The sequence below is a fragment of the Salmo salar genome, chromosome 11 (genome assembly GCF_965601325.2).
Source record: "Salmo salar chromosome 11, fSalSal1, whole genome shotgun sequence".
Lineage (NCBI taxonomy): Eukaryota > Metazoa > Chordata > Actinopteri > Salmoniformes > Salmonidae > Salmo > Salmo salar.
Window position 1 is genome coordinate 117831106 of NC_138301.1, and position 72089 is coordinate 117903194.

The 72089-nt window shown below is 45.0% G+C and overlaps 3 protein-coding genes across 7 annotated transcripts in view; 1 reads left to right on the forward strand and 2 right to left on the reverse strand.

Moving 5' to 3' along the window:
* Positions 1–3578: 3578 nt before the first annotated feature.
* Positions 3579–9595, forward strand: rfxap (regulatory factor X-associated protein). Its single transcript, XM_014129758.3, has 3 exons — positions 3579–4414; positions 4904–5014; positions 6024–9595. Exons 1-3 carry the CDS (start codon positions 3974–3976, stop codon positions 6126–6128), a joined length of 657 nt encoding a protein of 218 aa, XP_013985233.1. The 5' UTR covers positions 3579–3973; the 3' UTR covers positions 6129–9595.
* An 801-nt stretch (positions 9596–10396) lies between these two features.
* smad9 (SMAD family member 9) lies at positions 10397–48725 on the reverse strand. Of its 5 annotated transcripts, none has more exons than XM_014129760.3 (9): positions 48458–48725; positions 43380–43636; positions 39001–39639; positions 25998–26213; positions 22942–23199; positions 21955–22065; positions 19569–19790; positions 16598–16854; positions 10397–12092 (listed from the first exon to the last, which is right to left on the reverse strand). In XM_014129760.3, exons 3-9 carry the CDS (start codon positions 39194–39196, stop codon positions 11949–11951), a joined length of 1404 nt encoding a protein of 467 aa, XP_013985235.1. In that variant the 5' UTR covers positions 39197–39639; positions 43380–43636; positions 48458–48725; the 3' UTR covers positions 10397–11948. The 5 variants fall into 5 exon arrangements, with proteins under 5 accessions (XP_013985235.1, XP_045546167.1, XP_013985240.1 ...); XM_045690211.2 differs by lacking the exon at positions 48458–48725 and having other exon boundaries at positions 39001–39152; positions 39347–39639; positions 43380–43867; XM_014129765.3 differs by lacking the exon at positions 48458–48725 and having other exon boundaries at positions 21955–22062; positions 43380–43872.
* Positions 48726–64478: 15753 nt separating this feature from the next.
* Positions 64479–72089, reverse strand: part of alg5 (ALG5 dolichyl-phosphate beta-glucosyltransferase) — a 22459-nt gene continuing 14848 nt past the window's right edge. The window contains exon 10 of the mRNA XM_014129767.3: positions 64479–65320. Within this exon, the coding sequence (XP_013985242.2) occupies positions 65205–65320 (116 nt within the window). The 3' untranslated portion in view covers positions 64479–65204. The remainder of the gene's footprint in view (positions 65321–72089) is intronic.

A 72089-nucleotide genomic window follows, 5' to 3' on the forward strand; every position in this document is an offset into this window, starting at 1 on the left:
GTGTTGTTGTTTTTTTTAATCAAAAGCAATCACTTTTATATTTGGAAACAGAATCCTACTCATTACTACACATTCAAAAGTAAGTGAGTATGGCTGGGGGGTGGTAGGGAGTTGGAGAATTTAGCATTTTTCAAATACATATTCAACCACAAAAAAACAGGTAGGTTTTCCAATGCCTCGCAAGGATGAGCACCGATTGGTAAATGGGTAAAAAAAGTAGATATTGAATATTCCTTTGAGCAAGGTTTAGTTATTAATTACACTTTTGATGGTGTATCAATACACCCAGTCACTATAAAGATACAGGTGTCCTTTCTAACTCAGTTGCCGGAGAGGAAGTAAACTGCTCAGGGATTTCACCATGCAACCAATGGTGACTTTAAGGGTGTTTTCACATATAGTCCTCTTTAAAATAACCGATCTCAGTCCTCTTTAAAGTTAACTCTGGGGTAAAAAAAAAGCTACATAACTCAGTTCCCTGTGTATTCACACTGCTTTGAATGCTCAGCTCTCTTACCAGTTCACTTCAACATTTTTGTGGTCTGAGTCCTCTTTGCATTCACATTGCTATGTTTAGAAAATAACCAAGATATTTTTCCAACATTTACTCAATAGAGCCACACAGTGGAGGGGAAAACGACCACGTTAGCTACAGCGGGCAACACCGGGATACACAGCCGCCTAGTGGAAGCAGGTCAGCAAGCAGCCCAATACACCGGTACACTAGTCATTTGAACAGGTGTCGACTCGTCGTACAGCCCAATCAGCCACGCAAAAAGGTCTTGAGTGGCAACAAATCTGCCCAATTAGCTGAATCCTTTACACTACACCCACTCCTTGCCATATAAAGTTCCACAGTATGAGTCATAATACCCATAAAACCTAGCGGTCAAATAGGGAAATGTTTCCAATCGTTTTTCCACAATTATTTTTTCCCATAGGGGATTTTAGAAACACTTAAAATAAGGTCTGTGTTTCATTTAGGCTTACCCTGGCATGACGTTCTGATAAAAGTCACCTTGTCCTAGAGGGATTTACATGGTTATCAAAATGTCACACCAGGGTAAACTTACACGAAACACTGCCCTTATTTTAAGTGTTTCTAAAATCCCCCCCATGGGAAATATGAATGGTGTAAAAATAATTGGAATAATTTCCTTGTTTGACTGCAAGGTTTCATGGGTATTATGACTCATTCTGTGGTACTCTATACACTCTGGCGTGTAAACACAGTGCAGGACAAACCATACCATCAGAACCTGTTATCGGACAGCCAGGGATGTCATTACTTACATTTTGGAAGCTAATAGTTAGCATTTAGTTCCAAAATAAGACATACTTATTATAATCAAAATATAATATTTACATGTAAAAATGACTGGTAACAACATAAATGGCAGAAGAATAATAGCAGATTAAATAATGCTTTAATTAAACATTTTATACTCAAATTTCTACCGCCAACCTGCCCATCATCTTTTTGTTAGTTTGTGGAACTAATGTGAGGGGCTACGGCAGGGGAAAGAGTGTTGCAGCAGCAGGAACGGTGTAGAATAATAGTGAAGACATCAAAACTATGAAATAACACATATGTAATCATGTAGTATCCAAAAAAGTATTAAACAAATAAAAATGTATTTTATATTTGAGATTCTTCAAAGTAGCCATCCTTTGCCTTGATGACAGCAGAGAGTTTGTATACATTGACAAGTCCTGGATACTGTCCTGCTTCAATTACTCTAATAATCAAGTTTTTTATAATAAGGAGAGCACTTATATCTGTCCACTCCTCCTCCCGCTCACACAGAGTAGCAGTGTTTCTGGACTGGTCGGCTGGAACATGTTGTGGAAAATATTAAAACAAATACTACTCAGATACCGGAGCTTATGAATTCAATTAGACTTTTATTGCAGAGAGCAACAAAGCCGAGCACCTCCATGGAAGAACTGCCTCCTCATTCTTAGTGCTTGGCTTTTATACAGTTTGACCTTTACATAACGTCATCACCCCATTTGCTTTGTTACATAGTTTCCATCCTCTTATTGGCTCAGATATTGGGGCATAGATTATTATTATATAGATTGTTGGGGCATAGAACAGTATAAGGTTACTGAAAATCATCAGATGACTGGAAAATCTCCAACAAACACTGTCCTACTACAGAGTCATCTCTGACACGCTGACCAACCTGTACACATTCCACACAACATTCACTGAGCCCCTCTACCTAGGGTTTTATCCTGACACCTCAGTGTCCCTGTGTCAGGTAGAAAAGCTAAAGGGAGTTTGAATATTATCGCCACTAAAGCCACAGTGTTCTTTTGTCAGGTTAAACAGACCATTTTTTAAATATTTTTATTTATTTAACCTTTATTTAACCAGGCAAGTCAGTTAAGAACAAGTTCTTATTTACAATGACGGTCTAGGAACAGTGGGTTAACTGCCTTGTTCAGGGGCAGAATGACCGATTTTAACCTTGTTAGCTCGGGGATTCTATCCAGCAACCTTCCAGTTACTGACCCAATGCTCTAACCACTAGGCTTTCTCCATTCTGATTGTTTTATACTGTTCAATCAAACTTCAATCAAAAGTTGATCTCATTTGAGATCATTTCCACAGTGCCACGTAGGGCTGCACGATTTTGACAACAAATCTAGATCTTATTTTTTGTAAGAGGAAACATTGAATGTTGTGAGAGATTATAGGGTCCCACTCCCCTGGGAACCACTGACCAACACTTTGGATCCTACCCTGTTACAATAACACCTCCATAGAGATCGTATTACTATTCCAATTTCTTATTCTATGAATTCAAACAACACTGTATTCAAAGTGCCCACTATTACATCCCAACTAGGCTATAGAATTTTAATAATTATTCTATTTCCATGATTCCAACAGTTCACCAGTGTTTTGATCTAAATCGTAAGTTAAATCGCCGTTGCAATACTTGGTTAAAAATAAAGCGTTGATTTGTTGTCAAAATCGTGCAGCCCTACGTGGCACTGTGGAAATTATCTCAAATGAGATAAACTTTTGATTGAAGTTTGATTGAACAGTATAAAACAATCAGAATGGAAAAAGCCCCATTGAAAACACATAATTTAGGTACAGCCTTGCAGTATCTTAGGTACAGAGCTACAGTATATTAGGTATAACCCAACAGTGTATTAGGCCCAGCCTTACAGTATATTAGGTACAGCCCTGCTAGCCACCTCACCCACAACAGAGACACATATCGTTGCATCACCATAACCCCCTCTGACTGCAGCTGGAGAGGTTTGAACAGATAAGATTATGATGTTTTCAAATATCCCTGTTCTGATGTATATGGAAATTGATTTGTAAAATGACTGAATGAAAATGTATGTCTCTTGACTTGACAAAATGTATTTGTATTCATGTATTTTGCATTGAAAAAAATATGATTAAAAAAATATATATATAATATATATGCTGTTTATATCATCAACATCAATATAACACGTTAACTTTCAGTATACATTCACATGACATTTTGTCTGAGCATTTCCAGGTATCTCCATTTCATGCAGGTGTGTGAGAGAGAGATAGTTCCATGTCGGACCACCAGAGAGCAGCCTGCAGAAGGACTCCTCCCTGTCATGGTCTCTCGGGCAGGGTGTCCTCGTTTGTTTTTGTTGTGTGAGAGGAGGAGAAGCATCCAGACTGCACATTAAGCATTTTGGGGTATTTATAAATCATTTCCTCAGTTAATTATGTGTAGTTGCTTTTAGATCTAGGTAGCTATAACCGTATTATTTGGTTAGAGTGGTCCATCGCTTCGTGCAGAGACTCACTCAGGTCTATGAGAGGGAAGTGAATGAAATGTCAAGCCAGCCAGCTACATAGCTGTAGTTAGCTAACGTTACATCAAGATTACGGAACAGGCCACTTCTCTGGGCAACGTTATCCATTTTCTACAACATCGTAGGGGAATATTTGATCTAAATCATGAGTGAAGAGGAGAGTTCCACCTCATCGGGTAACAACAAGGACTCGAGTATTTCGCTTCTATTAACCAAGGACGGACAGACGTACTACGTTGACAAGAGCGGTGTTGTCGACAGTAGAAATGTAGTCACGCCGCAAGACTCGTACAATAATAACATGTTCTCGTACGACATGGACGATGCCGACGAGGAGAGCGATGTTTTGGACACGTCGGATCCCCGTGACAGCGCTGCGAGTCCCGAAGAACTGAACGAGGAAGACGTGTTCGGGGAGAACGAGAACGTGTCGAAGACGTGCACGTACGACGGTTGTACGGAAACCACGACCCAGGTAGCAAAGCAGCGGAAGCCGTGGATGTGTAAGAAGCACCGCAACAAAATGTACAAAGACAAGTACAAAAAGAAGAAAAGTGATCAGGCTATGTCCAGCGGGAAACAAGATGTAAGAATTTACCTGGCTGACAGACACACACACACACACACACACACACGGTGCATTCTTTCACCTGTTTTTCTATCATAGTCCAGGAAATCCACAATATGTGCATGGTTTTGTTCCAGCCCAGTGCTAATACATCTGATCCAACTCATCATCATTAGTTGAGTCAGGTTTGTTACAATAGGGCTGGAACAAAACCCTGATGTGGGTCCCCAGGACTAGGACTGAAGAATACTGCTCAAGTCTAAAGGGATATGTGTGATGGTTATATATTGAACCGTACTCGTGTGTGTGTGTGTGTGTGTGTGTGTGTGTGTGTCTATGCGTGTCTGTGTGTGTGTGTGTGTCTATGCGTGTCTGTGTGTGTGTGTGTGTGTGTGTGTGTGTGTGTGTGTGTGTGTGTGTGTGTGTGTCTATGCGTGTCTGTGTGTGTCTGTGTGTGTGTGTGTGTGTGTGTGTGTGTGTGTATGTGTGTGTGTGTGTGTTGATCAGGAGAGCTTGGAGGAAAGGCCTGTGTCTGTGAATAAGCAGCGTCTCGGCACCATGGGGGACCGGCCGGCCAGACCCTCCCTCATAGAACAGGTGCTCAACCAGAAGAGACTGGTGAGTTACACAGACACACACACAGACACGCATAGACACACACACACACACACACACACACACACACACACACACACACACACACACACACACACACACACACACAGACACGCATAGACACACACACACACACACACACACACACACACACAGACACGCATAGACACACACACACACACACACACACACACACACACACACACAGACACGCATAGACACACACACACACACACAGACACGCATAGACACACACACACCACACACACACACACACACACACACACACACACACACACACACACACACACACACACAGACACGCATAGACACACACACACACAGACACGCATAGGCACACACACACACACACACACACACACACACACACACACACACACACACACACACACACACACACACACACACACACACACACACACACACACACAGACACGCATAGACACACACACACACAGACACGCATAGACACACACACACACACACACACACACACAGACACACACACACACACACACACACACACAGACACGCATAGACACACACACACGCATAGACACACACACACACACACACACACACACACACACATAAACACACAAACACACACACACACACACACACAGACATACACACACACACACAGACACGCATAGACACACACAGACAGACACGCATAGACACACACACACACAGACAGACACGCATAGACACACACACACACACAGACAGACACGCACACACACAGACAGACACGCATAGACACACAGACACGCATAGACACACACACACAGACAGACACGCATAGACACACACACACACACAGACAGACACGCATAGACACATGCACACACACACAGACAGACAGACACGCATAGACACACACACACACACGCACACACACACACACACAGACAGACACACAGCAGTTAACACATCTTAGGTTGTTGAAATGTGCAGCATATTTAGTGTTTGTGTGTTTTGTCCCCAGTCTCTGCTGAGGAGTCCTGAGGTCATCAGGTTTCTACAGCAGCAGCAGCGTCTCCTGACCACCCAAAGTCACAGCCAATCGCAGCCTGACTTCCAGGGCTGCTAACGGGACAACAGGGGGAGGGGCCAGCCGCTCTGTGTGTGTCCACCTCCCAGACATGGGTTCTAGAATCTAGAACCTTCTGGAATTATGTTAACTCATTCTGGAACTATTCCATCTATCACGGTGACAGGAGAAGGGCACAGTTGTTAGTACCTAGCTAACTCATGAGGATTAACTAACACCTAACCTTAACACAACCCTGACATTACCCTAACTATTTTATGACCTGTTCACTTGATATGTGCAAGCTGTCAAGTGCACCGCTCGGACTGGCGCAGGACTAGACCCCAAACCTCGGCGCTGCCGTTCTTACGTGGTTTTCCCTTCCTGCTTTCTTACGCAATAAATCATGTGAGCCTATACCCAAAACCATAAAGAAACTGAAATCCTAATGTACTGTACTGCCCATCCGGTGAGGTGATACAGCATGTCCATCTAGTGGCGCCCAGCGAAAGATATTCAGGCTTGTTTACAGGAGTAGTAAAGACTGGGGCCCTGGCAGAATATTACAGAGTAATGGAGAGAGTAATGGAGAGTAATGGAGACTGTAATGGAGAGAGTAATGGAGACTGTAATGGAGACTGTAATGGAGAGAGTAATGGAGACTGTAATGGAGACTGTAATGGAGACTGTAATGGAGAGAGTAATGGAGACTGTAATGGAGACTGTAATGGAGACTGTAATGGAGAGTAATGGAGAGAGTAATGGAGACTGTAATGGAGACTGTAATGGAGAGAGTAATGGAGACTGTAATGGAGACTGTAATGGAGACTGTAATGGAGAGAGTAATGGAGACTGTAATGGAGACTGTAATGGAGACTGTAATGGAGACTGTAATGGATACTGTAATGGAGACTGTAATGGAGAGAGTAATGGAGAGAGTAATGGAGACTGTAATGGAGACTGTAATGGAGACTGTAATGGAGAGAGTAATGGAGACTGTAATGGAGACTAATGGAGACTGTAATGGAGACTGTAATGGAGAGAGTAATGGAGAGAGTAATGGAGACTGTAATGGATAGAGTAATGGAGAGAGTAATGGAGACTGTAATGGAGAGAGTAATGGAGACTGTAATGGAGACTGTAATGGAGACTGTAATGGAGACTGTAATGGAGAGAGTAATGGAGAGAGTAATGGAGACTGTAATGGAGAGAGTAATGGAGACTGTAATGGAGAGAGTAATGGAGACTGTAATGGAGACTGTAATGGAGACTGTAATGGAGACTGTAATGGAGAGAGTAATGGAGACTGTAATGGAGACTGTAATGGAGACTGTAATGGAGAGAGTAATGGAGAGAGTAATGGAGACTGTAATGGAGACTGTAATGGATACTGTAATGGAGACTGTAATGGAGAGAGTAATGGAGAGAGTAATGGAGACTGTAATGGAGACTGTAATGGAGAGAGTAATGGAGAGAGTAATGGAGAGAGTAATGGAGAGAGTAATGGAGACTGTAATGGAGACTGTAATGGAGAGAGTAATGGAGAGAGTAATGGAGACTGTAATGGAGACTGTAATGGAGAGAGTAATGGAGAGAGTAATGGAGACTGTAATGGATAGAGTAATGGAGACTGTAATGGAGACTGTAATGGAGAGAGTAATGGAGACTGTAATGGAGACTGTAATGGAGAGAGTAATGGAGAGAGTAATGGAGAGAGTAATGGAGACTGTAATGGAGAGAGTAATGGAGACTGTAATGGAGAGAGTAATGGAGAGAGTAATGGAGAGAGTAATGGAGACTGTAATGGATAGAGTAATGGAGACTGTAATGGAGACTGTAATGGAGAGAGTAATGGAGACTGTAATGGAGAGAGTAATGGAGAGAGTAATGGAGACTGTAATGGAGAGAGTAATGGAGACTGTAATGGAGAGAAATGGAGAGAGTAATGGAGAGTAATGGAGACTGTAATGGAGAGTAATGGAGACTGTAATGGAGAGAGTAATGGAGACTGTAATGGAGAGTAATGGAGAGAGTAATGGAAAGTAATGGAGACTGTAATGGAGAGAGTAATGGAGAGAGTAATGGAGACTGTAATGGAGAGTAATGGAGAGAGTAATGGAGACTGTAATGGAGAGTAATGGAGACTGTAATGGAGAGAGTAATGGAGAGAGTAATGGAGACTGTACTCTTATCAACAACAACTGTGCTTCCAATCAATCCATTCATCAATCAATCTGTTAAATAGAATTCATAAAGTTGGTAAAGCAAACTGCATGCTTTAAATGTCACTACGTCAGCTAAAAAAAGAAAAAGGAAAGTCATTGTTTTAATGTTTTATTTTGTATTGTCTGCTGTGTTAAACTGATGTTTTGGACTAATTTAGATTTGATTTGGAAAACAAGACTGTAGTAAACAGATAGTAGATGTGACAAAGAATATCAGTTTATACCAAAACTTCTGTTAATAATTAGGTAGCATTGTGTGGTTGTTGTTAGATGACAGATGTATCAATTCACTGTATCAGATTGCTATCAGTTTTTCTGTGATCACGTGTGACAATGACAATCATGCTTCTGTGTGTGTGTGTGTGTGTGTGTGTGTGTGTGTGTGTGTGTGTGTGTGTGTGTGTGTGTGTGTGTGTGTGTGTGTGGGTGGGGGGGGCATGGCGTAATGTTTGAAGGTAGGGGCAGGATGCTAAAGAGCTACTATGTGACTGCTGGGTTTTTAAATCAAGGTTGGGGTCAATTCAGGAAGTAAACCTAATTCCAAATGTTCCTAATTGAAGAGAATTGGAATTTTCAATTTACTTCCTGAACTGAAATGGGATTAAGAACAACCCTGGTATACTCTATATGTTGTGATGTGTAATCTGTAGTTTGAGGTAGAATCTGCCCCCCCTAACCACAGATCTAGGATCAGATTACCCTATGAACCAATCCTTAACCATTAAGTCCTATTTATACCAGGTTTGGGGTCAATTCCATTTAAACTCAATTCACAAAGTACAGTGAAATTACAATTCTCTTCAATGCTTTTCAATGAGTAAAGTTTGGAATTAGGTTTACTTTCTGAATTGATTGGAATTGACCACAAACCTGATTAATACCAAATGCAATTAGCTCCGCAAAAATGGTTATCCTGCATAGTTGCCTAATGACAAATTGCGGGTCTAGACACGTTTGCATATTTTTGTTGCGCAAGTACGAAGAGCGGCCATTTTGTGTACCTAATTGCTTTCTTGCTTTGCGTTCTTGCGTAGGGTATAAATTAGGATGGAATGACATCTGACCTTGGATCAGTGGTTATAGGGCCAACTTCAACCTTTACAAGTCATCTACTGGTAACATCTGACCTTGTATCAGTGGTTATAGGGCCAACTTCAACCTTTACAAGTCATCTACTGGTAACATCTGACCTTGGATCAGGGGTTATAGGGCCAACTTCAATCTGGTATCTACCTACCACATGATGTTACTCCTCTCATCAGGCTGTGGCTATGTAATGTCTATTAAACACTGTTTGACTGAGTTTGTGTTGTCTCGTTAACTACGCTTTTAAGCTCAGTTGGTAGAGCATGGTGTTTGCAACGCCAGGGTTGTGGGTTCGATTCCCACGGGGGACCAGTACGGAGAAGAAGATTTTTTTTTTAATGAAATGTATGTATTCACTACTGTAAATCGCTCTGGATAAGAGCGTCTGCTAAATGACTAAAATGTAAAATGTAAGAAGCACTAGTACAACATCTAGAATAGCTTTCTCTGAATAAATACATTTAGGCCAGGATTCAATCCAGATTACACATTAGGTTATGATTTCACCTCTTTAAAAGCAATGTTCCAGTGTTTAGAAGGAGATCGGTGGATATGTCGGATCAATCGGAAGTTACCTTTAATTAAATGTCAAGCGAGCTACATCTCGCAATCGGATTGAATCCCGGCTTTATTCACCGAGAATGCTATTACAGATGTCATATTATGTTTATGAGCACAGTTCCTTTATGTATCGTAAATATACCACACGTAAAACTACTTCATGTATCGTAAATATACCACACGTAAAACTACTTCATGTATCGTAAATATACTACACGTAAAACTACTTCATGTATCGTAAATATACTACACATAAAACTACTTCATGTATCGTAAATATACCACACGTAAAACTACTTCATGTATCGTAAATGTACTACACATAAAACGACTTTATGTATCATAAATATAGGACACATAAAACTACTTCCCGTATCATAAATATACTACAAAACAAAATCCTTTCAATTAAAAAAAAAAAAGATTTAATGAAATAATCAGAAAGGCAGTCAGAAACAACAGTAAATACATGTTTATGTTTCCAACACGCAAAACACCACAAACACCATTTTATACACTGACATATAAGTCTCCATTAGTAACTACTGTAATGTTTCCTTTGATCTCAAATGGTACCCTACTGCACTATATAGGGAATAGGGTGCATAGGGCTCTGGTCTAATGTAGTGCACTATATAGGGAATAGGGTGCATAGGGCTCTGGTCTAATGTAGTGCACTATATAGGGAATAGGGTGCCATAGGGCTCTGGTCTAATGTAGTGCACTATATATAGGGAATAGGGTGCCATAGGGCTCTGGTCTAATGTAGTGCACTATATAGGGAATAGGGTGCCATAGGGCTCTGGTCTAATGTAGTGCACCATATATAGGGAATAGGGTGCCATAGGACTCTGGTCTAATGTAGTGCACTATATTTAGGGAATAGGGTGCCATAGGGCTCTGGTCTAATGTAGTGCACTATATAGGGAATAGGGTGCCATAGGGCTCTGGTCTAATGTAGTGCACTATATAGGAAATAGGGCTCTGGTCTAAAGTAGTGCACTATATAGGGAATAGGGTGCCATAGGGGACACACACCACTGTCTTTGAGTGAGTTAAAGGGTTATTTAAACAGAGCTATGTGTGATTGAATACAGTATCTGTAGCTTACAGTAAACAAAAAGGTGATTGAATGATAGTTGAAACCATAGTCTAATGACACTGAAGGGCTAGATTAAATCAATTCTGCCTGAACCCACAACTGCTCAGCAGCATCATTGTTTTTTTGTTTAGGCGTTGTGGGAGAGGTGTACCGCGTTGGAGCTGTCAAATCAGCAAACAGCTCCTGGTGTTATACCTGTGCAGGATTGGATGCGGCCATTGGATGCGTCTAGTTGCATTAGTAATGACCTCATGTAGCTGTGTTACAAGTTAGAACACTGGATCGTGTGTTGTAATCTACACCTCGATTTGGCCGATATAAAATCCTTATAATTGTTTAATTTGAGTGACATTATTTCAACTATAGCCTACGCTTTCTGGTTCTGAACTTCTAACGCAGGTGGGATTTAAAGATGTGTTATTTTGTTAGAATGAAGACAAGAGCAGCCGCTCACCGATTTACGACAGCTCCCATCACAGTTACGCCTCCGACATCACCTAAACAAAAAACTATGAAACGGATATTCCGATGTCGGTTGTCGTTGGACAGTGCTGAAACTGGCTCTTACAGTATCAGTACAACTAAACAGCAGAGTAGCTAAAACAATATGTATCTGCATCACTGACACATTCTACATCGACTAACTGAAAGCTACAGTAACTTATGCATGTATGATTGATTGATTGATTGTCATCAACTGAAATACCATCGTAATGTTAAATGATGGTTGATTCCTGTCAGGAAGAAAAGGCTGCTATTTCAATAGCATCAGTCGAGATAAGCATAGATCCATTACGGTGTGTGTGTGTGTGTGTGTGTGTGTGTGTGTCACGATACAGAGGATATGTGTGTGTGTGTGTGTGTTTTAGGACAGACCACATCTGTGTGTGTGTGTATGTGTGTGTGTTAGGACACGGAGGAGATGGGGTTATGGGGAGAGCCCATCTGTGTGAGGACTTTGTCGAGCCACTGCAGAGGGCCGTGCAGGTGCACCTCTATCCAGCAGGGGGTGCTGGTGACATCCTGACGGTGGTACTCTGCACCCCAGCCCTGCATAGAAGAAGAGGAAGTAAATACAACGTTTTCAGAGACGTGTTCAACTGGACGTTTTGGAACGTTCGGATAGAAAAATATGTTATGTAGAAAAAACATGCCTCTCAGACAAAGTATCACATTTGCTCTATTCATGGAATTTCTATGTGCAACATTCGACAACGTTTGGTAATTGAATGTGGCCCAGTTGGGTCGTATTGATTAGTGCACACTGTAGCAAAACATCACAAATGGGTTTGGCAACAGAAAACAAAAAGTTTCTTATTGAACAAGTTCAGGTAGTCCCTCCCTGTAGTCCCCCCTGTAGTCCCCCCTGTAGTCCCCCCTGTAGTCCCTCCCTGTAGTCCCCCCTGTAGTCCCTCCCTGTAGTCCCCCTGTAGTCCCCCCTGTAGTCCCTCCCTGTAGTCCCTCCCTGTAGTCCCCCCTGTAGTCCCTCCCTGTAGTCCCTCCCTGTAGTCCCCCCCTGTAGTCCCTCCCTGTAGTCCCTCCCTGTAGTCCCCCCCTGTAGTCCCTCCCTGTAGTCCCTCCCTGTAGTCCCTCCCTGTAGTCCCCCCCTGTAGTCCCTCCCTGTAGTCCTTCCCTAGTCCCTCCATGTAGTCCCTCCCTGTAGTCCCTCCCTGTAGTCCCTCCCTGTAGTCCCTCCCTGTAGCCCTCCCTGTAGTCCCTCCCTGTAGTCCCCCCCTGTAGTCCCTCCCTGTAGTCCCCCCCTGTAGTCCCTCCCTGTAGTCCTTCCCTAGTCCCTCCCTGTAGTCCCCCTGTAGTCCCTCCCTGTAGTCCCTCCCTGTAGTCCCCCCCTGTAGTCCTTACCTAGTCCCTCCCTGTAGTCCTTACCTAGTCCCTCCCTGTAGTCCCTCCCTGTAGTCCCTCCCTGTAGTCCCTCCCTGTAGTCCCTCCCTGTAGTCCTTACCTAGTCCCTCCCTGTAGTCCCCCCTGTAGTCCTTCCCTAGTCCCTCCCTGTAGTCCCCCTGTAGTCCCTCCCTGTAGTCCTTACCTAGTCCCTCCCTGTAGTCCCCCCCTGTAGTCCTTCCCTAGTCCCTCCCTGTAGTCCCCCTGTAGTCCCTCCCTGTAGTCCTTACCTAGTCCCTCCCTGTAGTCCCTCCCTGTAGTCCTTCCCTAGTCCCTCCCTGTAGTCCTTCCCTAGTCCCTCCCTGTAGTCCCTCCCTGTAGTCCCCCCTGTAGTCCTTCCCTAGTCCCTCCCTGTAGTCCTTACCTAGTCCCTCCCTGTAGTCCCCCCTGTAGTCCCCCCTGTAGTCCCTCCCTGTAGTCAGTCCTTCCCTAGTCCCTCCCTGTAGTCCTTCCCTAGTCCCTCCCTGTAGTCCTTCCCTAGTCCCTCCCTGTAGTCCTTCCCTAGTCCCTCCCTGTAGTCCCCCCTGTAGTCCTTACCTAGTCCCTCTCTGTAGTCCCTCCCTGTAGTCCCTCCCTGTAGTCCTTCCCTAGTCCCTCCCTGTAGTCCTTCCCTAGTCCCTCCCTGTAGTCCTTCCCTAGTCCCTCCCTGTAGTCCCCCCTGTAGTCCTTACCTAGTCCCTCCCTGTAGTCCCTCCCTGTAGTCCCCCCTGTAGTCCCTCCCTGTAGTCCTTCCCAGTAGTCCCTCCCTGTAGTCCCCCCTGTAGTCCCTCCCTGAAGTCCTTCCCTAGTCCCTCCCTGTAGTCCCTCCCTGTAGTCCCCCCTGTAGTCCCTCCCTGTAGTCCCTCCCTGTAGTCCCCCCTGTAGTCCTTCCCTAGTCCCCCCTGTAGTCCCTCCCTGTAGTCCCTCCCTGTAGTCCCTCCCTGTAGTCCTTACCTAGTCCCTCCCTGTAGTCCCCCCTGTAGTCCTTCCCTAGTCCCTCCCTGTAGTCCCCCTGTAGTCCCTCCCTGTAGTCCTTACCTAGTCCCTCCCTGTAGTCCCCCCCTGTAGTCCTTCCCTAGTCCCTCCCTGTAGTCCCCCTGTAGTCCCTCCCTGTAGTCCTTACCTAGTCCCTCCCTGTAGTCCCCCCCTGTAGTCCTTCCCTAGTCCCTCCCTGTAGTCCCCCTGTAGTCCCTCCCTGTAGTCCTTACCTAGTCCCTCCCTGTAGTCCCTCCCTGTAGTCCTTCCCTAGTCCCTCCCTGTAGTCCTTCCCTAGTCCCTCCCTGTAGTCCCTCCCTGTAGTCCCCCCTGTAGTCCTTCCCTAGTCCCTCCCTGTAGTCCTTACCTAGTCCCTCCCTGTAGTCCCCCCTGTAGTCCCCCCTGTAGTCCCTCCCTGTAGTCAGTCCTTCCCTAGTCCCTCCCTGTAGTCCTTCCCTAGTCCCTCCCTGTAGTCCTTCCCTAGTCCCTCCCTGTAGTCCTTCCCTAGTCCCTCCCTGTAGTCCCCCCTGTAGTCCTTACCTAGTCCCTCTCTGTAGTCCCTCCCTGTAGTCCCTCCCTGTAGTCCTTCCCTAGTCCCTCCCTGTAGTCCTTCCCTAGTCCCTCCCTGTAGTCCTTCCCTAGTCCCTCCCTGTAGTCCCCCCTGTAGTCCTTACCTAGTCCCTCCCTGTAGTCCCTCCCTGTAGTCCCCCCTGTAGTCCCTCCCTGTAGTCCCTCCCTGTAGTCCTTCCCAGTAGTCCCTCCCTGTAGTCCCCCCTGTAGTCCCTCCCTGAAGTCCTTCCCTAGTCCCTCCCTGTAGTCCCTCCCTGTAGTCCCCCCTGTAGTCCCTCCCTGTAGTCCCTCCCTGTAGTCCCCCCTGTAGTCCTTCCCTAGTCCCCCCTGTAGTCCCTCCCTGTAGTCCCTCCCTGTAGTCCCCCCTGTAGTCCCCCCTGTAGTCCTTCCCTGTAGTCCCCCCTGTAGTCCCTCCCTGTAGTCCTTCCCTAGTCCCTCCTTGTAGTCCCCCCTGTAGTCCCTCCCTGTAGTCCCCCCTGTAGTCCCTCCCTGTAGTCCCCTCTGTAGTCCCCCCTGTAGTCCTTCCTTAGTCCCCTCTGTAGTCCCCCCTGTAGTCCCTCCCTGTAGTCCCTCCCTGAAGTCCTTCCCTAGTCCCTCCCTGTAGTCCCCCCCTGTAGTCCCTCCCTGTAGTCCCCCCCTGTAGTCCTTCCCTGTAGTCCCTCCCTGTAGTCCTTCCTTAGTCCCTCCCTGTAGTCCCCTCTGTAGTCCCCCCTGTAGTCCCTCCCTGTAGTCCCTCCCTGAAGTCCTTCCCTAGTCCCTCCCTGTAGTCCCCCCCTGTAGTCCCTCCCTGTAGTCCCCCCCTGTAGTCCTTCCCTAGTCCCTCCCTGTAGTCCCTCCCTGTAGTCCCTCCCTGAAGTCCTTCCCTAGTCCCTCCCTGTAGTCCCCCCCTGTAGTCCCTCCCTGTAGTCCCCCCTGTAGTCCCTCCCTGTAGTCCCTCCCTGTAGTCCCCCCTGTAGTCCTTCCTTAGTCCCTCCCTGTAGTCCCCTCTGTAGTCCCCCCTGTAGTCCCTCCCTGTAGTCCCCCCCTGTAGTCCTTCCCTAGTCCCTCCCTGTAGTCCCTCCCTGTAGTCCCCCCTGTAGTCCTTCCCTAGTCCCCCCTGTAGTCCCTCCCTGTAGTCCCTCCCTGTAGTCCCCCCTGTAGTCCCTCCCTGTAGTCCCCCCTGTAGTCCCTCCCTGTAGTCCCCCCCTGTAGTCCCTCCCTGAACTCCTTCCCTAGTCCCCCCCTGTAGTCCCCCCTGTAGTCCCTCCCTGTAGTCCCCCCTGTAGTCCCTCCCTGTAGTCCCCCCTGTAGTCCCTCCCTGTAGTCCCCCCTGTAGTCCCTCCCTGTAGTCCCCCTGTAGTCCCCCCTGTAGTCCCTCCCTGTAGTCCCTCCCTGTAGTCCCCCCTGTAGTCCCTCCCTGTAGTCCCCCCTGTAGTCCCTCCCTGTAGTCCCTCCCTGTAGTCCCCCCTGTAGTCCCTCCCTGTAGTCCCCCCTGTAGTCCCTCCCTGTAGTCCCTCCCTGTAGTCCCCCCTGTAGTCCCTCCCTGTAGTCCCCCCTGTCCGTTTTCTTCTGGTGCGTAGTGAATATGACTTTGGTGTGTGTATGTGTGTATGTGTGGCAACTTGAGGATCTTGTGTACACATTTGCTTATATACGTGCATGCGCGAGTGTGTGTTTGGGTACGTGTGTGTAACGAGATTCGACCGTGACCAATATATGTGTGTGTGTGTGTGTGTGTGTAGTGGTCTTGGAACACTCTCACTCCAGGCGGGAGCCAAATATCAGAATAACACGGTGTTGGGTTACCGTGGAAACAGCGCTTTCAACCTAATGACTTCTTTTAAATTTTTACAAATCATAAAACCATTTAGAAATATTTGGCAAACATAAAAAAGATATTGAATGCCATCTGTAGTTTGTAGACTGTTAACTATTACATCATTCTTTCTTGAAGCTCCTAAACAATGTTGTTTCTGCAGAGCCAAGTATCAGAATAACACGGTGTTGGGTTACCGTGGAAACAACGTAGACGTCTCAGTTCTCCTCTTTTTTCGCTCACAGACCTCTGTTTAAATGTGACTTTCAGTGCTACATTCACTGCCCATGCAGACTCTCTCATAACCCCGCCCTCTAACCCCTGACCCCATAGTTACCTTGACGAAGCTCATGCGTATAGTACACATCTTGGTGAGTTCGTAGACCACCTCGAAGCCGTGGTTAACGGACTGAGAGAGGAGCTCAGCGAACAGCTGGTTGTTGAAGATCTTCAGACTACAGCCGCTGGGAATCTTACACACGGTGGTGGCATGGAAACCATGCTGGTAGTTACAGTTACGACTCTGGACGAAGATACTGCTGTCACTCAGGCACTCTGCATAGACCTCACCACCCACGTAGTAGAGATGGACACCTGGAAGGGGGAGGAGAGAGCCAGAAGGGTTCAAATCCTTGAGCTCATTGCTACCTGCTATCGTCTTGGCAGAGAAGAGGACGTACGGAGAGAAATGAATAAGTAGAAAATAAAATCACTCCAATAATTTCATTATTTTCTAGCAGTAGACTACAATAACAGTGTGCGTCTTTGAAAACTGACTATATTTATGGGTCACTCCCTGGTTCCTAGCAGAGTATTCCAGTGTAATATCTCCAAAGATAGCTATCATGGCACTATCATTCCAGAGTAATGTCTCCAAAGATAGCAATCATGGCACTATCATTCCAGTGTAATATCTCCAAAGATAGCAATCATGGCACTATCATTCCAGTGTAATATCTCCAAAGATAGCAATCATGGCACTATCATTCCAGTGTAATATCTCCAAAGATAGCTATCATGGCACTATCATTCCAGTGTAATATCTCCAAAGATAGCTATCATGGCACTATCATTCCAGTGTAATATCTTCAAAGATAGCTATCATGGCACTATCATTCCAGTGTAATATCTCCAAAGATAGCTATCATGGCACTATCATTCCAGTGTAATATCTTCAAAGATAGCTATCATGGCACTATCATTCCAGTGTAATATCTCCAAAGATAGCAATCATGGCACTATCATTCCAGTGTAATATCTTCAAAGATAGCGATCATGGCACTATCATTCCAGTGTAATATCTCCCAAGATAGCAATCATGGCACTATCATTCCAGTGTAATATCTTCAAAGATAGCTATCATGGCACTATCATTCCAGTGTAATATCTCCAAAGATAGCTATCATGGCACTATCATTCCAGTGTAATATCTCCAAAGATAGCTATCATGGCACTATCATTCCAGTGTAATATCTTCAAAGATAGCTATCATGGCACTATCATTCCAGTGTAATATCTCCAAAGATAGCAATCATGGCACTATCATTCCAGTGTAATATCTTCAAAGATAGCGATCATGGCACTATCATTCCAGTGTAATATCTCCCAAGATAGCAATCATGGCACTATCATTCCAGTGTAATATCTTCAAAGATAGCTATCATGGCACTATCATTCCAGTGTAATATCTCCAAAGATAGCTATCATGGCACTATCATTCCAGTGTAATATCTCCAAAGATAGCAATCATGGCACTATCATTCCAGTGTAATATCTTCAAAGATAGCTATCATGGCACTATCATTCCAGTGTAATATCTCCAAAGATAGCTATCATGGCACTATCATTCCAGTGTAATATCTCCAAAGATAGCTATCATGGCACTATCATTCCAGTGTAATATCTCCAAAGATAGCTATCATGGCACTATCATTCCAGAGTAATGTCTCCAAAGATAGCTATCATGGCACTATCATTCCAGTGTAATATCTCCAAAGATAGCTATCATGGCACTATCATTCCAGTGTAATATCTCCAAAGATAGCTATCATGGCACTATCATTCCAGTGTAATATCTCCAAAGATAGCTATCATGGCACTATCATTCCAGTGTAATATCTCCAAAGATAGCTATCATGGCCTAGTTGAGTGTTTCATCCCTTGCCAAGACAGAGCAGTAATGGTCTCCTTATAAACCAGCCGTGTCTGGATAGCTTCACTTCACTTGTGTCTGATCCCCTATGTGTGTGTGTGTGTGTGTGTGTGTGTAATAGGGGGATGTGGGAGGAGGCCCAAACTTGGCTCCTCTCCCCCCCCCTCCGGCCTCTCCTATTTCCCTAGTTCCCAACACCACACACACGTGTTTTTGACAGCAGCCCATGGCAACGTTTTATCTTTATCCAATGTTGGCACGGCAACTATGATCTGACACCATGAGAAAAGCCAAAAGGCCAGGCTGTTCCAGGTCATATGGGCGTCTTTCCCCACACACACACACACACACACACACACACACACACACACACACACACACACACACACACACACACACACACACACACACACACACACACACACACACACACACACACACACACACACACACACACACGAGAGAGAGAGAGAGAGACCTACAACAGCCACGGTACATGGTTTGGCGCCAGTCTAAGTGAGAGACCAGCAGCACTTTTCCTCTGATACTGAACTCTCTCTTTAATAAAAGAAGAAGACATGTTAATATGTCTGCATCCCAAATGGCTTCCTATGGCTTCCAATGGCTTCAAATGGCTTCCTATGGCTTCCTATGGCTCCCTATGGCTTCAAATGGCTTCCTATGGCTTCCTATGGCTTCCAGAGGTCTCTGGTCAAAGGGAATACACTACATAAGGAATTGAGTACCATTAGGGAGGCACAGTGGCAGATGTCTAGTTGTTTACATTGTGAAACAAACACTCATAATGAATGAACACTTTAGTACATGTTCCTTTGCCTGTGTGCCTCTGTATGTGTGTGTGTGTGTGTGTGTGTGTGTGTGTGTGTGTGTGTGTGTGTGTGTGTGTGTGTGTGCTTTCCGCCTCTGTGTGTGTGTTCTCACCTTTTCCTATGTGCCTGCGTGTGTGTGTGTTCTCACCTTTTCCTATGTGCCTGCGTGTGTGTGTGTGTGTGTGTGTGTGTTCTCACCTTTTCCTATGTGCCTGCGTGTGTGTGTGTGTGTGTTCTCACCTTTTCCTATGTGCCTGCGTGTGTGTGTGTGTGTGTGTGTGTGTTCTCACCTTTTCCTATGTGCCTGCGTGTGTGTGTGTTCTCACCTTTTCCTATGTGCCTGCGTGTGTGTTCGATGGTTGAGTTGCGGTTAACGTTTGACAGCAGGCCGAGACAGAAGCGGTTCTTGTTGTTGGAGGGGTCGGTGAAGCCGTCCACCAGGACGCTACGGGACGAGGCGTGGAACGTCTCTCCAACACGATTATTCAGCTCGTAGTACGCCACTGAACACCAGTACTCTGGTTCCTCATAACACACAGGCCGCAGGTCTACACAGAGAGGAAGGGGTTAAGGCGTCCACATGCTTCCAGGCCCAAACAGTTGAAAAAATAATGCACCAAATATCTTAGTTAGATGTACAATTGCGTGACTAAGATCTCCACGGCAAAAAAACCATCAAAATTAACAACAGATTTCTTGAGTTATCTTAGATTAATTATGACTATGAAGTGTATGCTGGCTACGGCGTCTCAAGATGGACAAACAGTACTACTGCCGCGTTTTTTTTCTCCTTTTTCAAGGGAAGGACTTTTAAGGGAGTATGCGAGTACACTTGTTCGGTTCGGCAGCCAAACTGAAGCATGCTGGCCGAAGCATGCTGGCTGAAGCATGCTAACTGAAGCATGCTGACGCCTTTAGAGTGTGTGTTTGTCAGCTACATTTGACATTTTAGTCATTTAGTAGATGTTCTTATCTAGAGGTACTTGCATCGCATTTATCCTAAGATACAGAGCATTCGGAAAGTATTCAGACCCCTTCCCTTGTTCCACATGTTGTTACGCTACAGCGTTAATCTAAAATTGATTAAATATTATTTGTTTCTCATCAATCTACCCACAATACCCCATAATGACAAAGCGAAAACAGGCTTTTAGAAATTGTAGCACATTTCTAAAATATAAATAACACAAACATCATATTTACATAAGTATTCAGACCCTTTGCTATGAGACTCGAAATTGAGCTCAGGTGAATCCTGTTTCCATTGATCATCCTTGAGATGTTTCTACAACTTGATTGGAGTCCACCTGTGGTAAATTAAATTGACTGGACATGATTTGGAAATGCACACACCTGTCTATATAAGGTCCCAGAGTTGACAGTGCATGTCAGAGCAAAATCCAAGCCATGATGTCGAAGGAATTGTCAGTAGAGCTCCGAGACAGGATTGTGTCGAGGCAGAGAACTGGGGAAGGGTACCAACACATTTCTGCAGCATTGAAGGTCCCCAAGAACACAGTGGCCTCCATTATTCCTACATGGAAGAAGTTTATAACCAACAAGACTCTTCCTAGAGCTGGCTGCCCGGCCAAACTGAGCAATCAGGGGAGAAGGGCCTTGGTCAGGGAGGTGACCAAGAACCTGATGGTCACTTTGACAGAGCTCTAGAGTTCCTCTGTGGAGATGTGAGAAACTTCCAGAAGGACAACCATCTATGCAGCTCTCCGGCAATCAGGCCTTTATGGTAGAGTGGCCAGACAGAAGCCACTCCTCAGTAAAAGGCACATGAAAGCAAGATTCTCTGGTCTGATGAAACCAAGACTCAACTCTTTGGCCTGAATGCCAAGTGTCACGTCTGGAGGAAACCTGGCACCATCCCTATGGTGAAGCATGGTAGTGGCAGCATCATGCTGTGGGGATGTTTTCAGCTGCAGGGATTAGGAGACTAGTCAGGATCGAGGGAAAGATGAACAGAGCAAAGTACAGAGAGATCCTTGATGAAAACCTGCTCCAGAGCGCTCCGGACCTCAGTCTGGGACGAAGGTTCACCTTCCAACAGGACAACGACCGTAAGCACAAAGCCAAGACAACACAGGAGTGGCTTTGAGACAAGTCTCTTAATGTCCTTGAGTGGCCCAGCCAGAGCCCGGACTTGAATCCAATCGAACATCTCTGGAGAGACCTGAAAATAGCTGTGCAGCGACACTCCCCATCCAACCTGACAGAGCTTGAGAAGATCTGCAGATAAGAATGGGAGAAACTCCCCAAATACAGGTGTGCCAAGCTTGTAGCGTCATACCCAAGGCTGTAATTGCTGCCAAAAGTGGTTCAACAAATTACTGAGTAAAGGGTCTGAATACTTATGTAAATGTGATATTTAAGTTTTTTTTATTTTTAATACATTTGCAAAAATGTTCTCAAAACCTGTTTATGTTTTGTCATTATGTGGTATTGTGTCTATAATTATTAGGGGGAAAAAACAATTTAATACATTTCAGAATAAGGCTGTAACGTAACAAAATGTGGAAAAAGTCAAGGGGTCTGAATACTTCCCAAATGCACTGTAGCTAGGTGTGACAACCACATATCACAGTCATAGTAAATACATGTTTCCTCAATAAAGCAGATATCAGCAGAGTCAGTATTAGTAGGAAAGGACAAGTGCTAGGATTAGTTTAACAAAAGCATTTTGCTCATATTATTATTTTTGACCTATGTGCGGAGCTGAGAAGGTGAGCTTGTGTGTGTTGGAGGAGTCTCCAGGCTTGACATCCTCAGTTGGGACCGCCTCCATCATGCTATAGGGGGGAGGTGGGGTCTCTGCTGGGAGGAGGGGAACGGGGGGAGGGGGAGCAGAGGGGTGGAAAGGTACAGAGGGGGGAGGAGGGAAACAGAGAGGGGAAGAGGGAGCAGAGGGGGGGGAAAGGAAGAGAAATTACAACACATCAAAAGTAAAAAAAATATACATAGCTACAAAAGGATTAATACACTGGTATCACCCGTGGAGCGGTTCATAACTACAACATTCTCCATTCAGGCTGCAAAGGCGTCGATTTCCTCCTGAACTAGATTTAATGGGATGAAGGTGGAAAAAAACAAGGAAAATATGCGTACTTTCTTCATGAAACCCCGTTTTCCACCACCATGTTAGTGGCTAATGCTACTTCCTGATGTTGCGCCCTGCGTTCAGCTCGGGGTAAACAACAAACTAGGACCAGCATTCCTAAGCATTAGCCACTTTAACAAGGTGGTGAAAAATTAGTTTTCATAAAGAAAGAACGCATATTTTCGGCGTTTTTCCCCGCCTTGTCACCATTAAATCTAGTTAAGGATGAAATCGACGCCTTTGCAGCCTGAATGGAGAATGTTTCCGGTATGAACCGCTCCACGGGGGATACCAGTGTTTTGCCGGCCATTTGGATGGTAAGATGGAAACGACTCAATATCACCATCTACCGGCATTTGAGCTACATTGCAGTAATCAGCTCAATAGAGATTATAGCAGCCTAAAGCAATACAGTAATCGCGTTTCTACCTATAATGTGGTAGGGGCTGGCTATAGGACTGTAGTAGTAGTTATGTTGTATTAAGTATGCGTATGTATTTAGTAGTAGTACCTGTGATGTGGTAGGGGCTGGCTTTAGGACTGTAGTAGTAGTTATGTTGTATTAAGTATGTGTATGTATTTAGTAGTAGTACCTGTGATGTGGTAGTGGCTGGTAGGTTCGGCTGCGCTGCTGGGAGAGTTGGGGTAGCTGGCAGAGGTGGGGGACTGGGTGAGAGAGGATGAGGAGGGGGAGGAAAAGGAGGCGCAGGGGAGAGGAGGGAAGGAGTCCGGGTATGTAGCGTTCTGGGGCATCAGGGGCTCGTTGTGGAGCGAGGCGTTCCGGAATTTAGCCAGTAGACTGTGCTGGGGGTTAAACTCACTGTGGCGGGGGACCAACACTGGGGGAAGCACTGGGGGAGGGGGGGGGGGACAGACAGAGAGACAGATAAGACAGAGAAAGGTGGAGAGAAAGAAAGAGAGAGATCGACAGTGAAAGAGACAGACAGAAAGACAGAGAGAGACAGAGAAAGGCGGAGAGCGAGAGAGAGGGAGAGAGAGACAGAGAGAGAGGAGAGAAACAGAGACAGAGGAGAGAGAGGGAGCAGAGAGAGAGAGAGACAGAGAGAGAGAGAGGAGAGAGACAGAGAGAGAGAGGGGAGAGAGAGAGAGGGATAGAGAGAGATAGAGAGAGAGAGAGAGAGAGAGAGAGAGAGAGAGAGAGAGAGAGAGAGAGAGAGAGAGAGAGGAGAGAGGGGAGAGAGAGAGAGAGAGAGAGAGAGAGAGAGAGGAGAGAGACAGAGAGAGAGAGGAGAGAAACAGAGAGAGATAGAGGAGAGAAACAGAGATAGGAGAGAGAGGGAGAGGAGAGAGAGACAGACAGAGAGAGGAGAGAAACAGAGAGAGATAGAGAGAGGAGAGAAACAGAGAGAGAGGAGAGAGAGGGAGCGGAGAGAGAGAGAGACAGAGAGAGAGAGAGAGGAGAGAGACAGAGAGAGAGAGGAGAGAGAGAGAGGAGAGAGACAGACAGAGACAGAGAGAGGAGAGAAACGGAGAGGAGAGAAAGGGAGAGGAGAGAGACAGACAGAGACAGAGAGAAGAGAGAAACAGAGAGAGGAGAGAGAGACAGACAGAGACAGAGAGAAGAGAGAAACAGAGAGAGGAGAGAGAGGAGAGAGAGACAGACAGAGACAGAGAGATTGATCAGTCAGTACAGTTCTTCTCATATCAAATAACTGTAAATCCAGTTTGTCTCTGAACAGAACACAATGCGGCTGAGATCAGGTTTCGTCCCACATCCCTCTACTGACCTTTATCTAAGATAATTAAAACACAGCAACAATACAGAGACAGACAGACCACTGAGATGCGTCTGAAATGGCACCCTATTCCCTATGCGGGCCCTGGTCAACAGTAGTGCCCTATTTATTGAATAGGGTGCCAATCCCGACTCAAGACTGGGTTAGATAACACAGGACTTTCTACTTAGTCAAAATCCCATCTCTGATATACATCTCTGATTTACATACTGTACACAGTAAAAAGATATGCAATCAGTAAAAGGTAAACTGCTTTATATAAGACTCTAGGCTATGTGTGATGTATTTTATCATCCCGTATTGTAATATACCTGGTGTCTGTACCCGTCTGTAGTGGTTAATATAGCTTCATACCTGGTGTCTCTACCTGTCTGTAGTGGTTAATATAGTTATATACCTGGTGTCTGTACCCGTCTGTAGTGGTTAATATAGCTTCATACCTGGTGTCTGTACCCGTCTGTAGGGGTTAATATAGCTTCATACCTGGTGTCTGTACCCGTCTGTAGTGGTTAATATAGTTATATACCTGGTGTCTGTAGTGGTTAATATAGCTTCATACCTGGTGTCTGTACCCGTCTGTAGTGGTTAATATAGCTTCATACCTGGTGTCTGTACCCGTCTGTAGTGGTTAATATAGCTTCATACCTGGTGTCTGTACCCGTCTGTAGTGGTTAATATAGCTTCATACCTGGTGTCTGTACCTGTCTGTAGGGGTTAATATAGCTTCATACCTGGTGTCTCTACCTGTCTGTAGTGGTTAATATAGTTATATACCTGGTGTCTGTACCCGTCTGTAGGGGTTAATATAGCTTCATACCTGGTGTCTGTACCCGTCTGTAGTGGTTAATATAGCTTCATACCTGATGTCTGTACCTGTCTGTAGGGGTTAATATAGCTTCATACCTGGTGTCTCTACCTGTTAGTAGTGGTTAATATAGTTATATACCTGGTGTCTGTACCCGTCTGTAGTGGTTAATATAGCTTCATACCTGGTGTCTGTACCTGTCTGTAGGGGTTAATATAGCTTCATACCTGGTGTCTCTACCTGTCTGTAGTGGTTAATATAGTTATATACCTGGTGTCTGTACCTGTCTGTAGTGGTTAATATAGCTTCATACCTGGTGTCTGTACCCGTCTGTAGTGGTTAATATAGCTTCATACCTGGTGTCTGTACCCGTCTGTAGGGGTTAATATAGCTTCATACCTGGTGTCTCTACCTGTCTGTAGGGGTTAATATAGCTTCATACCTGGTGTCTCTACCCGTCTGTAGTGGTTAATATAGTTATATACCTGGTGTCTGTACCCGTCTGTAGGGGTTAATATAGCTTCATACCTGGTGTCTCTACCTGTCTGTAGTGGTTAATATAGTTATATACCTGGTGTCTGTACCTGTCTGTAGGGGTTAATATAGCTTCATACCTGGTGTCTGTACCCGTCTGTAGTGGTTAATATAGCTTCATACCTGGTGTCTGTACCTGTCTGTAGGGGTTAATATAGCTTCATACCTGGTGTCTCTACCTGTCTGTAGTGGTTAATATAGCTTCATACCTGGTGTCTGTACCCGTCTGTAGTGGTTAATATAGTTATATACCTGGTGTCTGTACCCGTCTGTAGGGGTTAATATAGCTTCATACCTGGTGTCTGTACCCGTCTGTAGGGGTTAATATAGCTTCATACCTGGTGTCTCTACCCGTCTGTAGTGGTTAATATAGCTTCATACCTGGTGTCTGTACCTGTCTGTAGTGGTTAATATAGCTTCATACCTGGTGTCTCTACCCGTCTGTAGTGGTTAATATAGCTTCATACCTGGTGTCTGTACCCGTCTGTAGGGGTTAATATAGCTTCATACCTGGTGTCTCTACCCGTCTGTAGGGGTTAATATAGCTTCATACCTGGTGTCTCTACCCGTCTGTAGTGGTAAGGGTTGATACAGATGTCTTTCTGTTTGGATCCGAAGGCGAATTCGCAGCACTCCAAGGCCTTGAGTTCGTGATGAGACTGTAGGTCGGGCCACCTCCACACTCTGCAGTAGATGACGTGGGGAAGGCCCTTCCTGTGAGACACCTGGAGACGACCGTCCAGAGACCGAGGGATGGTCACACACTTACCTGTTGGAGGAGGTAGAGAGAGATTGGATCAGAGGTGTTGTCGACTATTTCAGAATAAGCTACAAAAAGTGAACGGAACTGAATGAGTTCCTATGGATGTGTACTTCCTGTCTGTTGTGGACACCGGGGAGTGATGTGTTTCCTGGTCCTAGTTATGACATCACTCTTTATCTTGTCACACACACGCACACACACTCACGTGTGTAATGTCACTGAAATGTTTAGCGACCGTTTTACGTGCTCCTGACCAGTTCTGACATTTTTTGTACTCATCATAATACATTTTTTGTTGTTGTACATAATGTTCCCGCCATCGTTTCCTGTGATGAAAACATATTCTGGACATCAGAACAGAGATCACTAACTTCCATTTGGATGAAGATTTCTACTTGAACAGGTCGACAGCGCAGGACATACTGCTCACCCCAATCCAGGCCCTAATCCCCGAGACTCGGAAGCGAAAAGAGATGGGCGACATAGAGGCCGACGTGCAGCCGTCCTGATGAAACTATGGCGACTAGTGAATAAACCGCCTCAACCCCTCTGTTCTATGTATAATCACCGGAGAAAAAAACACTGATCTGTTCCGAGACCATCCTATGAACTGGACTGTCACGACTCATACCGAAGGTGGCTCCCCTTCCTGCTCGAAAACACTACCCCGTATTCTCTGCTTCCTGCGCCTGACTCCTCACCCACTACACTCAAGCCTTACATGGACCTGAAGAATTGTAACATCCTACGCTTCTTGGGAGTCGTGGCTAAACGGCGGCAGCGTAGACTAGTGGTTAGAGCGTTGGACTAGTAACCGAAAGGTTGCAAAATCAAATTCCCGAGCTGACAAGGTACAAATCTGTCGTTCTGCCCCTGAACAAGGCAGTTAACCCACTGTTCCTAGGCCATTATTGAAAAAAAGAATTTGTTCTTAACTGACTTGCCTAGTTAAATAAAGGTTAAATAAAAAATTGAATAAACAAGGACATGGATAATATACATCTAGCTGTTTTTTTCTGTGCATCGGTAGGACAGAACGGCATTATTACAAAGGGGGGTCTAACATCTCTAACACTAAGGATCTCTGCTCACCTCAGACAGAATACCTCATTGACAAGCTGTAGACTATACTACACTGCTCAAAAAAATAAAGGGAACACGAAAATAACACATCCTAGATCTGAATGAATGAAATAATCTTAATAAATACTTTTTTCTTTACATAGTTGAATGTGCTGACAACAAAATCACACAAAAATAATCAATGGAAATCCAATTTATCAACCCATGGAGGTCTGGATTTGGAGTCACACTCAAAATTAAAGTGGAAAACCACACTATAGACTGATCCAACTTTGATGTAATGTCCTTAAAACAAGTCAAAATGAGGCTCAGTAGTGTGTGTGGCCTCCACGTGCCTGTATGACCTCCCTACAATGCCTGGGCATGCTCCTGATGAGGTGGCGGATGGTCTCCTGAGGGATCTCCTCCCAGACCTGGACTAAAGCATCCGCCAACTCCTGGACAGTCTGTGGTGCAACGTGGCGTTGGTGGATGGAGCGAGACATGATGTCCCAGATGTGCTCAATTGGATTCAGGTCTGGGGAACGGGCGGGCCAGTCCATAGCATCAATGCCTTCCTCTTGCAGGAACTGCTGACACACTCCAGCCACATGAGGTCTAGCATTGTCTTGCATTAGGAGGAACCCAGGGCCAACCGCACCAGCATATGGTCTCACAAGGGGTCTGAGGATCTCATCTCGGTATCTAATGGCAGTCAGGCTACCTCTGGCGAGCCCATGGAGGGCTGTGCGGCCCCCCAAAGAAATGCCACCCCACACCATGACTGACCCACCGCCAAACCGGTCATGGTGGAGGATGTTGCAGGCAGCAGAACATTCTCCACGGCGTCTGCAGACTCTGTCTCGTCTGTCACATGTGCTCAGTGTGAACCTGCTTCCTCTGTGAAGAGCACAGGGCGCCAGTGGCGAATTTGCCAATCTTGGTGTTCTCTGGCTAATGCCAAACGTCCTGCACGGTGTTGGGCTGTAAGCACAACCCCCACCTGTGGATGTCGGGCCCTCGTACCACCCTCATGGAGTCTGTTTCTGACCGTTTGAGCAGACACATGCACATTTGTGGCCTGCTGGAGGTCATTTTGCAGAGCTCTGGCAGTGCTCCTCCTGCTCCTCCTTGCACAAAGGCAGAGGTAGCGGTCCTGCTGCTGGGTTGTTGCCCTCCTACGGCCTCCTCCACGTCTCCTGATGTACTGGCCTGTCTCCTGGCAGCGCCTTCATGCTCTGGACACTACGCTGACAGACACAGCAAACCTTCTTGCCACAGCTCGCATTGATGTGCCATCCTGGATGAGCTGCACTACCTGAGCCACTTGTGTGGGTTGTAGACTCCGTCTCATGCTACCACTAGAGTGAAAGCACCGCCAGCATTCAAAAGTGACCAAAACATCAGCCAGGAAGCATAAGAACTGAGAAGTGGTCTGTGGTCCCCACCTGCAGAACCACTCCTTTATTGGGGGTGTCTTGCTAATTGCCTATAATTTCCACCTGTTGTCTATTCCATTTGCACAACAGCATGTGAAATTTATTGTCAATCAGTGTTGCTTCCTAAGTGGACAGTTTGATTTCACAGAAGTGTGATTGACTTGGAGTTACATTGTGTTGTTTAAGTGTTCCCTTTATTTTTTTGAGCAGTGTATTTACCGAGAAGACTTTTCATCTATATTTTTCGTAGCTGTTGATTTACCACCACAAACCGATGCTGGCACCAAGACCGCACTCAACGAGCTATATAAAGCCATAAGCAAACAATAAAATGCTCATCCAGAGGCGGTTCTCCTAGTGGCCGGTGATTTCAATGCAGGAAAACTGAAATCCGTTTTACCTCATTTCTACCAGCTTATCACCTGTGCAACTGGAGGCGAAAAATCTCTAGATCACCTTTACTCCAAAAACAGAGATGCATATAAAGCTGTCCCCTGTCCTCCATTTGGAGTATCTGACCATAACTCTATCCTCCTGATTCCTACTTACAAGCAAAAACTCAAACAGGCACATCAGTTACTGGTTTCATTAATAAGTGTATCGGCTAAAGGCTCAGTCCGCTTTCAAGGAGTGGGACACTAACCCGGATGCTTATAAGACATGCAAAACATCAATACAGAACTAAAATCGAATCCTACTACACCGGCTCTGACACTCGTCGGATGTGGCAGGGCTTGCAAACTATCACGGATTACAAAGGGAAAGAGGCAAGCAACACTGAACCATGCTTGAAAGCACCAGCTGTTCCGGACGACTGTGTGATCACGCTCTCCGTGACCGATGTGAGTAAGACCTTAAACAGGCCGACGTTCACAAGACCACAGGGTCAGACAGATTACCAGGACGAGCATATGCTGACCAGCAGGCAAGTGTCTTCAATGACATTTTCAACTGCTCTCCTGACCCAGTCTGTAATACCTACACGTTTCAAGCAGACCACCATAGTCCCCATGCCCAAGAACACTAAGGTAACCTGTCTAAATGATTACCGACCCGTAGCGCTCACATCTGTAGCCATGGAATGGATCACATCAACACCATCATCCCAGACACACTGGACCCACTCCAATTCACATACCGCCCCAAATGATCCAATCTATATTGCACTCCACAATACCCTTTCCCACTTTGACAAAAGGAACACCTACGAGAGAATGCTGTATATTGACTACAGCTCAGCGTTCAACAACACAGTGCCCTCCAAGCTCATCACCAAGCTAAGGACCCTGGGACTGAACACCTCCCTCTGCAACTGGATCATGGACTTCCTGTCGGGACGCCCCAGGTGGTAAAGATAGGCAACAACACATCCGCCACACTGACCCTCAACACAGGGGCCTCTCAGAGTTGCGTGCTTAGTCCCCTGCTGTACTCCCTGTTCACCCACAACTGCGTGGCCAAGCACGACTCCAACAACATCATTAAGTTTGCTGACGACATAACAGTGGTAGGCCTGATCACCGACGATGATGAGACAGCCTATAGGGAGGAGGTCAGAGACCTGGCAGTGTGGTGCCAGGACAACAACCTCTCCCTCAATGTCAGCAAGACAAAGGAGATGATAGTGGACTACAGGAAACGAGGGGTCGAGCAGACCCCCATTTACATCGACAGGGCGATATGGAGCAAGTCGAGAGCTTGAAGTTTCTCTGTGTCCACATCACTAAGGATCTATCCTGGTCCAAACTAGAGGTCGACCGATTATGAGTTTTCGAGGCCGACGCCGATACCGATTATTGGAGGACCAAAAAGGCCGATTATGATTAATCGGACGATTTTATTTATTTATTTATTTGTAATATTGACAATTACAACAATACTGAATGAACACTTTTATTTTAACTTAATATAATATATCAATAAAATCAATTTAGCCTCAAATAAATAATGAAACTTGTTCAATTCGGTTTAAATAATGCAAAAACAAAGTGTTGGAGAAGAAAGTAAAAGTGCAATATGTGCCATGTAAAAAAGCTAACGTTTAAGTTCCTTGCTCAGAACATAAGAACCCTATGAAAGCTGGTGGTTCCATTTAACATGAGCCTTCAATATTCCCAGGTAAGAAGTTTTAGGTTGTAGTTATTATAGGAATTATAGGACTATTTCTCTCTATACCATTTGTATTTCATATACCTTTGACTATTGGATGTTCTTATAGGCACTTTAGTATTGCCAGTGTAAGAGTTAGGCCCTCTCCTAGCTCCTACCTGGGTTCGAACCAGGAACACATTGACAACACCCACCCTCGAAGCATCGTTATCCATCGCTCCACAAAAGCCGCTGCCCTTGCAGAGCAAGGGGAACAACTACTTCAAGGTCTCAGAGCGAGTGACATCACCAATTGAAACGCTATTAGCGCGCACCCCGCTAACTAGCTAGCCATTTCACATCGGTTACACCAGCCTAATCTCGGGAGTTGATAGGCTTGAAGTCATAAACAGCTCAATGCTTGAAGCACAGCGATGAGCTGCTGGCAAACGCACGAAAGTGCTGTTTGAATGAATGCTTACGAGCCTGCTGCTGCCTACCACCGCTCAGTCAGACTTCTCTATCAAATATCAAATCATAGACTTAATTATAACATAATAACACACAGAAATACGAGCCTTAGGTCATTAATATGGTTAAATCCAGAAACTATCATTTCGAAAAACAAAACCTTTATTCTTTCAGTGAAATACGGAACCGTTCCGTATTTTATCTAACGGGTGGCATCCCTAAGTCTAAATATTGCTGTTGCATTGCACAACCTTCAATGTTATGTCATAACTATGTACAATTCTGGCAAATTAATTACGGTCTTTGTTAGGAATAAATGGTCTTCACAGGTCGCAACGAGACTGCTTGCACGGAACGCAAGAGAAGTGACACAATTTTCCTAGTTAAAAGAAAATCATGTTAGTAGGCAATATTAACTAAATATGCAGGTTTAAAAATATATACTTGTGTATTGATTTTAAAGAAAGGCATTGATGTTTATGGTTAGGTACACATTGGTGCAACGACAGTGCTTTTTTCGCGCTTGTTAATTCATCACCTGTTTGACGAAGTAGGCTGTGATTCGATGAGAAATTAACAGGCACCGAATCGATTATATGCAACGCAGGACAAGCTAGATAAACTAGTAATATCATCAACCATGTGTAGTTAACTAGTGATTATGTTAAGATTGATTGTTTTTTATAAGATAAGTTAAATGCTAGCTAGCAACTTACCTTGGCTTCTTGCTACACTCGCGTAACAGGTAGTCAGCCTGCCATGCAGGCTCCTCGTGGAGTGCAATGTAATCGGCCACAATCGGTGTCCAAAAATGCCGATTACCGATTATGAAACCTTGAAATCGGCCCTAATTAATCGGCCATTCCCATTTAATCAGTCGACCTCTAGTCCAAACGCACCGACACAGCCGTGAAGAGGGCACGACAAAGCCTCTTCCCCCTCAGGAGGCTGAAAAGATTTGACGTGGGCCCTCAGATCCTCAAAACGTTTTACAGCGGCACCATTGAGAGCATCTTGACTGGCTGCATCACCGGTTGGTATGGTAACTGCTTGGCATCTGACCGCAAGGTGCAACAGAGAGTAGTGCGTATGTCCCAGTACATAATTTCCGGTCACAACTTGCAGACTTGTTTACGTGCTGCTGTGCGTTTTGTTGCTAACTTTACTTTGCTACCTGACAACTTCACAGTTTTTACTTTTAATTACCGTTTATATTTTTTATTTTTTCCCTCACTCAACTTTTTCACTCCGTATGCTTTATCTGGACATGGTTCGTCAGGACCTCCAGCAGCCGAAGCTAAGTAGTAACATTAACATGATGCCTTCTAATTGCAATCGCTGTACTGATAATATTCAGGAGAACGATCGCCTTACGGCAAGGATAGCTGTGCTGCAAGCCCAGCTTCAGACGCAATCGTTAGGCAAGGGTAATTTCAGTGTAGGAAAGGATGAAACAGCGTCTGTGCCACCAGTAAGTACAGATAGTAGTATAAATCCCCTCACACGGTCCCTGCAGCCTGACAACTTTCTCATGGCTTCTGGAGGGAAACGCTGTAGGAATGCTCAACCGGTGTCGCTCATTCAGCCGACAGAAACTTTAAACCGGTTCTCCCCATTAAGCAGCGAGTCGGAGTCAGAGACCAAGCCTTCTCTGGTCTCTCCTCCTCCCGTTACGGGGTCTGAGACGCCGAAGCCTCCCACCATTAGCTCTGACAAATTGAAAACCCTAGTCATTGGCGACTCCATTACCCGTAGTATTAGACTTAAAACGAATCATCCAGCGATCATACACTGTTTACCAGGGGGCAGGGCTACCAACGTTAAGGCTAATCTGAAGATGGTGCTGGCTAAAGCTAAAACTGGCGAGTATAGAGAGTATAGGGATATTGTTATCCATGTCGGCACCAACGATGTTAGGATGAAACAGTCAGAGGTCACCAAGCGCAACATAGCTTCAGCATGTAAATCAGCTAGAAAGATGTGTCGGCATCGAGTAATTGTCTCTGGCCCCCTCCCAGTTAGGGGGTGTGATGAGCTCTACAGCAGAGTCTCACAACTCAATCGCTGGTTGAAAACTGTTTTCTGCCCCTCCCAAAAGATAGAATTTGTAGATAATTGGCCGTCTTTCTGGGACTCACCCACAAACAGGACCAAGCCTGGCCTGTTGAGGAGTGACGGACTCCATCCTAGCTGGAGGGGCGCTCTCATCTTATCTACAAACATAGACAGGGCTCTAACTCCCCTAGCTCCACAATGAAATAGGGTGCAGGCCAGGCAGCAGGCTGTTAGCCAGCCTGCCAGCTTAGTGGAGTCTGCCACTAGCACAGTCAGTGTAGTCAGCTCAGCTATCCCCACTGAGACCGTGTCTGTGCCTCGACATAGGTTGGGCAAAACTAAACATGGCGGTGTTCGCCTTAGCAATCTCACTAGAATAAAGACCTCCTCCATTCCTGCCATTATTGAAAGAGATTGTGATACCTCACATCTCAAAATAGGGCTACTTAATGTTAGATCCCTCACTTCCAAGGCAGTTATAGTGAATGAACTAATCACTGATCATAATCTTGATGTGATTGGCCTGACTGAAACATGGCTTAAGCCTGATGAATTTACTGTGTTAAATGAGGCCTCACCTGGTTACACTAGTGACCATATCTCCCGCGCATCCCACAAAGGCGGAGGTGTTGCTAACATTTCCGATAGCAAATTTCAATTTACAAAAAAAAAACTACGTTTTCGTCTTTTGAGCTTCTAGTCATGAAATCTATGCAGCCTACTCAATCACTTTTTATAGCTACTGTTTACAGGCCTCCTGGGCCATATACAGCGTTCCTCACTGAGTTCCCTGAATTCCTATCGGACCTTGTAGTCATAGCAGATAATATTCTAATTTTTGGTGACTTTAACATTCACATGGAAAAGTCCACAGACCCACTCCAAAAGGCTTTCGGAGCCATCATTGACTCAGTGGGTTTTGTCCAACATGTCTCTGGACCTACTCACTGCCACAGTCATACTCTGGACCTAGTATGTCCCATGGAATAAATGTTGTGGATCTTAATGTTTTTCCTCATAATCCTGGACTATCGAACCACCATTTTATTATGTTTGCAATCGTAACAAATAATCTGCTCAGACCCCAACCAAGGATCATCAAAAGTCGTGCTATAAATTCTCAGAAAACCCAAAGATTCCTTGATGCCCTTCCAGACTCCCTCTGCCTACCCAAGGACGTCAGAGGACAAAAATCAGTTAACCACCTAACTGAGGAACTCAATTTAACCTTGCGCAATACCCTAGATGCAGTCGCACCCCTAAAAACTAAAAACATTTGTCATAAGAAACTAGCTCCCTGGTATACAGAAAATACCCGAGCTCTGAAGCAAGCTTCAAGAAAATTGGAACGGAAATGGCGCCACACCAAACTGGAAGTCTTCCGACTAGCTTGGAAAGACAGTACCGTGCAGTATCGAAGAGCCCTCACTGCTGCTCGATCATCCTATTTTTCCAACTTAATTGAGGAAAATAAGAACAATCCAAAATGTATTTTTGATACTGTCGCAAAGCTAACTGAAAAGCAGCATTCCGCAAGAGAGGATGGCTTTCACTTCAGCAGTAATAAATTCATGAACTTCTTTGAGGAAAAGATCATGATCATTAGAAAGCAAATTACGGACTCCTCTTTAAATCTGCGTATTCCTCCAAAGCTCAGTTGTCCTGAGTCTGCACAACTCTGCCAGGACCTATGATCAAGGGAGACACTCAAGTGTTTTAGTACTATATCTCTTGACACAATGATGAAAATAATCATGGCCTCTAAACCTTCAAGCTACAAACTGGACCCTATTCCAATTAAACTACTGAAAGAGCTGCTTCCTGTGCTTGGACCTCCTATGTTGAACATAATAAATGGCTCTCTATCCACCGGATGTGTACCAAACTCACTAAAAGTGGCAGTAATAAAGCATCTCTTGAAAAAGCCGAACCTTGATCCAGAAAATATAAAAAAACTATCGGCCTATATCGAATCTCACATTCCTCTCAAAGAAAATTGAAAAAGCTGTTGCGCAGCAACTCACTGCCTTACTGAAGACAAACAATGCATACGAAATGCTTCAGTCTGGTTTTAGACCCCATCATAGCACTGAGACTGCACTTGTCAACCTTTTAATGGCGTCAGACTGAGGCTCTGCATCTGTCCTCGTGCTCCTAGACCTTAGTGCTGCTTTTGATACCATCGATCACCTCATTCTTTTGGAGAGATTGGAAACCCAAATTGGTCTACACGGACAAGTTCTGGCCTGGTTTAGATCTTATCTGTCGGAAAGATATCAGTTTGTCTCTGTGGATGGTTTGTCCTCTGACAAATCAACTGTAAATGTTGGTGTTCCTCAAGGTTCCGTTTTAGGACCTTCACTATATATTTTACCTCTTGGGGATGTCATTCGAAAACATAATGTTAACTTTCACTGCTATGCGGATGACACACAGCTGTACATTTCGATGAAACATGGTGAAGCCCCAAAATTGCCCTCGCTGGAAGCCTGTGTTTCAGACATAAGGAAGTGGATGGCCGCAAACTTTCTACTTTTAAACTCGGACAAAACAGAGATGCTTGTTCTAGGTCCCAAGAAACAAAGAGATCTTCTGTTGAATCTGACATTAATCTTGATGGTTATACAGTCGTCTCAAATAAAACTGTGAAGGACCTTACTCTGGACCCCGATCTCTCTTTTAACAAACATATCAACTGTTTCAAGGACAGCTTTTTTTCCATCTACGTAACATTGCAAAAAATCTGATATTTTCTGTCCAAAAATGATGCAGAAAAATTCATCCATGCTTTTGTCACTTCTAGGTTAGACTACTGCAATGCTCTACTTTCCGCCTACCCGGATAAAGCACTAAATAAACATCAGTTAGTGCTAAACACGGCTGCTAGAATTCTGACTAGAACCAAAGAATTTGATCATATTACTCCAGTGCTAGCCTCCCTACACTGGCTATCTGTTAAGACAAGGGCTGATATCAAGGTTTTACTGCTAACCTGCAAAGCATTACATGGGCTTGCTCCTACCTATCTTTCCGATTTGGTCCTGCCGTACATACCTACATGTACGCTACGGTCACAAGACGCAGGCCTCCTTATTGTCCCTAGAATTTATAAGCAAACAGCTGCAGGCAGGGCTTTCTCTTATAGAGCTTCATTTTTATGGAATGGTCTGCCTACCCATGTGAGACGCAGACTCGCTCAACCTTTAAGTCTTTATTGAAGACTCATCTCTTCAGTAGGTCCTATGATTGAGTGTAGTCCGGCCCAGGAGTGTGAAGATGAACGGAAAGGCACTGGAGCAATGAACTGCCCTTGGTGTCTCTGCCTGGCCGGTTCCCCTCTCTCCACTGGGATTCTCTGCCTCTAACCCTATTATAGGGGCTGAGTCACTGGCTTACTGGTGCTCTTCCATGCCGTCCCTAGGAGGGGTACATCACTTGAGTGGGTTGAGTCACTGACGTGGTTTTCCTGTCTGGGTTGGCGCCCCCCCCTTGGGTTGTGCCTTGGCGGAGATCTTTGTGGGCGATACTCGGCCTTGTCTCAGGATGGTAAGTTGGTGGTTGAAGATAACCCTCTAGTGGTGTGGGGGCTGTACTTTGGCAAAGTGGGTGGGGTTATATCCTGCCTGTTTGGCCCTGTCCGGGGGTATCATCGGATGGGACCACAGTGTCTCCTGACCCCTCCTGTCTCAGCCTCCAGTATTTATGCTGCAGTAGTTTATGTGTCGGGGGGCTAGGGTCAGTCTGTTATATCTGGAGTATTTCTCCTGCCTTATCCGGTGTCCTGTGTGAATTTAAGTATGCTCTATTTCTCTCTTTCATTGTTTCTCTCTCTCGGAGGACCTGAGCCCTAGGACCATGTCTCAGGACTACCTGGCATGATGACTCCTTGCTGTCCCCAGTCCACCTGGCCGTGCTGCTGCTCCAGTTTCAACTGTTCTGCCCGTGTCTATGGAACCCTGACCTGTTCACCAGACGTGCTACCTGTCCCAGGCCTGCTGTTTTCAACTCTCTAGAGACAGCAGGAGCGGTAGAGATACTCTCAATGATCGGCTATGAAAAGTCAACTGACATTTACTCCTGAGGTGCTGACCTGTTGCACCTTCGATAACTACTGTGATCATTATTATTTGACCATGCTGGTCATTTATGAACATTTGAACATCTTGGCCATGTTCTGTTATAATCTCCACCCGGGACAGCCAGAAGAGGATTGGCCACCCCTCATAGCCTGATACCTCTCTAGGTTTCTTTCTAGGTTTTGGCCTTTCTAGGGAGTTTTTCCTAGCCACCGTGCTTCTACACCTGCATTGCTTGCTGTTTGGGGTTTTAGGCTGGGTTTCTGTACAGCACTTTGAAATATAAGCTGATGTAAGAAGGGCTAAATAAATACATGTGATTTGATTTGATCACAGGGGCCGAGCTCCCTGCCATCCAGGACCTCTATACCAGGCGGTGTCAGACGAAGGCCCTAAGACTCCAGCCACCCAAGTCATAGACTGCTACCGCACGGCAAGTGGTACCAGTGCACCAAGTCTGGAACCAACAGGACCCTGAACAGCTTCTACCCCCAAGCCATAAGACTTCTAAATATACTGAACAAAAATATAAATGCAACATGCAACAATTTCAACGATTTTACTGAGTTTCAGCAAGGAAATAAGGAAAACAGTCAATTGAAATAAATGCATTAGGCCCTAATCTATGGATTTCACTCAGTCATAGGTGGGCCTGGTAGGGCATAGGTCCACCCACTAAGGAGCCAGGTCCAGCCAATCAGAATGAGTTTTTCCCCACAAAAGGGCTTTATTACAGACAGAAATACTTCTCAGTTTCATCAGCTGCCCAGGTGGCTGGTCTCAGATGATCCCACAGGTGAAGAAGTTAGAAGAGGAGGTTCTGGGCTTGCGTGGTTACATGTGGTCTGCGGTTGTGAGGCCGGTTGGAAGTACTGCCAAATTCTCTAAAACGACGTTGGTAGAGTAGAGGCTTATGGTAGAGAAATTAACATTAAATTTCCCCTGGTGGATTTTTCTCCAGCTCTGGTGGACATTCCTGCAGTCAACATGCCAATTGCACGCTTCCTCAAAACTTGAGACATCTGTGGCATTATGTGGTGTGACAAAACTGCACATTTTAGAGTGGCCTTTTATTGTCCCCAGCACAAGGTGCACCTGTGTAATGGTCATCCTGTTTAATCAGATTCTTGATATGCCACACCTGTCAGGTGGATGGATTATCTTGGCAAAAGGAGAAATGCTCACTAACATGGATGTAAACAAATTTGTGCACAAAATTTGAGAGAAATAAGCTTTTTGTACGTATGGAACATTTGTGGGTACCTTGTGTTTGTAGCCACGTTATTACCTGGTACTTCCTGTATATAACCTGGTTATCATTGACTCAGTACTGGTACCCCGTGTACATAGCCAAGTTATTACCTGGTACTTCCTGTATATAACCTGGTTATCATTGACTCAGTACTGGTACCCCGTGTATATAGCCAAGTTATCGTTACTCATTGTGTATTTTTTTTTTTACATGTTATTACTTTTCTATTATGTCTCTATTTTCTTTCTCTCTGCATTGTTGGGAAAGACCTGTAAGGAAGCATTTCACTGTTAATCCACACCAACGCATGTGACAAATAAAATGTGATTTGATCAGACGGGGTTACTCACTGGGCTGTCCGGGGCAGCTGAGGGCCTTCTCCAGATCCTCCATCGCTCCCTTCTTCTTCTTTAGTTTCTTGACCAGGGAGTCCACAGCCTTCTCCGCCCACTTCTCCTCCTCATCCCCCTGTTTCCATCCCAGAAGCCTCTTCACTGCAGGGCTGGTGAAGGAGAAGAGGGACGTGATGGAGGTGGAAGAATGCATGAGGGATGGATGGTGCTATGTAGAGATGGATGGAGGGAGGGATGAGAAACACCACGTCGGGTGAAAGAGGGAGGGAATGTGATGAGAGGAGGTGAGAGAAGGGGGGGGGGACAGGGGGATAGAAGAGGAGTGTGATGGATGGATTGTTACCCAGACGGGTAAAGGAGATCAGGGATGGAGCTCAAAGAGGAGTGTGAGGAGTCTATGTAAACAGAAGCTGGGGTTCATTAGTTCCGTTGGTGCTTCCTGAAGAGACCAGGAGTCCTGGTAGCAGGAGGAAGGTCTGGAACGGAGGTGGGAATGTTGGAATAATCCCAAATATCTTTTTTTTCTCTGTCTCTTTCTCCCTCTCTCTCTCTCTCTCTTAGCAGAAATACGGTCTGGTCAGAATGGTAGCCTCCAGAAGTGAATGTTATTCCTCATGCAGGTCAGGTTTCAGTCATCTGACCAGAGAAGAGAGAGATGAAATTAGGCGCACATTTAACAGAAACAAAGAGCTGTTCAGCAGGGCTGTGAGTCATATGAACCAGAGGTTAAATACAACAGAAGACTTAGGAGAGAATTAGGACTAGGACACTGAATCAAGTCTATGGGGACTATATGGATGTATATGGCCTTCAGAAAGTCTTCATACCCCTTTGACTTATTCCCCATTATTGATTTTTTTTCCTCTTACCCCATCTACATACAATACCCCATAATGACAAAGTGAAACATGTTTTTAGAAGTTGCCGGAGAGGAAGGAAACTGCTCAGGGATTTCTATCTGCATTGTGTCCCGCCACCCACCAACCCCTCTTTTAAGCTACTGCTACTCTCTGTTCATCATATATGCATAGTCACTTTAACCATATCTACATGTACATACTACCTCAATCAGCCTGACTAACCGGTGTCTGTATGTAGCCTCGCTACTGTATATAGCCTCTCTACTGTATATAGCCTCTCTACTGTATGTAGCCTCTCTACTGTATGTAGCCTCGCTACTTTTATAGACTCGCTACTGTTTTTCACTGTCTTTTTACTGTTGTTTTTATTTCTTTACTTACCTATTGTTCACCTAATACCTTTTTTGCACTATTGGTTAGAGCCTGTAAGTAAGCATTTTACTGTAAGGTCTACACCTGTTGTATTCGGCGTACGTGACAAATAAACTTTGATTTGATGAGGCCAATGGTGATTTTAAAACAGATACAGAGTTTAATGGTTGTGATAGGAGACGACTGAGGATGGATCAACAACATTGTAGTTACTCCACAATACTATAACCTAATTGACAGAGTGAAGAGAAGGAAGCCTGTATACCATAAAAATGATAACCATGCATCCTGTTTGTATCGGTAAGGACTAGGGAGTTTTTCAGGACCAATAGAAACAGAATACAGCTATAACCATGGAGAAAACCCTAGAGGAAAACCTGGTTCAGTCTGCTTTCCACCAGACACTGGGAGATGAGTTCACCTTTCAGCAGGACAATAACTTAAAACACAAGGCCAAATCTACACTGGAGTTGCTTACCAAGAATATATTGAATGTTCCTGAGTGGCCAAGTTACAGTTTTGAGTGAAATCAGCTTGAAAATATATGGCAAGACTTGAAAATGGCTGTCTAGTAATGATCAACAACCAACTTGACAGAGCTTGAATAATTTTTTTTAAAGAATAATGGCCAAATATTGTACAATCCAGATGTGGAAAGCTCTTAGAGACTCACCCAAAAAAAGACTCACAGCTATAATCGCCGCCAAAGGTGCTTCTACAAAGTATTGACTCAGTGTACATCCCACTGTCTCATAGAGAGGAGCCTCACAGTCTGGCCAGCATGGGTCACACCACTCAGAGACGGACAGACAGACAGACAGACAGCATGGGTCACACCACTCACAGAGGAACAGACGGACAGACAGACAGCATGGGTCACACCACTCACAGACGGACAGACAGCATGGAAACTGAAACATTCTGACCCAGACAGGCATCCTCTCTCTCTCTCTCTCTCTCTCTCTCTCTCTCTCTCTCTCTCTCTCTGCCTTGTAGTCAGGCTGACTACAACATTACCTAATGTGCTATTCATAAGCTACTGTACTGGTAGATGGAAGAACTCAGATATTTCCTTTAAATAAACAACTTTAATGTGACAGCATCCTTTCTCTCTCTCCAGCTCTCTTTATTTATTTATTTCTCTCTCTCTTTCTCGCTACCCCCTCTCTCTCCCCTACAGCAAGAGGGGGATATTTATTCCATTGTAAAACAGTCTAAGGAAGCCTACACAGAGTAGTCCGGTAGTTGAGTCGTTTATGTGGTCTTGTAAAAGTGTGATTCTTGTGATTTTCAGTCCTATGTTTCCTCCCCAAAAACCCTGGCTACTGTTTATGGTCTGTTGCTCTTCATGTTTGAACCTCTCTTGGACTGAGATGACAACAAAACGAATGTATTGTTATAATCATGATATATCTGCATTAGAAATAATGTACTAGCCTGGGGAACATAAAAAATGACAAAACATGCCGTGAGCAAGCATCACTGTAATCTAGCAGCAGCAGGCACGTGAGTTATGCTGTGACTGAGCGCAGCACTGTGTTCCTATGGCTGCAGGACAGAGCTAATCTTTCTTCAGTTCAGTCAGTCACGGTCAATTAAAAAACCCACTGGAACTAAGAAATTGAATCATCTGACACCACATATTTAGCTTATATGTTAGTTGGAAAAGTAGCCTATAACAGCGTAGGTTTGTATTTGGGGAAAAATGTGGTACGCACTCCAGGCGCTCAACGCCCACTGCACTTGAATGCGGCAGCGCGGCACCAGCGCGTCTGTTCCGCTCTGCCTGCGTTGACTCCTTTCTGAAGCTGGCGTCACTCAGTCTACTGGCTGAGATAGGCTTAATTACCTAATGCTTTATCATCGGCACACAACCCCGAAGGTAAACACACCAGTTTCCCTTTACTACGAGGAAGTTATTTTCTTCTGTACATGACATGTTGAGGACGAGGTCCCCTCCCCGGCCCTCTGCACAGTTACACACTATCACAGAGCGACAAGGTAACCGCTTTCCGCATAGTAGTAGGTTACATATGCATCACAATGTCTATTTCACAATGTTGTTTCCCACTATAGCCAAAAAGCCAACCACGCTTTCAAACGGGGACATTAACTTCCTATGAACACACAATAACCTAAGATCATCATTAAATATAAGGTGAAATAAAAAGTTTGACATAAAATAAAGTTAGTCATAGTGTTCAACAGTCATTATGTTCATATTTTTTCACCTACCTACACTGTAAAGGGCTTACTGTGAATATGACAGTAGCTTACAGGCAAATACAGTAAAATGCTGTATTTCATATTACAGCACACCTACTGTAATATTAATACAGTATCAAAGCAAGTGCACACAGTAAAATACAGTAAAAAAAAAAAGAATTCTTCAGTAATCTGAATAAATGAATGGCTGTTTGAAATTCATTGAGGCGAGGGGTTTCTTAAACTGTAATGACAGAGAATTGGTGCGAGCAGTTTGGCTGCTAGGTAAAGCTTTTAAACATTAAAGTATATTAATTAATATTTTGGTGTTTTATATCAGTGGCACTTCTATAAAGGCCTTTTAACAAAGGCTTCCAAACTGGCAGTGACTACAGGGCAAAACAGACCAAAATTACATGGCAAAATACTCATCCCTTTTAAAGGTTTAAGACTTGCTGCCACTACAATCTGTCTCCTACACACAATGCAGGGGCACTATAACCACATAGGAGTTAAATTGGTACCGCATTCCCCTCTCAGGGGTGCAACAAATAGAGCACACCTCTAGATATGTTAATGAGCCAGAATAAACAATACCATGCACCCACTAGTGGTCAAAAGGTTTTTTGTCACACCAAAGATACGGTACGGTACTGTATTCTGTGGGGTGGAATTACAGTACCATTCAAAATACAACAATTCCTTTTCCACCCACAACATTTTACCACAATGCACCATAATTTACAGTATGCAGCAGTAAAAGGTTTCAGAGTATTTTACTGCTGATAATACCCAAAATTACCGTATAATTTACAATTTTCCATTACCCTGTATCCTTAAACAACATGCTCCTGTATGTGATAGCCTACAATAACCCACTAGAAGACCAACACAAAGTTATTAATATCCTTTAAAAAAGTTACATTTTTCATCTCTCACCTCTGCTGTGTGATGTCCATTCACGACAGCGCTTCACTGTTGTGAAAGACGGGGGCGATTCCTGTCCCTGTGTTCCTGCGTGTGATGTCTGGCTGCCCAGTTGAGCGTGGCGCGGAGAGAGCAAGGTGGGGAGCGTGTTTGCTAGGAGCCCTTGAGCCTCCACGAGCCGAGCGGAGCGCCACAACCCCGGCGTCAGCCAGGCTGGAGCCGCTGTGCCTGCGTGCCAGATCCCTCCGCCAGCCAGCCTGCCCCTGGAACTTTCCCAGGATTCGAGAAAGATTCAGACAGACAGCAGCGGTGTGCTCTCTCTCTCTATCCCTCTCTCTCTCTGTCTCTCTATCCCTCTATCCCTCTCTCTCTCTCTCTCTCTCTCTCTCTCTTTCTCTCTCTCTCTCTCCCTCTCTCGCTGTCTCTCTCTCTCTCCCTCTCTCTCTATCCCTCTCTCCCTCTCTCTCTCTTTCTCTCTCTCTGTCTATCTCTCTCTCTCTCTGTCTATCTCTCTCTCTGTGTATGCTGCTCATCCTAAAGTCATGATCAACGACACTGCAAAAGTAATTGGAATTCTATTGCTCTTATAGAATTAATAACCTACTATGAATACATGAATGAATGAACCTAGTATAGAGTGAATATGTATGGTTGGGTAGGCTGAGTATAAGGTAGGAGGACATTTATATTTATTTAACCCATTTTGATCTGCACGGCCACCTGTTCCATACCATTCTGTTTTCAGAATAATGAAAACGTTTCAAAACATTATTTTTCCACTTATCAATATCTGTCTCTCTATGTCTTTTCATTTTGATGTCTGAAATGCACAACATAACAACTTCATTTACTATTATTCTACTCCAGGTTGTAGGAGAGGTGACAAGGTAAAAATCTGTCATTCTGCCCCTGAACAAGGCAGTTAACCCACTGTTCCCCGGTGGGCCGTCATTGAAAATAAGAATTTGTTCTTAACTGACTTGCCTAGTTAAATAAAGGTTAAATTAAAAAATGAAAGGGTTTGGCAGTGTTGGCTGTAACACTTTAATTTCAACAGTAAAATACCATAAATGTGTACCATAGAATAAATGTTGTAGATTGCATTGCATTATGGGTAAAATGTGGAAACAAATATGGCTATTAACTGTAATTGGAAGCCTCCTGTAAAAATGTCTCTAAAATGCTGTATTTCTTTACAGTAATTGCTTATGCCTACTGTAGATTAAAATGTTCAGGCTGTCGGGTGAGCCACATGAATCTCAGACTATTTCAGTAAAAAAAAAATACAAATCGCCCAGATAATAATTATTGTAATGATTACACTCCACAAGTTTCCCTTGTAAATGTACATTTTCAGCTAAATAATGTAATTTTGATTTACAAAAGGGATGCAGTAAAACATTTTACAGTAACTAAATAAACCTATTTTTACAGTAATTGTCATGAATGAATGGATTAATCATTAAAATTAATTTAGGGGAGGCGGGGCTTCTATTTTACATTATTTTACTGTAATTGCATGGGATTGGTGCAAGCAGGTTGGCTGTTAAGTAATGTGTGTTCATATTGCAGTATATGAAACATATATGTATATGTAGAGTGGTGAGGACGAGGACAATTCCGTGGTCCCTTTGTCTCCGGAAGTAATTTAGCCATTCATTGTAGCCATTGGCATCCTGTAGAGTTTCTATTTTCATTGCGTTTTCTCTTGTCAATTAACTCATAACATTCCTGGATTACTCATTATACTAATAAAGTCAGATTTAATCAACAAATAAGAAGGTTAAGGGTACAGGAATGTACATACACTATATATACAAAAGTATGTGGACACCCCTTCAAATTAGTGGATTCCGCTATTTCAGCCACACCCGCTGCTGACAGGTGCATAAAATCAAGTACACAGCCAGGCAATCTCCATAGACAAACATTGTCAGTAGAAGATCTCAGTGTCTCTCAACGTGAAACTGTCATAGGATGCCACCTTTCCAACAAGTCAGTTAGTCAAATTTCTGCCCTGCTAGAGCTGCCCCGGTCAACTGTAGTGCTGTTATTGTGAAGTGGAAACGTCTAGGAGCAACAACGTCACAACCGCAAAATGGTAGGCTACACAAGCTGGGGCTGCTTTTCATGGTTCGGGTTTGGCCCCTTAATTCCAGTGACGGAATCTTAACACTACAGCATACAATGACATTTTAGACGATTCTGTGCTCCCAACTTTGTGGCAACAGTTTGGGCAAGGCCCTTTCCTGTTTCAGCATGACAATGCCCCCGTACACAAAGCGAGGTCCATACAGAAATGATTCGTCAAGATCGGTGTTGAAGAACTTGACTGGACTGCACAGAGCCCTGACCTCAACCCCATCGAACATCTTTGGGATGAATTGGAACGCTGACTGTGAGCCAGGCCTAATCACCAAACATCAGTGCCCGACCTCACTAATACTCTAGAGGCTGAATGGAAGCAAATCCCTGCAGCAATGTTCCAACATCTAGTGGAAAGCCTTCCCAGAAGAGTGGACGCTGTTATAGCAGCAATGTTCCAACATCTAGTGGAAAGCCTTCCCAGAAGAGTGGATGCCGTTATAGCAGCAAAAGGGGGGGACCAGCTCTATATTAATGCTCATGATTTTGGAATGAGATGTTCGATGAGCAGGTGTCCACATACTTTTGGTCATGTAGTGTTTCTGGCTGTTTTGGCAAAGTCACTACATATCTCATCCCAAACGACTAGACGCCCAGCAACGCCGGCAGATCTCAAAACTGAACTCGGAGTCATAACACTTGGGCTCCTGTGTGGTACAGCGGTCTAAGACACTACATCTCAGTGTTAGAGGAGTCACTACAGACCCCGGTTCCATTCCAGGCTGTATCACAGCGGTCTAAGACACTGCATCTCAGTGTTAGAGGAGTCACTACAGACCCCGGTTCCATTCCAGGCTGTATCACAGCGGTCTAAGACACTGCATCTCAGTGTTAGAGGAGTCACTACAGACCCTGGTTCCATTCCAGGCTGTATCACAGCGGTCTAAGACACTGCATCTCAGTGTTAGAGGAGTCACTACAGACCCTGGTTCCATTCCAGGCTGTATCACAGCGGTCTAAGACACTGCATCTCAGTGTTAGAGGAGTCACTACAGACCCTGGTTCCATTCCAGGCTGTATCACAGCGGTCTAAGACACTGCATCTCAGTGCTAGAGGAGTCACTACAGACCCTGGTTCCATTCCAGGCTGTATCACAGCGGTCTAAGGCACTGCATCTCAGTGTTAGAGGAGTCACTACAGACCCCGGTTCCATTCCAGGCTGTATCACAGCGGTCTAAGACACTGCATCTCAGTGTTAGAGGAGTCACTACAGACCCCGGTTCCATTCCAGGCTGTATCACAGCGGTCTAAGACACTGCATCTCAGTGTTAGAGGAGTCACTACAGACCCCGGTTCCATTCCAGGCTGTATCACAGCGGTCTAAGACACTGCATCTCAGTGTTAGAGGAGTCACTACAGACCCCGGTTCCATTCCAGGCTGTATCACAGCGGTCTAAGACACTGCATCTCAGTGCTAGAGGAGTCACTACAGACCCCGGTTCCATTCCAGGCTGTATCACAGCGGTCTAAGACACTGCATCTCAGTGTTAGAGGTGTCACTACAGACCCCGGTTCCATTCCAGGCTGTATCACAGCGGTCTAAGACACTGCATCTCAGTGTTAGAGGAGTCACTACAGACCCCGGTTCCATTCCAGGCTGTATCACAGCGGTCTAAGACACTGCATCTCAGTGTTAGAGGAGTCACTACAGACCCCGGTTCCATTCCAGGCTGTATCACAGCGGTCTAAGGCACTGCATCTCAGTGTTAGAGGAGTCACTACAGACCCCGGTTCCATTCCAGGCTGTATCACAGCGGTCTAAGGCACTGTACCTCAGTGTTAGAGGAGTCACTACAGACCCCGGTTCCATTCCAGGCTGTATCACAGTGTTAGAGGAGTCACTACAGACCCTGGTTCCATTCCAGGCTGTATCACAGCGGTCTAAGGCACTGCATCTCAGTACTAGAGGAGTCACTACAGACCCTGGTTCCATTCCAGGCTGTATCACAGCGGTCTAAGGCACTGCATCTCAGTGCTAGAGGAGTCACTACAGACCCCGGTTCGATCCTCTGCTGTATCACAACCGGCTGTGATTGGGAGTCCCGTAGGGGCGGTTCACAATTGGTCCAGTGTCATCCGGGTTAGGCCATCATAGTAAATAAGAATTTGTTCTTGTTTAACTGGGTTGTCTACTTAAATAAAAACATATATAAAATAATTTGCCACTGTTGTCTTACGACATTAATTAGTAATGACTATTCAATAAATCAATAAATCAATAAAACAACACACTTTCATGCCTCTTTCAAGCGAATTTCTTAGTTACATGATTGTATAACTACCAAATGGGTTTGGAAGTTGAGGGTGGAGTATTTATGAAGTTAGGCAATGAGGACAGAAAACGAGCACAGTTCATCTAGCCAGCTAGTTTTGCCAAGGAAAACCGTGGACAGGATATAGCTCGGCGCACAAGCGAACTGGGCTAATTCAGGACAGATTGTAGTTTTTATGTCTGGATATCAGGAGCTGTCGGCAAACGATTTGATTAAACAATTCAGACACTGAAACAAATACATCATATTTAAGAGGAGAACAAATCGATATAAATGCCATGAAATCAGCTGTGACTTTCAATATTAAAACCAAGCTTAAATCGATGTTTGAGTGAAGCTGAATCCAGAAGATAAAAGCTGTTACTGCTCACCGCTGTATGTATATGGTGTACAGGTGACTGCCGAGATCAAGGAAACGCCAACATAACGCGTTTTAACGGGGCGTTGGGCTACCAGCAACCAGAACAGCTTCAATACGCCTGGTCATATATTCTACAAGTGTCTGGAATGATTGGTTTAGCCTAGTCAGTGTCTTTCTCTACCTAATTTGAATCTTAAATAGCCTAGTTTCTATGCAAAAGAGGGATCAGAAATATTTGATACTGGGATGATAGAAACAGACATTCACTGCGTGCTTAGCGCTTCTCCGTGAGCGGGTTGGATGTAGGTACCTTGAATCACGACCCACTCTGCACAGACGTCAATTAAACGTATATATTCCACGTTGGTTCAACGTCATTTGATTTCATTGAAATGAGTGTGAACAACATTGATTCAACCAGTGTGACAGGTCTCCTGACTACTTTTCCACACTATGCTCTGGTCACGATCCATCAGAGTCCCGATAAATATGGTTGGAGAGGATCCTTCTCGAAATGGATGCGCTTAAAATGGGAAGTATTGTTAAGTTCCACAGCAGTTGCTGTAAACTGTGAACATGTCAAACTTGTAGACTGACTGTCGCCAGTCGGGCTTGCGTCATTAACGGACCAGGCACGGCACTCAGACAATACGGGTTGTATACATCCGCAATGAACAGCAGTCCGAGGGAGGCTCTAGGATACTGATGCAAATGGATAACTAGTATCACATGTTTAGAGAAATGTTTCAGCTTGAAGTTGAGAGTAAATAAATACATAAATAAAGCGATAGCTTCTAAGGCGTTTTTTGTAGGACATTATTGTTTATAACCTATTATAATCAAATCACAGGTGGGTTTGTTTCAATGTTTTCTTTATATATTAGGAATCAATAACCTAACATTATGTCGTCACAGTCAGACTTCTTGGACTAAGGCTAGTAACATTTCGTTTTGGGTGAAGCTCAATAAACAACATCATTGTAACAACCAAATATGATGTACTATAGGCTATTAGTATTAGAGGAGGTAGGTAGCCTAGTGGTTAGAGTGTAGAGGTGGTAGGTAGTCTAGTGGTTAGAGTGTAGAGGTGGCAGGTAGCCTAGTGGTTAGAGTGTAGAGGTGGTAGGTAGCCTAGTGGTTAGAGTGTAGAGGTGGTAGGTAGCCTAGTGGTTAGAGTGTAGAGGAGGTAGGTAGCCTAGTGGTTAGAGTGTAGAGGAGGTAGGTAGCCTAGTGGTTAGAGTGTAGAGGTGGCAGGTAGCCTAGTGGTTAGAGTGTAGAGGTGGCAGGTAGCCTAGTGGTTAGAGTGTAGAGGTGGTAGGTAGCCTAGTGGTTAGAGTGTAGAGGTGGTAGGTAGCCTAGTGGTTAGAGTGGAGAGGTGGCAGGTACCCTAGTGGTTAGAGTGGAGAGGTGGCAGGTACCCTAGTGGTTAGAGTGTGGAGGTGGCAGGTAGCCTAGTGGTTAGAGTGTAGAAGCGGCAGGTAGCCTAGTGGTTAGAGTGTAGAAGCGGCAGGTAGCCTAGTGGTTAGAGTGTAGAAGCGGCAGGTAGCCTAGTGGTTAGAGTGTAGAAGCGGCAGGTACCCTAGTGGTTAGAGTGTAGAGGTGGCAGGTAGCCTAGTGGTTAGAGTGTAGAGGTGGCAGGTAGCCTAGTGGTTAGAGTGTAGAGGCGGCAGGTAGCCTAGTGGTTAGAGTGTAGAGGCGGCAGGTAGCCTAGTGGTTAGAGTGTAGAGGTGGCAGGTAGCCTAGTGGTTAGAGTGTAGAGGTGGCAGGTAGCCTAGTGGTTAGAGTGTAGAGGTGGTAGGTAGTCTAGTGGTTAGAGTGTAGGGGAGGCAGGTAGCCTAGTGGGTAGAGTGTAGAGGTGGCAGGTAGCCAAGTGGTTAGAGTGTGGAGGTGGCAGGTAGCCTAGTGGTTAGAGTGTAGAGGTGGCAGGTAGCCTAGTGGTTAGAGTGTAGAGGTGGTAGGTAGCCTAGTGGTTAGAGTGTAGAGGCGGCAGGTAGCCTAGTGGTTAGAGTGTAGAGGCGGCAGGTAGCATAGTGGTTAGAGTGTAGAGGTGGCAGGTAGCCTAGTGGTTAGAGTGTAGAGGTGGCAGGTAGCCTAGTGGTTAGAGTGTAGAGGTGGCAGGTAGCCTAGTGTTTAGAGTGTATAGGCGGCGGGTAGTCTAGTGGTTAGAGTGTAAAGGTGGCAGGTAGCCTAGTGGTTAGAGTGTAGAGGTGGCAGGTACCCTAGTGGTTAGAGTGTAGGGACGGCAGGTAGCCTAGTGGTTAGAGTGTAGAGGTGGTAGGTAGCCTAGTGGTTAGAGTGTAGAGGTGGCAGGTAGCCTAGTGGTTAGAGTGTAGGGGCGGCAGGTAGCCTAGTGGTTAGAGTGTAGAAGCGGCGGATAGCCTAGTGGTTAGAGTGTAGAGGCGGCAGGTAGCCTAGTGGTTAGAGCGTGGGGGGGCAGGTAGCCTAGTGGTTAGAGTGTAGGGCGGCAGGTAGCCTAGTGGTTAGAGTGTAGAAGCGGCAGGTAGCCTAGTGGTTAGAGTGTAGAGGCGGCAGGTAGCCTAGTGGTTAGAGTGTGGGGGGGGCAGGTAGCCTAGTGGTTAGAGTGTAGAGGTGGCAGGTAGCCTAGTGGTTAGAGTGTAGAGGCGGCAGGTAGCCTAGTGGTTAGAGTGTGGGGGGGCAGGTAGCCTAGTGGTTAGAGTGTAGAGGTGGCAGGTAGCCTAGTGGTTAGAGTGTAGGAGCGGCAGGTAGCCTAGTGGTTAGAGTGTAGGAGCGGCAGGTAGCCTAGTGGTTAGAGTGTAGCGGTGGCAGGTAGTCTAGTGGTTAGAGTGGAGGGATGGCAGGTAGTCTAGTGGTTAGAGTGTAGGGGGGGCAGGTAGTCTAGTGGTTAGAGTGGAGAGGCGGCAGGTAGCCTAGTGGTTAGAGTGTAGAAGCGGCAGGTAGCCTAGTGTTTAGAGTGTGGGGGGGCAGGTAGCCTAGTGGTTAGAGTGTAAAGGTGGCAGGTAGCCTAGTGGTTAGAGTGTAGAGGCGGCAGGTAGCCTAGTGGTTAGAGTGTGGGGGGGCAGGTAGCCTAGTGGTTCGAGTGTAGAGGTGGCAGGTAGCCTAGTGGTTAGAGTGTCGAAGCGGCAGGTAGCCTAGTGGTTAGAGTGTAGAAGCGGCAGGTACCCTAGTGGTTAGAGTGTAGAGGTGGCAGGTAGCCTAGTGGTTAGAGTGTAGGGTGGCAGGTAGCCTAGTGGTTAGAGTGTAGAGGTGGCAGGTAGCCTAGTGGTTAGAGTGTAGGGGAAGCAGGTAGCCTAGTGGTTAGAGTGTAGCGGTGGCAGGTAGTCTAGTGGTTAGAGTGGAGGGATGGCAGGTAGCCTAGTGGTTAGAGTGTAGGGGGGCAGGTAGTCTAGTGGTTAGAGTGGAGAGGCGGCAGGTAGCCTAGTGGTTAGAGCGTAGAGGCGGCAGGTAGCCTAGTGGTTAGAGTGGAGAGGCGGCAGGTAGCCTAGTGGTTAGAGCGTAGAGGCGGCAGGTAGCCTAGTGGTTAGAGTGGAGAGGCGGCAGGTAGCCTAGTGGTTAGAGTGTAGAGGTGGCAGGTAGCCTAGTGGTTAGAGTGGAGAGGCGGCAGGTAGCCTAGTGGTTAGAGTGTTGAGGTGGCAGGTAGCCTAGTGGTTAGAGTGTAGGGGCGGCAGGTAGCCTAGTGTTTAGAGTGTAGAGGTGGCAGGTAGCCTAGTGGTTAGAGTGGAGAGGCGGCAGGTAGCCTAGTGGTTAGACCATAGAGGCGGCAGGTAGCCTAGTGGTTAGAGTGTAGAGGTGGCAGGTAGCCTAGTGGTTAGACCGTAGAGGCGGCAGGTAGCCTAGTGGTTAGACCGTAGAGGCGGCAGGTAGCCTAGTGGTTAGAGTGTAGAGGTGGCAGGTAGCCTAGTGGTTAGACCGTAGAGGCGGCAGGTAGCCTAGTGGTTAGACCGTAGAGGCGGCAGGTAGCCTAGTGGTTAGAGTGTAGAATTTTGTTGCACCCGTGAGTGAGAGTTGTGTATCAATTCAACTTATAGGTGGTAGTGATACCCGTGATAGTAGGTGGTAGGTGGTAGTAGTGACCAAACAATGAAATGTGTATGAGAGACAGATTGGAGTGACAGTAAGACGTTTCTATGGCCTTTGTCTGTTTTGCCCTGTAGTCACTGCAATATATCTGGTTAATATACAGAATATTTGATCAATAAATACACATTTTATATATATAAATACACATTTTATATTTATATATATAAACAGTACCAGTCAAAAGTTTGGACACCTACTCATTCAAGGGTTTTTCTTTATTTTTAATATAATAATAAAACAAAACTGTGAAATAACACATATGGAATCATGTAGTAACCAAAAAAGTGTTAACCTGTTGGGGATAGGGGGCAGTATTTGCACGGCCGGATAAAAAAACGTACCCGATTTAATCTGGTTACTACTCCTGCCCAGTAACTAGAATATGCATATAATTATTGGCTTTGGATAGAAAACACCCTAAAGTTTCTAAAACTGTTTGAATGGTGTCTGTGAGTATAACAGAACTCATATGGCAGGCAAAAACCTGAGAAGATTCCTTACAGGAAGTGGCCTGTCTGACCATTCCTTGAGCTTCTTGACTCTGTTTATTGAAGACTGAGGATCTTTGCTGTAACGTGACACTTCCTACGGCTCCCATAGGCTCTCAGAAGGCGCGAAAAAGCTGAATGATGTAATTCCAGCCCCAGGCTGAAACACATTATCGCTTTTGGCAAGTGCTCTATCAGAGGACAACGGGCTGAGGCGCATGCACGAGTCGACCCCATGTTTTTATTTTCTATCGTCTTTGAACCTAAACACAGATTCCCGGTCGGAATATTATCGCTTTTTTACGAGAAAAATGGCATAAAAATTGATTTTAAACAGCGGTTGACATGCTTCGAAGTACGGTAATGGAATATTTAGACATTTTTTGTCACGAAATGCGTCGTGCGCGTAACCCTTATTTACCCTTTCGGATAGTGTCTTGAACGCACGAACAAAACGCCGCTATTTGGATATAACTATGGATTATTTGGGACCAAACCAACATTTGTTATTGAAGTAGAAGTCCTGGGAGTGCATTCTGACGAAGAACACCAAAGGTAATACAATTTTTCTTATAGTAAATCTGACTTTGGTGAGTGCCAAACTTGCTGGGTGTCTAAATAGCTAGCCCTGTGATGCCGGGCTATCTACTTAGAATATTGCAAAATGTGCTTTCACCGAGTGCATAGAGGAGTTCTGTATCTATAATTCTTAAAATAATTGTTATGCTTTTTGTGAACGTTTATCGTGAGTAATTTAGTAAATGTTTAGTAAATTCACCGGAAGTTTGCGGGGGGTATGCTAGTTCTGAACGTCACATGCTAATGTAAAAAGCTGTTTTTTGATATAAATATGAACTTGATTGAACAAAACATGCATGTATTGTATAACATAATGTCCTAGGTGTGTCATCTGATGAAGATCATCAAAGGTTAGTGCTGCATTTAGCTGGGGTTTGGGTTTATGTGACATTATATGCTAGCTTGAAAAATGGGTGTCTGATTATTTCTGGCTGGGTACTCTGCTGACATAATCTAATGTTTTGCTTTCGTTGTAAAGCCTTTTTGAAATCGGACAGTGTGGTTAGATTAACGAGAGTCTTGTCTTTAAAATGGTGTAAAATAGTCATATGTTTGAGAAATTGAAGTAATAGCATTTCTAAGGTATTTGAATAACACGCCACATGATTCCACTGGCTGTTACGTAGGTGGGACGATTTCGTCCCGCCGACCCTAGAGAGGTTAACAAATCAAAATATATGATATATTTCAGATTCTTCAAAGTAGCCACCTTTTGCCTTGATGACAGCTTTGCACACTATTGGTATTCTCTTAACCAGCTTCACCTGGAATACTTTTCCAACAGTATTGAAGGAGTTCCCACATATGCTGAGCACTTGTTGGATGATTTTCCTTCACTCTGTGGTCCAACTCATCCCAAACCATCTCAATTGGGTTGAGCTCAGGTGATTGTGGAGGCCAGGTCAGCTGATGGATCCCTCCATCACTCTCCTTGGTCAAATAGCCCTTACACAGCTTGGAGGTGTGTTGGGTCATTGTCCTGTTGAAAAACAGATGATAGTCCCACTGAGCGCAAACCAGATGGGATGGCGTATCGCTGCAGAATGCTGTGGTAGCCATGCTGGTTAAGTGTGCCTTGAATTATAAATACATCACTGACAGTGTCACCAGCAAGGCACCCCCACACCACCACACCTCCTCCTCCATGCTTCACGGTGGGAACCACTCATGCAGAGATCATCCGTTCACCTACTCCCATGTCTCACAAAGACATGGCTGTTGGAACCAAAAATCTCAAATTTGGACTCATCAGACCAAAGGACAGATTTCTACCGGTCTAATGTCCATTGCTCGTGTTTCTTGGCCCAAGCAAGTCTCTTCTTATTATTGGTGTCCTTTTGTAGTGGTTTCTTTGCAGAAATTCAACCATTTTTCCATATTGACTGACCTAAATGTCTTAAAGTAATGATAGACTGTCGTTTGTCTTTCCTTATTTGAGCTGTTCTTGCCATAATATGGACTTTTACCAAATAGGGCTATCTTCTGTATACCACCCCTCCCATGTCACAACACAACTAATTGGCTCAAACACATTAAGAAGGAAAGAAATTCCACAAATTAACTTTTAACAAGGCACACCTGTTAATTGAAATGCATTCCAGGTGAATACGTCATGAAGCTGGTTGAGAGAGTGCCAAGAATGTGCAAAGCTGTAGTCAAGGCAAAGGGTGGCTACTTTGAAGAATCTAAAATATATTTTGATTTGTTTAACACTTTTTTGGTTACCTCATGATGCCATATGTGTTATTTCATAGTTTTGATGTCTTTACTATTATTCTACAATATAGAAAATAGTAAAAATAAAGAAAAACCCTTGGATGAGTAAGTGTGTCCAAACTTTTGACTGGTACCACACACACACACACACACACACACACACACACACACACACACACACACACACACACACCCTTCGGAAAGTATTCATGACTTTCTCCAAATTTTCATCAAGGATCTCTCTGTACTTTGCTCCGTTCATCTTTCCCTCGATGCTGACTAGTCTCACAGTCCTTGCCGCTGAAAAACATCCCCAAAGCATAATGCTGCCACCACCATGCTTCACCTTAGGGACATTGCCAGGTTTCCCCTAAACATGACGCTTGGCATTCAGGCCAAAGTTGGTTATCCATCTGGTAGGTTCTCCCATCTCCACAGATGGAACTCTAGAACTCTGTCAGAATGACCATCGGGTTCTTGGTCACCTCCCTGACCTACGCTCTTCTCCCCGACTACTCAGTTTGGCCGGGCGGCCAGCTCTAGGAAGAGTCTTGGTGGTTCCCAACTTCTTCCATTTAAGAATGATGGAGGCCACTTTGTTCTTGAGGAATTTCAATGCTGCAGAACTTTTTTTGGTACCCTTCCCCAGATCTGTGACTCAACACAATCCTGTCTTAGAGCTCTACGGACAATTCCTTTGACCTCATGGCTTGGTTTTTGCTCTGACATGCACTGCCAACTCTGGGACCTTATATAGACAGGTGTGTGCCTTTCCATATCATGTCCAATCAATTGAATTTACCACAGGTGGACTCCAATCAAGTTGTAGAAACATCTCAAGGATGATCAAAGGAAAGAGGATGCACCTGAGCTCAATTTAGAGTCTCATAGCAAAGGGTCTGAATACTTATGTAAATAAGGTATTTATGTTTAAAGGTTTTAATAAATGTGCAAACATTTCTAAAATCCTGTTTTCCATTTGTCATTACTTATGTAAATAAGGTATTTCTTTTTTTATTTCTACTAAAATTGCAAAAATTCCTAAAAAACAGTTTTCGCTTTGTCATTATGGGGTATTGTGTGTGGCTTGATGATGAAAAACAAGTATTTAATCAATTTTAGAATAAGGCTGTAACGTAACAAAATGTGGAAAAAGGGAAGGGGTCTGAATACTTTCCGAATGCTCTGTGTACAGGTAACTGCCAAAATAAAGGAAACACTTGAGTACATTTTTAAAACTATATTTTTTTATTTAACCTTTATTTAACTAGGCAAATCAGTTAAGAACAAATTCTTATTTACAATGACGGCCTACACCAGCCAAACACGGACGATGCTGGGCCAATTGTGCGCCGCCTTATGGGACTCCCAATTACGGCGGGTTAAGATACAGCCTGGAATCGAACCAGGGTGTCTGTAGTGATGCCTCAAGCACTGAGATGCTTGAGCAGGAGCGGTAGAGATACTCTCAATGATCGGCTATGAAAAGCCAACTGACATTTACTCCCGAGGTGCTGACCTGTTGCACCCTCTACAACCACTGTGATTATTATTATTTGACCATGCTGGTCATCTATGAACATTTGAACATCTTGGCCATGTTCTGTTATAATCTCCACCCGGCACAGCCAGAAGAGGACTGGCCACCCCTCATAGCCTGGTTCCTCTCTAGGTTTCTTCCTAAGGTTCTGGCCATTCTAGGGAGTTTTTCCTAGCCACCATGCTTCTACACCTGCATTGCTTGCTGTTTGGGGTTTTAGGCTGGGTTTCTGTACAGCACTTTGAGATATCAGCTGATGTAAGAAGAACTATATAAATCAAATTGATTTGATTTTGATTTGAGATGCATTGCCTTAGACCGCTGCGCCACTCGGGAGTATATTGAAAGTATATTGAAAGCAGGTGCTTCCACATAAGTGTGGTTCCTGAGATAATTAAGCAATTAACATCCCATATTATGCTTAGGGTAATGTATAAAATGCTGGTTAGGCCATTATTTTGGCTACGATGGCTATGCCCCCATAGGGTGATAATGCCCCCACCCACAGGACGAGTAGTCACTGAATGGTTTGATGAGCATGAAAATGAACCGTATGCCATCTCGTAGCCACAAGATCTCAACCCAATTGAACACTTATGGGAGATTCTGGAGTGGCGATAGTGTTTTCCATCACCATCAACAAAACACCAAATGATGGTATTTCTAGTTGAAGTATGGTGTCACATCCCTCCAATAGAGCTCCAGACACTTGTAGAATGAATGCTAAGGTGCACTGAAGCCGTTCTAGCTGCTGGTGGGCCATCTCCCTATTAAGACAAATGGTGTTGGTGTTTCCTTTATTTTGGCCATTACCTGTATATACAAAGGATATAAAAAGTCTACACACCCCTGTTAAAATGCCAGGTTTTTGTGATGTAAAAGAATGAGACAAAGATAAATCATGTCAGAACTTTTTCTACTGTTAATGTGACCTATAATGTGAACAATTCAATTGAAAAACAAACTGAAATCTTCGAGGGGGAAAAATGAAAAATAAAAACCTTACAATAACCTGGTTGCATAACTGGGGATGTGGCTGTGTTCAGAATGAACCAATCACATTCAAACTCATGTTAAATAGAAGTCATTACACACCTGCCATCATTTAAAGTGACTCTGATTAATCACAAATAAAGTTCAGCTGTTCTAGTAGGATTTTCCTGACATTTTCTTAGTTGCATCTCAGAGCAAAAGCCGTGGTCCGCAGAGAGCTTCCAAAGCATCAGGGGGATCTCATTGTTGAACGATATCAGTCAGGAGAAGGGTACAAAATAATTTCCAAAGCATTACATATACCATGGAACACAGTGAAGACAGTCATCATCAAGTGGAGAAAATATGGCACCACAGAGACATTACCAACAACTGGACGTCCCTCCAAAATGTATGAAAAGACGAGAAGAAAACTGGTCAGGGAGGCTTCCAAGAAGCCTACAGCAACATTAAAGGAACTGCAGGAATTTCTGGCAAGTACTGGCTGTGTGCTACATGTGACAACAATCTCCCGTATTCTTCATATAAATGGGCTATGGGGTAGGGTGGCAAGATGGAAGCCTTTTCTTACAATGAAAAACATCCAAGCCCGGCTGAAGTTTGCAAAAACAAACATCAAGTCCCCCAAAAGCACGTGGGAAAATGTGTTATGGTCTGATGAAACCAAGGTTGAACTTTTTGGCCATAATTCCAAAAGGTATGTTTGGCGCAAAAACAACACTGCACATCACCCAAAGAACACCATACCCACAGTGAAGCATGGTGGTGGCAGCATCAGGCTTTGGGGATGTTTTTCTTCAGCTGGATCCGTGGCCTTAGTCAGGGTGGAGGGAATTATGAACAGTTCCAAATACCAGGCAATTTTGGCACAAAACCTTCAGGCGTCCGTTAGAAAGCTGAAGAGGAAGTTCACCTTTCAGCACGACAACGACCCAAAGCACACATCCAAATCCACAAAAGCATGGCTTCACCAGAAGAAGATGAACGTTTTGGAATGGCCCAGCCAGAGCCCAGACCTGAATCCAATTGAACATCTCTGGGGTGATCTGAAGAGGGCTGTGCACAGGAGATGTCCTCGCAATCTGACAGATTTGGAGCGCTTTTGCAAAGAAGAGTGGGCAAATATTGCCACATCAAGATGTGCCATGTTAATAGACTCCTACCCAAAAAGACTGAGTGCTGTAATAAAATCAAAAGGTGCTTCAACAAAGTATTAGTTTAAGGGTGTGCACACTTATGCAACCAGGTTATTGTGAGTTTTTTATTTTTTATTTTGACCCCCCTCAAAGATTTCTGTTTGTTTTTCAATTGAATTGTTCACGTTATAGGTCACATTAAAGGTGGAAAAAGTTCTGACATGATTTATCTTTGTCTCATTATTTTACATCACAAAAACCTGGCATTTTAACAGGGGTGTGTAGACTTTTTAAATCCACTGTAGAAGGACTATTTGGAAAAATGACTTCCAGACTGGGAGCTGCAGCAGAACCAGATGGAGAGAGAGAGAGGAGGGGGAGGGAGAGGAGGAGAGAGGAGGGGAGGGGGGGAGAGAGGAGAGGAGGGGAGGGGGGGAGAGAGAGGAGGGGGAGGGAGAGGAGGAGAGAGGAGGGGAGGGGGGGAGAGAGAGGAGGGGGGAGAGAGGAGGGGGAGGGAGAGGAGGGGGCAAAAGAGAGGGAGAGAGGGGAGAGACATACAGATAACCAGCAGGACAAACAGGAAGTGCAGGGAGAGACATACAGACAACCAGCAGGACAAACAGGAAGTGCAGGGAGAGACATACAGACAACCAGCAGGACAAACAGCATGTGCAGGGAGAGACACAGACAAGCAGCAAGACAAACAGGATGGGCTGTCCGGGGCTCAAGGAGGCAACTCGTAGCTACATCCACATTATTAGCCCGATGCCAAACCTCAGCCTCGCACTACAACCCAGTAAATTACCCAGAGACTTCATTTAGTCAGACCGCAAGAACTCTCTCTGTGTGCTTGTGTCGCAAACGGCACCCCATTCCCTATATTGTGCACTACTTTTGACCAGGGACCTTAAGGCTCTGATCACAAGTAATGCACTAGATGATGGGGTGTCATTTGGGATGTTTTCTCTGTTAAGTGGAGGAGATGTTTCAAAACAAGTGCCCCTCACAGGACCAATCAGTCAGAAACAAAACAATAGAAAAGTACAAAGGAATGTATGGGAACCAGAGTTAATCTGGGTTTCTATGGGAACAAAAGTGAATGTGTTTCTATTGGAACCAGAGTTAATGTCACAGGCGTCATAATGAGTAGACCAAGGCGCAGCGTGTAAAGTGCTCATATTTCTTAAACAAAAATAACAAAACGACAGCCAACAGTTCCGTCAGGTACATGAACAACTAAACAGAAAACAACTACCCACAAACCCCAAAGGAAAAACAGGCTGCCTAAGTATGGCTTCCAATCAGAGACAACGATAGACACCTGCCTCTGATTGGAAACCATACCCGGCCAAAACATAGAAAACAAAACATAGAAATAGAAATCTAGAAAAAGCCCACATATAAACAGAAAACCAAAAACCACCCAAAACAACCACCTGTCACGCCCTGACCACTCTACTATGGAAAAATGACCTCTTACAAGGGTCAGGACGTGACAGTTAATATGGGGTTCTATGGGAACCAGAGTTAATATGGGTTCCTGTGGGAACAAGAGTTAATATGGGTTGCTATGGGAACCAGAGTTAATATGGGTACATGTATGTGCACAAATATATACAGTATGTATGCATAGTCAGTATATATTTACACTATATTTCTCTGTACATTGTATTTTCATCCAGATTTCTGGATGAACAGTAACATACAAAACAAATACAGTAGAAGATACACAAATAGGCTTGTTACTATAAAGAAAAAAACCCAATTAGGGTGCATCCTGTCTCCTATTTTGGGTCTGGCCACAGCACCTCATCAACATCACAAGCGATGTTCTCTCTGGCTAAACAGCGGGGGAAGTAGCGTCTGGAGTGGCGTATCCAGCCCCGGCATGCCCCCTCGTCTACGTCGCCACAGGCCTCCTCCGTCGCCTGGAGAAGGGGTATGCATTGGTGGGGTTGGCGATCGTATACCTTCCAATGCCACGCCGAAAATATCTCTTCTATTGGGTTTAGAGATGGAGAATACGGTGGCAGGTTGAGCATCAAAACTTGCGGATGATCAATGAACCAATTGCGAACCAGAGCAGACCGTTGGAAACCTACGGTGTCCCAGATGACAACAAACCTGTTCTGCTCTGGCCCATTTCTCTGGTCATTGGGAATGAGGATATTATGCAGGATGTCAAGGAAGGTGATAATGTGGGCAGTATTGTAAGGACCAAGAGTGGCATGATAATGAAGGACACCGTTCTGACTAATGGCTGCACACATTGTGATGTTGCCACCACACTGTCCAGGGTCATTGACGATGGCGCGGTGTCCTATGAGGTTTCTTCCCCTGCGTCTTGCTTTGGCTAGCTTAAAACCGACCTCGTCAACGTACACGAAATCATGATACTCTGCAGCAGCATCTAGTTTCATAACTCTCTGAAACAGACAAGACAAAACATTATTGTATGACAGTATGAATAGACACAGAGCAGTCAATATGCAGCGCAATACACTGGAATACAGCACCAGTGACAGGATAGTATAGCTGACTTGTACGTATTCATAGCGAAGTTGTTTCTGTCTGTCAGAACTGTAGAGCTGCTTCATACGAATCACCATATTCATATTACTGAACGTTGTGTTGTCAGTGACGACGTGGTGTTGTCAGTGACGACGTGCTGTTGTCAGTGACGACGTGCTGTTGTCAGTGACGACGTGCTGTTGTCAGTGACGACGTGGTGTTGTCAGTGACGACGTGGTGTTGTCAGTGACGACGTGCTGTTGTCAGTGACGACGTGCTGTTGTCAGCGACGACGTGGTGTTGTCAGCGACGATGTGGTGTTGTCAGTGACGATGTGCTGTTGTCAGTGACGATGTGGTGTTGTCAGTGACGACGTGCTGTTGTCAGTGACGACGTGGTGTTGTCAGTGACGACGTGCTGTTGTCAGTGACGACGTGCTGTTGTCAGTGACGACGTGGTGTTGTCAGTGACGACGTGGTGTTGTCAGTGACGACGTGCTGTTGTCAGTGACGACGTGCTGTTGTCAGTGACGACGTGGTGTTGTCAGTGACGACGTGGTGTTGTCAGTGACGACGTGCTGTTGTCAGTGACGACGTGCTGTTGTCAGTGACGACGTGGTGTTGTCAGCGACGATGTGGTGTTGTCAGTGACGATGTGCTGTTGTCAGTGACGATGTGGTGTTGTCAGTGACGACGTGCTGTTGTCAGTGACGACGTGGTGTTGTCAGTGACGACGTGCTGTTGTCAGTGACGACGTGCTGTTGTCAGTGACGACGTGGTGTTGTCAGTGACGACGTGGTGTTGTCAGTGACGACGTGCTGTTGTCAGTGACGACGTGCTGTTGTCAGTGACGACGTGGTGTTGTCAGTGACGACGTGGTGTTGTCAGTGACGACGTGCTGTTGTCAGTGACGACGTGCTGTTGTCAGTGACGACGTGGTGTTGTCAGTGACGATGTGCTGTTGTCAGTGACGACGTGCTGTTGTCAGTGACGATGTGGTGTTGTTTGAAATGACCACATTCACTCTGTGTTGTTCCTGCTCTGCTTGTGAACAGCCGGTTTCTGCCTCTATTGAAGGGTCGTCTAGCAATTCTGCAAAAACATGACGTGAATGGTTAGTGTGCCAGATATCTCTCAGTATGAAATGTTACCGTAGTGCTGCAGTACAGTAGGATGGTATAGAGGGTAGGTTTACTAACCTGTTCTCATTTCGAAATGTCCAGATGACTCTTGCTGCGGTGTAGCGGCTCAAGTTAGGCTGGACCCTCTGTCCAGGCTCCCTCAAGTTAGGCTGGACCCTCTGTCCAGGCTCCCTCAAGTTAGGCTGGACCCTCTGTCCAGGCTCCCTCAAGTTAGGCTGGACCCTCTGCCCAGTCTCCCTGAAGTTAGGTTGGACCCTCTGCCCAGTCTCCCTGAAGTTAGGTTGGACCCTCTGCCCAGTCTCCCTGAAGTTAGGTTGGACCCTCTGCCCAGCCTCCCTGAAGTTAGGTTGGACCCTCTGCCCAGCCTCCCTGAAGTTAGGTTGGACCCTCTGCCCAGTCTCCCTGAAGTTAGGTTGGACCCTCTGCCCAGTCTCCCTGAAGTTAGGTTGGACCCTCTGCCCAGTCTCCCTGAAGTTAGGTTGGACCCTCTGTCCAGTCTCCCTGAAGTTAGGTTGGACCCTCTGTCCAGTCTCCCTGAAGTTAGGTTGGACCCTCTGCCCAGCCTCCCTGAAGTTAGGTTGGACCCTCTGCCCAGCCTCCCTGAAGTTAGGTTGGACCCTCTGCCCAGTCTCCCTGAAGTTAGGTTGGACCCTCTGCCCAGCCTCCCTGAAGTTAGGTTGGACCCTCTGCCCAGTCTCCCTGAAGTTAGGTTGGACCCTCTGCCCAGTCTCCCTGAAGTTAGGTTGGACCCTCTGTCCAGTCTCCCTGAAGTTAGGTTGGACCCTCTGCCCAGCCTCCCTAAAACTCAAACCACGGTTGACCACATGGTTCAACCAAAGTGGCCCAGATCTCATCGGTGATTGTTCTCTTTCCTCCTCTTCCCACTCCTCATCCCCCTCTTACTCTCATTCTTCTTCCTCTAACTCCACAATTGGCCTCCATTGTTGTCCAAACCAAGAGAACCAACCTGAAGCCTATTTATAGTGCTCAAGCTCAGATTTCTCAGTGAAGAAATTAGCTATATAAGTGTTTTCACACATGAGCACTGGGTGTAGGTAATCAGTAAATGAGTCCGGCATTTTGAATGGCATGGTTTGTTCCAAACAAAACACAAGACCTATTTTGGGGTGATGTGTCTATTGTAGAGGACTGTGTTTAGTATTTTGCAAAAAGTGTGTTTTACAATTGCAAACTGAGTGTAACGCAGATAATGTGCTTGCAGTTTTGCAGACTTGGTCTGCAGATTAAGTACATGGGTTAATGGTTTCACTGAGTGTTCCTCAAGTACCACTTCTAGTGTGTAAGCAATTGTAAAAAATAAAAAAAATAAAACGGTAATATGGGTTGGTATGGGAAGCAGAGTTAATATGGGTTGGTATGAGAACCAGAGTTAATATGGGTTGCTATGGGAACCAGAGTTAATATGGGTTGCTATGGGAACCAGAGTTAATATGGGTTGGTGTGGGAAGCAGAGTGAATATGGGTTGCTATGGGAACCAGAGTTAATATGGGTTGCTATGGGAAGCAGAGTTAATATGGGTTGCTATGGGAACTAGAGTTAATATGGGAACCAGAGTTAATATGGGTTGCTATGGGAAGCAGAGTTAATATGGGTTGTTATGGGAACCAGAGTTAATATGGGTTGCTATGGGAACCAGAGTTAATATGGGAAGCAGAGTGAATATGGGTTGCTATGGGAACCAGAGTTAATATGGGTTGCTATGGGAACTAGAGTTTTCTAAAGCACTCTGGGGTGAAGTTCTTATCTAGGTGCAGGTCTAGGATCAGTATCCTCTCCCCCAATCCTAACCTCAACCGTTCAGACAGGGAAATGCTAAACTGACCCAAGATCAGTGTCTAGAGGAAACTTAACCCTACACCATTACAGGGTTGGTACCTCTCAGTATTCTCCACTCAATATAGTGGAGATCATTGTTATAACATATTGTAGAGAATTCGAAGGGCAGCCCTGGACGAGACACAAAAATGGGCCCAGCAACTGTCAACCCAACACCTTACCCATAATGCCAAGAGATCCTAACCCCTTGACAAGGTGTTTGGTTAAGGTCACTACGATATTTATAAGAATTGCATTTTGCATTTAATTTCTTCTAAGCCACATTACCAGTTACATGTGATAATAATTAACATGAATAAAAAACATGTAATCATCAGAGCTGATTTTCATTTAATTTGGTTCAGTCCATCCTTCTACATTTACATACCTATACAACCACTTAACCCTCTCTAACACATTGAAAATGACACCTTCCATTTCACCTGATCAAACTCACGATAAAAACCAAAACATGATACATTTGATCCCTCAGCGATAGTCAACCTCCCTCTTTACCCGCCCAAACAGTTTTACAGAAAAAAATACAAATAAATGAGTGACATGGAACACGGATTGATCATGTGTGTGTCTGAAACCGTGGCAATGGCATGTTACCATGGACACCACAAACCATTTTCAGGTGAAGGAAAGAAACAAAGATTCTGAACCTGGCAATAGGCGGGACAGACCGGGACCTGTCAATCAATCATTTAAAGATTTCTCAGCCAATGGTAATGTTCGAAAGAGAACATAACCCTCCCATTGATTCCATGGATGCATCTCAATAGTCTAAAAATAGCTTCCTCTCCTCATCTCCTCGATCTGCAGAGGACATTAAAGAACTGAACAGGTGAAACTAAACTCCCAGTAGGCATCCTCTCTCTGTCCTGCTATTTCAGATCAGTGCAGCTGAAGGAGAGGACACAAAGAGAGCAAAGCCACATCAGACTATTGAGCCACAGCCCACAACTGAGTTCACGGTAATCCCGTCCAACAAGGAAGTTCATCTGGCCAATCGGAGGGCTGTCTCATTGTGTGAGGGCTGATGTGATTGGCTCTAGTCGGTCTTGCGAGGGCTTTCCAGTTTCCAAGCACCAGTGATGTAACGCAGGCGGATGAACACCAGGTCTCTACCCATCTGTAGCCAGCTCCACACCGGCACCAGTTTAGACCCTATAACAACACAGAACACATTAAGGGCTGTATCCAGGCTGTACACTTTGCATCATGCTTAAAACCTGTTAGGGCTAGGGGGCAGTATTGACACGGCTGGATAAAAAAACGTACCCGATTTAATCTGGTTACTACTCCTGCCCAGTAACTAGAATATGCATATAATTATTGGCTTCGGATAGAAAACACTCCAAAGTTTCTAAAACTGTTTGAATGGTGTCTGTGAGTATAACAGAACTCAAATGGCAGGTCAAAACCTGAGAAGATTCTGTACAGGAAGTACCCTGTCTGACCATTTCTTGAACTTCTTTGCCATCTCTATCAATTACAAAGGATCTCTGCTATAACGTGACACTTCCTACGTCTCACATGGTCTCTCAGAAGGCGGCAAAAAGCTGAATCGTGGCTTTGCAGGCTCTGGCTGAAACAAAGTAGCGAGTTTGGGTAGTGGCTGGTTACAGTACTGTGAGACTCAGGCTCGTGCCCGCGTCGACCGAAAGCTTTCTTTTCCTTTGTCTGTTTACCTAAAAGGATATTCCCGGTCGGAATATTATCGCTTTTTTACAAGAAAAATGGCATAAAAATGGATTTTAAACAGCGGTTGACATGCTTCGAAGTACGGTAATGAAATATTTAGATTTTTTTTGTCAGGAATTGCGCCATGCGCACGACCCTTATTTACCATTCGGATAGTGTCTGGAACGCACAAACAAAACGCCGCTATTCGGATATAACGATGGATTATTTTGGACCAAACCAACATTTGTTATTGAAGTAGCAGTCCTGGGAGTGCATTCTGACGAAGACAACAAAAGGTAATCAAACTTTTGTAATAGTAAATCTGATTTTGGTGAAGGCTAAACTTGCCGGGTGTCTAAATAGCTAGCCCGTGATGGCTGGGCTATGTACTTAGAATATTGCAAAATGTGCTTTCACCAAAAAGCTATTTTAAAATCGGACATATCAAGTGCATAGAGGAGTTCTGTATCTATAATTCTTAAAATAATTGTTATGCTTTTTGTGAACGTTTATCGTGAGTAATTTAGTAAATTGTTAGTAAATTCCCCGGAAGTTTGCGGGGGGTATGCTAGTTCTGAACTTCACATGCCAATGTAAAAAGCTGGTTTTTGATATAAATATGAACTTGATTGAACAAAACATGCATGTATTGTATAACAATGTCCTAGGGTTGTCATCTGATGAAGATCATCAAAGGTTAGTGCTGCATTTAGCTGTGGTTTGGGTTTATGTGACATTATATGCTAGCTTGAAAAATGGGTGTCTGATTATTTCTGGCTGGGTACTCTGCTGACATAATCTAATGTTTTGCTTTCGTTGTAAAGCCTTTTTGAAATCGGACAGTGTGGTTAGATTAACGAGAGTCTTGTCTTTAAAATGCTGTAAAATAGTCATATGTTTGAGAAATTGAAGTAATAGCATTTCTAAGGTATTTGAAAATCGCGCCACTGGATTAGACTGGCTGTTGCGTAGGTGGGACGAATTCGTCCCGCCTAGCCCAGAGAGGTTAAGAAGAACAGCCTTTAGCTTTGGTATATTGTTCATATACCCCACCCCCTCTGGTCTTATAGCTTCATTATATTCCACCCCCTCTGGACTTATAGCTTCATTATACCCCACCCCCTCTAGCCTTATAGCTTCATTATACCCCACCCCCTCTGGCCTTATAGCTTCATTATACCCCACCCCCTCTAGCCTTATAGCTTCATTATACCCCACCCCCTCTGGCCTTATAGCTTCATTATACCCCACCCCCTCTAGCATTATAGCTTCATTATACCCCACCCCCTCTGACCTTATAGCTTCATTATACCCCACCCCCTCTGGCCTTATAGCTTCATTATACCCCACCCCCTCTGGCCTTATAGCTTCATTATACCCCACCCCCTCTGGCCTTATAGCTTCATTATACCCCACCCCCTCTGGCCTTATAGCTTCATTATACCCCACCCCCTCTGGCCTTATAGCTTCATTATACCCCACAACCTCTAGCCTTATAGCTTCATTATACCCCACCCCCTCTGGCCTTATAGCTTCATTATACCCCACCCCCTCTGGCCTTATAGCTTCATTATACCCCACCCCCTCTGGCCTTATAGCTTCATTATACCCCACCCCCTCTGGCCTTATAGCTTCATTATACCCCACCCCCTCTGGCCACATAGCTTCATTAGACCCCACCCCCTCTGGACTTATAGCTTCATTATACCCCACCCCCTCTGGCCTTATAGCTTCATTATACCCCACCCCCTCTGGTCTTATAGCTTCATTATACCCCACCCCCTCTGGCCACATAGCTTCATTATACCCCACCCCCTCTGGCCACATAGCTTCATTATACCCCACCCCCTCTAGCCTTATAGCTTCATTATACCCCACCCCCTCTGGTCTTGTAGCTTCATTATACCCCACCCCCTCTGGTCTTGTAGCTTCATTATACCCCACCCCCTCTGGTCTTGTAGCTTCATTATACCCCACCCCCTCTGGTCTTGAAGCTTCATTATACCCCACCCCCTCTGGCCTTATAGCTTCATTATACCCCACCCCCTCTGGACTTATAGCTTCATTATACCCCACCCCCTCTAGCCTTATAGCTTCATTATACCCCACCCCCTCTGGCCTTATAGCTTCATTATACCCCACCCCCTCTGGCCTTATAGCTTCATTATACCCCACCCCCTCTGGCCTTATAGCTTCATTATACCCCACCCCCTCTGGCCTTATAGCTTCATTATACCCCACCCCCTCTGGCCTTATAGCTTCATTATACCCCACCCCCTCTGGACTTATAGCTTCATTATACCCCACCCCCTCTGGACTTATAGCTTCATTATAACCAGCTTATAACACCTCAAGCCAGCAGGCAGCCTAGCGGTTAAGATGGGTTATAACCTTATAAACACATTACAGCAGGTCTCTACTCATCTTTAGCCAGCTCCAAAACTGCCACCAGCTTTTTAACCGGTTACGATAAGGTCACTAGGTTGAAACCACTACCATATCAATTAACCAGTAGCCCACGAATAGAAACATCTGAGACACTAAAACACATGCAGGAGCGCCAATCTACTTAGCTATTCTATCATTTTAAATGACAGGACAGTTAAGAGTCGGGAGACTGGTTAGCAGTGAGGGGGAAAGAGCCGAGGCTGGGGTTCGGTCACCGTGGGGACCTGTGTGGTCTGGGTGTTACTGCTGGACCACACTCGCTGAACTTTAAAACACATATCTAATGTAAAATACCAGCACAGCGCTGTAAGAAAGTCAGGTTTCAGGCCTACATAAGTAAAACAACCCAAACAAGTTCGATAGGCTAAAACCTGAAGCTACAGTTCGTAAGACTGAATATGACACTATTGATTATCCACCTTAAAACTCACCTCTCATACAGTGCCTTGCGAAAGTATTCAGCCCCCTTGAACTTTGACCTTTTGCCACATTTCAGGCTTCAAACATAAAGATATAAAACTATTTTTTTGTGAAGAATCAACAACAAGTGGGATACAATCATGAAGTGGAACGACATTTATTGGATATTTCAAACTTTTTTAAGAAATAAAAAACTGAAAAATTGGGCGTGCAAAATTATTCAGCCCCCTTAAGTTAATACTCTGTAGCGCCACCTTTTGCTGCGATTACAGCTGTAAGTCGCTTGGGGTATGTCTCTATCAGTTTTGCAGATCGAGAGACTGAAATTTTTGCCCATTCCTCCTTGCAAAACAGCTCGAGCTCAGTGAGGTTGGATGGAGAGCGTTTGTGAACAGCAGTTTTCAGTTCTTTCCACAGATTCTCGATTGGATTCAGGTCTGGACTTTGACTTGGCCATTCTAACACCTGGATATGTTTATTTGTTAACCATTCCATTGTAGATTTTGCTTTATGTTTTGGATCATTGTCTTGTTGGAAGACAAATCTCCGTCCCAGTCTCAGGTCTTTTGCAGACTCCATCAGGTTTTCTTCCAGAATGGTCCTGTATTTGGCTCCATCCATCTTCCCATCAATTTTAACCATCTTCCCTGCCCCTGCTGAAGAAAAGCAGGCCCAAACCATGATGCTGCCACCACCATGTTTGACACTGGGGATGGTGTATTCAGGGTGATGAGCTGTGTTGCTTTTACGCCAAACATAACGTTTTGCATTGTTGCCAAAAAGTTCGATTTTGGTTTCATCTGACCAGAGCACCTTCTTCCACATGTTTGGTGTGTCTCCCAGGTGGCTAGTGGCAAACTTTAAACGACACTTTTTATGGATATCTTTAAGAAATGGCTTTCTTCTTGTCACTCTTCCATAAAGGCCAGATTTGTGCAGTATACGACTGATTGTTGTCCTATGGACAGAGTCTCCCACCTCAGCTGTAGATCTCTGCAGATCATCCAGAGTGATCATGGGCCTCTTGGCTGCATCTCTGATCAGTCTTCTCCTTGTATGAGCTGAAAGTTTAGAGGGACGGCCGGGTCTTCGTAGATTTGCAGTGGTCTGATACTCATTTTTTACATTTTTTTACATTTTAGTCATTTAGCAGACGCTGTTATCCAGAGCGACTTACAGTAGTGAATACAGTTCATACATTTCATTTCATACATTTTTTTTTCTCCATACTGGCCCCCCGTGGGAATCGAACCCACAACTCCTTCCATTTTAATATTATCGCTTGCACAGTGCTCCTTGGGATGTTTAAAGCTTGGGAAATCTTTTTGTATCCAAATCTGGCTTTAAACTTCTCCACAACAGTATCTCGGACCTGCCTGGTGTGTTCCTTGTTCTTCATGATGCTCTCTGCGCTTTAAACGGACCTCTGAGACTATCACAGAGCAGGTGCATTTATACGGAGACTTGATTACACACAGGTGGATTCTATTTATCATCATTAGTCATTTAGGTCAACATTGGATCATTCAGAGATCCTCACTGAACTTCTGGAGAGAGTTTGCTGCACTGAAAGTAAAGGGGCTGAATAATTTTGCACGGCCAATTTTTCAGTTTTTTATTTGTTAAAAAAGTTTGAAATATCCAATAAATTTCATTCCACTTCATGATTGTGTCCCACTTGTTGTTGATTCTTCACAAAAAATTACAGTTTTATATCTTTATGTTTGAAGCCTGAAATGTGGCAAAAGGTCGAAAAGTTCAAGGGGGCCGAATACTTTCGCAAGGCACTGTACATATGCACATATACATATATATATACATATATATATATATACATATATATATATATACATATATATATATATATACACACACACACACACACACACACACACACACACACACATACATACATACATACATACATACATATATATATATATATATATATATATATATATTAGGGTTGAATAGTGGTAACCGGGTTACCAAGATTTCCCACCCAAACCCGCTCCCTTTTCCCAGGATACTGCGAGAAACCGGTCAATTATAATAAATGATATATATATGAACAGCATGCTGTGAAATGGAACTGTTAAATGATATGCAATGTCTAAATCTGGCTTCTCTATGGGTCATGGCCTAATCTCTGCTATAGACAGCGTGAGGATAGACAGCGTGAGGATAGACAGCGTTTTTTCTTGTGAATGATGGGTTATACATAAGCTAAGCTTCGAACTTATAGCCTCTGTCTCTTGCGCAATACGCCCCTGCACTCCGTTGGCCATTCTCCTTCACGCTCCTAAACTAGAACAGCTTGCTGGCCATTCTCCTTCACGCTCCTAAACTAGAACAGCTTGCTGGCCATTCTCCTTCACGCTCCTAAACTAGAACAGCTTGCTGGCCATTCTCCTTCACGCTCCTAAACTAGAACAGCTTGCTGGCCATGCTCCTTCACGCTCCTAAACTAGAACAGCTTGCTGGCCATTCTCCTTCACGCTCCTAAACTAGAACATCTTGCTGGCCATTTCTCCTTCACGCTCCTAAACTAGAACAGCTTGTTGGCCATTCTCCTTCACGCTCCTAAACTAGAACAGCTTGTTGGCCATTCTCCTTCACGCTCCTAAACTAGAACAGCTTGCTGGCCATTCTCCTTCACGCTCCTAAACTAGAACAGCTTGCTGGCCATTCTCCTTCACGCTCCTAAACTAGAACAGCTTGCTGGCCATTCTCCTTCACGCTCCTAAACTAGAACAGCTTGCTGGCCATTCTCCTTCACGCTCCTAAACTAGAACAGCTTGCTGGCCATTCTCCTTCACGCTCCTAAACTAGAACAGCTTGCTGGCCATTCTCCTTCACGCTCCTAAACTAGAACAGCTTGTTGGCCATTCTCCTTCACGCTCCTAAACTAGAACAGCTTGCTGGCCATTCTCCTTCACGCTCCTAAACTAGAACAGCTTGCTGGCCATTCTCCTTCACGCTCCTAAACTAGAACAGCTTGCTGGCCATTTCTCCTTCACGCTCCTAAACTAGAACATCTTGCTGGCCATTCTCCTTCACGCTCCTAAACTAGAACATCTTGCTGGATATTTCTCCTTCACGCTCCTAAACTAGAACATCTTGCTGGCCATTCTCCTTCACGCTCCTAAACTAGAACAGCTTGTTGGCCATTTCTCCTTCACGCTCCTAAACTAGAACAGCTTGCTGGCCATTCTCCTTCACGCTCCTAAACTAGAACAGCTTGTTGGCCATTCTCCTTCACGCTCCTAAACTAGAACATCTTGCTGGCCATTCTCCTTCACGCTCCTAAACTAGAACAGCTTGCTGGCCATTCTCCTTCACGCTCCTAAACTAGAACAGCTTGCTGGCCATTCTCCTTCAC

Bases quoted from the DNA above. Each gene is read 5' to 3' on its own strand.
- rfxap (XM_014129758.3), top strand. From the start codon at position 3,974: ATGAGTGAAGAGGAGAGTTCCACCTCATCGGGTAACAACAAGGACTCG. The intron at 4,415-4,903 runs GTAAGAATTTAC...TGTGTTGATCAG, and splicing joins TGTCCAGCGGGAAACAAGAT to GAGAGCTTGGAGGAAAGGCC. The intron at 5,015-6,023 runs GTGAGTTACACA...TTTTGTCCCCAG, and splicing joins TGCTCAACCAGAAGAGACTG to TCTCTGCTGAGGAGTCCTGA.
- smad9 (XM_014129760.3), bottom strand. From the start codon at position 39,196: ATGCATTCTTCCACCTCCATCACGTCCCTCTTCTCCTTCACCAGCCCT. The intron at 26,214-39,000 runs GTGAGTAACCCC...CTCCTCCAACAG, and splicing joins CAGCTGCCCCGGACAGCCCA to GTAAGTGTGTGACCATCCCT. The intron at 16,855-19,568 runs GTGAGAACACAC...TCCCCCTTCCAG, and splicing joins ACGCAGGCACATAGGAAAAG to GTGTCCATCTCTACTACGTG.